Source organism: Typha angustifolia, chromosome 2, assembly GCF_048772165.1.
Source record: "Typha angustifolia cultivar Huaian chromosome 2, ASM4877216v1, whole genome shotgun sequence".
NCBI classification, from domain to species: Eukaryota; Viridiplantae; Streptophyta; class Magnoliopsida; order Poales; family Typhaceae; genus Typha; species Typha angustifolia.
In genome coordinates, this window is record NC_133240.1 from 3,058,066 (window position 1) to 3,130,154 (window position 72,089).

At 36.4% G+C, this 72,089-nt stretch overlaps 3 protein-coding genes across 6 annotated transcripts; 1 reads left to right on the top strand and 2 right to left on the bottom strand.

Annotated features, from left to right (window-relative positions):
• The first annotated feature begins 1,178 nt into the window (after positions 1 to 1,178).
• On the top strand, positions 1,179 to 14,243 carry LOC140777331 (uncharacterized). Its single transcript, XM_073121372.1, has 8 exons — positions 1,179 to 1,502; positions 2,497 to 2,667; positions 3,484 to 3,648; positions 3,740 to 3,904; positions 4,654 to 4,788; positions 5,484 to 5,581; positions 12,958 to 13,149; positions 13,970 to 14,243. Coding segments are annotated over exons 1-8 (1,119 nt in total). The 5' UTR covers positions 1,179 to 1,310; the 3' UTR covers positions 13,971 to 14,243.
• Positions 14,244 to 15,081: 838 nt separating this feature from the next.
• Positions 15,082 to 27,720, bottom strand: LOC140769496 (peroxisomal acyl-coenzyme A oxidase 1-like). Its single transcript, XM_073110199.1, has 14 exons — positions 27,533 to 27,720; positions 27,096 to 27,204; positions 25,374 to 25,435; positions 23,588 to 23,797; positions 23,401 to 23,488; positions 23,154 to 23,316; positions 21,576 to 21,774; positions 20,062 to 20,259; positions 18,824 to 18,955; positions 17,087 to 17,207; positions 16,868 to 16,978; positions 16,443 to 16,512; positions 15,652 to 15,835; positions 15,082 to 15,553 (listed from the first exon to the last, which is right to left on the bottom strand). Exons 1-14 carry the CDS (start codon positions 27,668 to 27,670, stop codon positions 15,344 to 15,346), a joined length of 1,995 nt encoding a protein of 664 aa, XP_072966300.1. The 5' UTR covers positions 27,671 to 27,720; the 3' UTR covers positions 15,082 to 15,343.
• Positions 27,721 to 35,028: 7,308 nt separating this feature from the next.
• Positions 35,029 to 55,210, bottom strand: LOC140771639 (pentatricopeptide repeat-containing protein At4g16835, mitochondrial). 4 transcript variants are annotated; one of them, XM_073113219.1, is made up of 3 exons: positions 52,925 to 55,210; positions 35,330 to 35,390; positions 35,032 to 35,254 (listed from the first exon to the last, which is right to left on the bottom strand). In XM_073113219.1, exon 1 carries the CDS (start codon positions 54,879 to 54,881, stop codon positions 53,016 to 53,018), a length of 1,866 nt encoding a protein of 621 aa, XP_072969320.1. In that variant the 5' UTR covers positions 54,882 to 55,210; the 3' UTR covers positions 35,032 to 35,254; positions 35,330 to 35,390; positions 52,925 to 53,015. The 4 variants fall into 4 exon arrangements, with proteins under 4 accessions (XP_072969313.1, XP_072969320.1, XP_072969329.1 ...); XM_073113212.1 differs by having other exon boundaries at positions 35,029 to 35,390; XM_073113228.1 differs by lacking the exons at positions 35,032 to 35,254; positions 35,330 to 35,390 and adding an exon at positions 38,106 to 38,241.
• Positions 55,211 to 72,089: the final 16,879 nt, after the last annotated feature.

The window sequence follows — 72,089 nt, forward strand, 5'->3', positions numbered from 1 at the left end:
TGGCCTCTTTAGAGGCCATAGTCTCCCTCAACATGTCCATGATCATCTGGTTGGTCATGGCGATTTGCTCGACAAGATTGCCGAGTTGCACCTCGATTGAAAATGGCTCAAGATTAGTGTTCTCCTCTCAGTTCACCCTAGTCCTCGTAGCCTCTGAGGTTTTAGCAGTAGCCGGGTCAGTCTCATCTGCTCCTCGCCTTGCTGGCATGGCTTGGGTCGTTGTTATGGATGTAGAAGTGTGTCAAAGATAGCCTGGCTCTTATACCAAATCTAATACGTTCATGTTCTGAAACTAGCTCGGGTAGGCCACAGTAGTGGTTACGTAGAGTATGGTGGTGGTAGTTGCTCTTAGCTAAGATGCTGGTGGTAATGACATTAGTGGTATGATGATGAAGGTGATAAAGTAACCTGGGAAGGGGAGAGGAGGGAGAAGGAGATCGTTCCTAAGGGGGCCTAGGGGGATTCAGAAGGATGGAGGAGGAAGGAAGCGGCAGTGCTAATCAAGGAAACCAAGAAGTGCTTACCGAAGATCCTCGATGTGAACTTGGAAGTTAGGATTGAAAGTTTTGATAATAAGTACAACTCTTAGTAGAGGGATTTTAAGGAGATTTATGCAATCAATTTAGATGGTGAAGGGGAAAATTTTTGAAAAGGAGAAAGAAAAGGAGAGAGAAGAATAAGAAAGAGGGGAGATCTTCTAAGGAGATAAAAGAACTAGAAGAACACTTTTCCAAGGAACGGTACCAATAGATGTGGTTTTTTTTATTGCAATCAAGATATGCTAAAAAGAGTTATTATTATTGTTGCAATTAGATAAACTAAAGAGATATTGATTTGGAATATAATAAAATAGAGATATATTATATTGAAATCTAAATAGATAAAAATATAAGTCGCACATTAAATTAATAATTTATGTAGAAATTTTAATAAACTTCTCCTTTAGACCAGGCAATTTTTTTAAGATAATTTAAAATTTCTATATAAGTTACTAATCTAATAGGTAAGTTATATTTGGAAGTCTCCCGATAAAATAGATATTCGGGAGGGCTACTTTGGTAAAAATAAATAATAAAAAAAAAAACGTACTTGGTCGGATACTGTTTTGCAGTTACTTACCGTGTAACTTAAAAAGGAAGAATACCTGGCATCGGTAAGAATATCCGTTACTTCTTATAACTTCTCCTTTTCCACAGACAGAGTAACGAGTCCAATTAAGTCCATCCTACAAGTAAGGAGGAGTGATTCAGAGGTTTGAAGCTCGGGCCATTCTTGTGAACATAACCAGAGGGGGCGAGAGAGAGATAGAGATGGATAGTAGTGGTGTTGCGGTGATCAGGTACGGAATCGTTGGGGTAGGGATGATGGGGCGGGAGCACATGATCAACCTCGCCCACCTCGGCGGCGAGGGCGCCTCTGTCACGTGCGTCGCCGACCCTCACCCTCCTTCCCTCCGCCTCGCCGTCGATCTCGCTCGTTCCCTCGATTTCCCTCCTCCTAAAGTATGCTGCATATCCCCACCCACGCTTTTTTCCATTTCCTCGATGTTAATTACACCCAGCTGGTTACTTAGACCAAGATTTAGATATTTTGTCACTGTCTGACTAACAAATGCTCATTTAAATATAAAAGAAATTCAAAACGCACCCATTTTTATGAACAAAAAGGACAAATCAAAATCAAAATGCCTTTGTTTTTTTAAATTTTACGACTAAAAATTTAGAAAAATAATGTTTTTTTTTTTGTGTGTGTGTGAAGAATATCACTTTCTTTTTAATTTGGATTGATTGTAAAAAGAGATAATCTTAAGAGCAAAAGGGTCCAAAAATTTAACAGTTGAACAAAATATTATCTTTCACCGTTAGTTTTTCTATTCAAAACTCCCGGTTGCACATAGGTTAGATTTACGAGAGGATTATGAAGACAAATAAAATTTAGCGAGGTATTTTGAAGTTAGCCTAACCATGAGGAGGTTAAATGTATTTCCTCTCTTTTTTTTTCCCTCTTTGTTCTTTTTGAGTATTTGCCCTTTGAAAAATGCTTTTTTATTGTGTATGCCCGTCAAAAGTGAATTGCATGCATGTGCTATTTCTAATCTCTGAAGAGGATGTCTCTACTCTGTTGGAGTTAGTGATTTAATTTAACAAGAGTTAGTGAATTCTTGGTTACTAGTCTCTGCTAGTTCTTGAGTGGGACATTCCAATTACTTAAGCAGAGCAATGCAGGCAATATGTACAGTTTTTGGGCATTTCTTAGCGCTGTCTTTAACTGTTTTATTCTTTAAATAATGAGTTTAGTTTATTATTCCTTTGTAACACTTTTATTTTATTAAATTTGTCCCTCGCTGAAGTAGTATTCTGCATTAAGTAGATAAATTCGTTCCTTATTCTGACATACATTGAAGTCCTACTATTTTCTAGAGCACTTTTTGCATGTCGAAATATTTTCTGTGTCTTGATTCTTGATGCAGTCTTTAACAGCTAGGACATATTTAAGATCTTTTCAGGACATCGTGAGTTATTAGACAGCGGGCTCTGCGATGTTGTTGTTGTATCTTCTCCAAACATGACTCATTTTGATATCCTCATGGATATCATTCACCATCCTAAGGCCCATCACATACTTGTGGAGAAGCCTTTGTGCACTACAATTCGAGACTGCAAAGAGGTTTGATAGAGACTGCAAAGCCTTTCTATATTGTTTTACATTTATTCTGAGAGTATGCCGGCTAAATGTTGTTTGTAACTACTTCTCGTTCATATTTATCTTTTCCTTTCATCTAGCATTGCCACTTTTATAACCATAATGCACATTATCTTTTGTGAGTTGTGATGTATGTACTAGCTTAGATTTTAAGGTGCTGCACAGCTGACCATTTTGGCAAATATGATGTTATAATTATTGGTGACAGTAAGTAGAATTAGTACTAGATTGTTTCCAAGTTCATCTTGACATATGGATCATGAGGTGATTGGACAATACAGCTTTCTTTAATATGAAACTATGCCTGTCAAACTATACATTTGGTTTTGCTTCTCTTTGTTGGCCTCCTTGCCTTCTCTCTTGTTTGTTTCATTGTATGGCTGTCATTCTTCTGCCCCTTGGCCTGCATAGTGTCAGGCAACAATTTAGTCCTTAGTATTATGTTTCTATGAATCTCTATATCTTCTGTAGTTCTGTATGGCTAGAGAGGTAGAAAGTGGGACACAGACTGGTGTTCTTATTGTTTTAAGGATTTGATAGAAAGAGGAGGGGGTTATTGAATATCGAAAACATGTGAGGGAGTTGGGAAGAGCCCTAAAATAGTTCAGTTTAAGAAAGATGGCATAATTTTGTTGTTTGACTAGAATAATTAATTTTTGTGTCATCTGTAATCTTGAATACTACCATGTACTGTGTTCCTCCAAGATTCTTCCTTCCTATAATCTTATCCTTCTATGCTTGCTTTTTGTTGATGATGGGAGCTTTTGAGAACCTTATTAGGTTATAGAGGCAGCCGGTCAGAGAAAGGAGATATTTGTGCAAGTTGGACTAGAGTACAGATATATGCCTCCTGTGGCGAAACTCATTGAAACAGTGAAAAGTGGCACACTGGGCCGAGTTAAAATGGTTGCAATTCGTGAGCATCGATTTCCTTTTCTTGTCAAGGTATAGTATGTTTTCTGCTCTGATGTGTTTCTCAGTTTGTAGTCTTATATGTTCTTTTTGTAGTGTCAGAATTCATTCTAGGGCTTTGTAGGTCAAAAACTGGAATAGGTTCAATATTAACACTGGTGGCACGCTGGTTGAGAAGTGCTGCCACTTTTTTGACTTGATGAGGCTGTTTGCTGCTGCAAATCCAGTTCGTGTGATGGCATCTGGATCTATTGGCGTTAACCATAAAGATGAAATTTATGATGGAAAGGTCAGATGTAGTTTCTATTTTTATGTTTGTGCTAAATTTTTTTCTTAATTAGTTGTTCAATTTTTGATCTTGGATGTCACCATAATGCAAGCAAGGTAATTCAAATTTTAAAATAAAATTTCACCTAATATTCAGATAAATTTTGCCATCTTTTTTTCCTAAATAAGGGGGTGGAACTTCTTAATTTACTCGATTAGTGGGCCCACATAGGTGTCATGAATAATGAAACACTTTAAACGAAGCATAAATCATGTTAAAATGCTGAAGCCTGGAATTTACATGGAAATACTGTAAATAAAAGATAACAAATTAGAAAAACATATAGAAAGTAAATGACCCACTAGGCCAACTAATAACTCTGACTTGAAAGTTTGTGATGTGTGCTTTTCTGTTGAACTTTTTTGTACATGATAACTCATCCCAAGTCTTCATAATCTGAAAATGTTACTGCAATTAATAGTCAATCCTAATCAAAAAGTGTCATACACTTTCTCAATCGAGTGTTATGATAATGTCAATTAAGCATTTCTTTTATATGATTCCAGAATATCAAAATAAGGCTACAATTATTCAACTACATTAGTTTCAGAATGACTTGAAATGCTATAGGTTTATTTCTGATAAAGATCTTCAGGTTGGCAATTTTTCTTTCTGCTGTGTTGAAATTTTTCTTCCACATGTTTTCAAGAAATTCATATTAACACGTCACTTTTTGTATTTGTGATTTTCTTGAATGACACTTCATGCAGGTACCTGATATAATTGATAATGCATTTGTTATAGTGGAATTTGATAATGGTTCCCGAGGAATGCTTGACCTATGCATGTTTGCTGAAGGCAGTAAAAATGAGCAAGAGATTTCTGTCGTTGGCGACATTGGGAAGGTAGTTGATGTTAAATTATCTCACTATGTCTAGAGCCAAATCTAGATGTATATTATGCTAGTTTCATTTTAATAATATCAGTTGATTTCATTTGGAACTGAATTCTATTGTCTGGAGAAAATGAAGTAGAAGTCATTTAATTTTGTCGCATTTTCCTATTTTTCCATTTGCCATAAATAAGAATGTAACCAAATAACTGAATAAGGTTTAGTTCTGAGATTTAGGAAAGCTAAGTGGGAATTAAATTCTGTCCAAGTCCAATCTCAAATAATTGGATTTCGTCATACTTAGTAAAGTCCATCCAAATCCACTGAATTCAATTCAAAACTCATAAATTAGTATTCCCTAACAGCAGAGTAAGAAAAACTAGAATCCTAGATCAATCGATTTCCAAGGATTTCGGGCTTCCAAATAGTGTGGAAGTCTTTAGTTGATATTCTCATGTTATGTAGATTCTCGCAATTAGTCCGATACTGACTTTTTCCTTTCAAGAACTCTAACTTAGATTTAAGGACTGACTGTAGTTTTTCCTTAGGTTTGTTGAAACTCACCCACTACTATCATGTCATTGTTAATGCTTTCGTGCTGATTTTTCTTTCTGCTATCTTACGTCATTTGTTGAGCATCCATAAAATGGGATGATGTTTGTAATGTTATGTTATTCTTATTGTGCATAAACTTAGAATTCTTAACAGGGTGAGGCCTTTGTTCCGGAGAGTATTGTGAGGGTTGGAGCTAGAACAACAGGCAGAGCTGGAGTCACCACAATAAAAGCTGAGGATGAACGAATCAAGTATGTGTCATCAGTCAGTCAGTCATTACTAAAGTATCATATCCTTTGCCTACAAAATTATAAAGGAAAGATCTTACAAAAAATTTCAAGTTAGAGACTTTTTCTAATCTTTGAAACAAGTAATTTTATTCGACATTTCTCAAAAACTTGTAGGTAAGTGGTCTACATTATGACTAACTGTAGCAAGGCCTTTGCAACTGGGTTTTATTTTAATAGGAAGAAGAACAAGATAGAGAGAAAAGTAAGCACAAAGGAAATTAATTGACTAAGAAAAGTCTACCGAACTAGTTTTTGACTTTCTTCAACTCCAATACTACAAAAGTGGAAACAATACACTACAAAAACCTTTCTACTATAAGATAATCATCTCAACAGACTTTCTAAACCAAAACAAATGTAGAAAAGAAAGAGGACCAATGTAGTTCAAATTGTTGCTAATGGATCAGTGATGTGATCCGGGTTTGATCGAATCAACTCACGGGATATTTGAGCTCGATGAATCAAGTCTATTTATCTTTTAATTAGTACATAATGTAAGTTTTTAAGGCAAGTCTAGTTAAGTCATGAGAGCCTATAAAGCGAGTCTAATTAAGTTAAGTAAATCTTTTATGGTAAGTCCAATTAAGTCATATAAATCTTTAAGGCAAATCCTAATTTGAAAATCTTATCTAATTATCCAAACATTGAAATATTATTTTAGCCTTGAGTTTATATTAGGAGTAAGAGTAAGATAATTTAAGACTAGAAGTAAATTAATCTCTCTTACCACCACCATCATTGCCTATCTTCTCTCTCCATCATACTCCACCACTTTCTACCTTCATCGCTACTATCATCTACCTTTATATGACACTTAGAACCCCTTCTTGTGGATCGACTCTAATTGGTCCATAACAATTTGATATCAGAGCCGTTATTATCTTTGGACTAGATGACAACCACATGACGGATGGCAGCAAGGGTAACCCCGAGGAGACTTCTTTGGCTAATGGTCCACCACCGACGACTAGCCCACCTCTCAAGAACACAAGTCCACCTCCAGAATTAGTGATCCCACCACTATCAACAGCCTAGTCGGAGGTGCTGAAGTCCTTGCAATCAATACAAGCATCCATGGTGTCCATTATCCACAAACTCTATGGCAAACAAAATCCATGGGTACAAATAGAGAGGAGCATTGCGGCTCTTGAACCAATGAGTGCTAAATCGGTCGAAGAGGAGGATGCCCTAGGATTTGGGGTGGACCCATCCCTTGGGCATGTACACCACCCGCGAGGGTTAGGTACACGAGATGGAGTTCAGCGCACTAAAACTCCACCTCATCCAACGGTGAGGACTTTGGGGTGGACCCATCCCTTGGGCATGTACACCAACGGTCTACCCCGCCAGAGTTGGGCACACGAAATGGAGTTCGGCGCATTGAAACTCTACCCCATCCAACAGTGAGGACTTGGTCTGACTCGTTGACACCTAGGGCTTGGCCTAAATTACCTACCCCTAGGGCTTGGATTAAGCCACCAGTAGCTAGGGTTTGGCCGGAAACAAAGCAAGGTAAATCCTTGTATAAACTGTCTGCACCAAGACGAGGGGTTGAGCAACCCACAACTTGAGCCACCTATAGGGCAGGTAATAGGCCATGGATCCCATGCCATACTAGGGCTCCGTTTCCCATGGCAGAAGGCACTTGCTTGGGGAACGAGGACATGTAATCTATGAAAATGGGCCGTTTGGAGGGGCTCAAGTCCTGGCCATACGCCTTGAGTTTCCACAGTTCGTAGGAGGCGATTTGCTAGACTAGCTTTATCAAGCAGATCAGTTCTTCACCTTCAAGGAATCACAGATCACTAGAAGGTCCTAATAGCCATGTTCCACTTAAAATATGTCGTGATCAGATGGTCCCAAACAGCACAACTGGGTATGAAGACTTCCAAATTATCATGACTAAGCTGACTCAATAGACTATAGTCTGAGCTTATCAAGAAGAGTTTGAGAGGGTTTGCAATCATGTACCGAGTTGGTCAGACTCAGCCTTCTACAGCACCTTCATCAGTGGACTCAAGTCTATCATACAAGTGGAGATCAGAGAAGACGAGGAGGGGGAAACGGAACCATGGAGCAACAAAGAGTAGGTTGCAGACATGAAGGCCACAGACCAAGAAGACAAGGCACATGTCGAGTTAAGCCTAGTACACACACACCCCGAACACTATAGGTAGAGGGTTTAATCAAGAAGCACCGAGTCGAGATACTGACCAACTCAGCCAGCATGCACAATTTTATGGATGAGAAGTTGGTGCAATAGATTGGGTTGGAGGTGATTCCAACCATCGGATTCGATGTAGCTATTGAAGATGGCACAGTTTTGTGAATTGATAGCAAGTGCGATAGAGTTGAGGTGCAGATCCAATGCAAGACATTCTAGTTGGACTTGCACCCTCTAGTGCTTAAAGGGGGCTGACTTGGTCCTAAGAGTTCAATGGCTTTAGGTCTTAAGCCCAATATGAAAATATTTAATTATAGAAGATGTTTTCTCGATTAGAATGCTAAATGATAGCTAAAATGGAAAATACAAGATCACACGCAAACACAATATTATTAATGTGTAAAACTCCTTATCAAATAAGGGTAGAAAAACCACAAACCCCTTCTTTGGGATCAAACCAAGCACTATAATAAACAATAGTTATAAAACACTTATAGGTCATCCATTGTTACTTATAACCATCTCTAAAGTGATTTGCTTGACTCTCCTTCAATACACCGCTTCTTATGCTTGGTGTCCAATCTTAGTGATCCTCAAGGTTGAAGACATGCCTCGGTGACCCTTGAAGCAATGGAAAATGCAATCTTGAAACTAGTAGAGCTCTATCAAGAAAACATTTAATCTTGAAACTCTTCTAACTCTTCTTTTTTTTGTTTTCCCAAATATTTTCAATTACCTTTAGAAGCTCTACCATATTTTCTTCAAGACCTTTTTATAGTCCCAAAAGATAGGCTCTTAAAACGCCTTAAATTGATGACAACTCGGATTGAAAAGGGTGAACCTTATGTGCTCCATTCAAATGGGTTAAATCTCATTCAAATGCACGTGAATCTTGTTCGAATACCCTTTCTACATTGGATATAGTGAGATTTCTGAAAAATCTTGTTCAAACGCCTTTCTCACATTGGATTTAGTGAGGTTTAGAAAATTCCATTCAAATGGATTTATCTAATTATAACGGATTTAGATCTCGTTCGAATAGATTTCAAACAAAATTCCTACAACACTATTCTTCAAACTGAAATAGCACAAATTTTAATTTTCAAATGGGAAGAGGTTGTAATGTTGATCTTAACAACGAATCTAAAGCATTTACATCGTGAAAGACTTTACTTTCTCACAAATTTGCCAATCACAAAAAAACTAACACAATCCTAGTTGATTTAGGGATGATGGGTTAAATCTTGTTCGAACGCACGTGAATCTTATTCGAATGCCCTTCCTACGTTAGTTACAGTGAGTTCTCTAAAAAATTTTGTTCAAACGCCTTTCCCACATTGGGTTTAGTGAGGTTCAGAAAATTCCATTCGAATGGATTTATCTCATTCTAATTGATTTAGGTATTGTTCGAACGGATTTTGAACAAAATCTCTACAACACTATTCTTCAAACTAAAATAGCTCCAATTTTGATTTTCAAATGGGACGAGGTTGTGCTATTGATCTTTACGACAAATCTAAAGAATTTACATCATGAAAGACTATACTTACAAATTTACCAATCACAAAAAAACTAACACAATCCTAATTGATTTCGGGATGATGTGGATGGATTTTGAGTATAGGGGAGACCAATTTGACTCGAAGGATTGTGGCCAAACCCTAGGGCTAGCCTTCAAGCCCTAACTAGGTTATCACAAGCCGACTGTTGCAGTTTGTTGATGTTGTTGGTCTCAACTACAAAGGAACCAAACCTAGGTAATACAATAGACACTGATTTGCTCACTTCTCTAGGGGTTTGGTCAAGTCTTCGAAGAGCTGCATGAACTACCATCGATCTGAGACTATGATCATCTGATCGAGATTACACGGGGAGTGGGACCAATGAACTTGAGACCCTACCAATATCTTGCATGCCCAAAAGGATGAAATCACACCGCTAGTTTGAGAGATATTGGACCAAGGCATCATCCAGCCAAGCCCTAGCATCTACTCTTCGTCGATATTGTTGGTGAGGAAGGACAATTTATAGCAATTCTGTGTAGATTACTGAGTACTAAATGTTATTACCATCAAAGACCGGTATCGAATACCGGATATTGAGGAGTTATTGGACGAGTTAGCTGGTGCCACCATCTTCACCAAGCTAGATTTGCAAGCCGGCTATCACTAGATCAGGCTTCGAGTGATCGACGTTCACAAGACAACCTTTTAAACCCATGACGGCCTTTCGAACCTTTCAACACTATTTTTGGTGTTTTTTGATGACATCCTCATTTACAGTCGATCAAGGGACGATCAAGGGAGGAGCACCTACGTACAATGATGAAGATACTACAAGAGCATGGGCTAAAGGTGAAGAAGAGTAAGTGCCTCTGAGGGCAGCCACGAGTTGAGTGCCTAGGGTACTTCATCTCTTCCATAGGTGTGGAGGCCGATCTTGGGAAGCTAGCTAGCATGGTGCGCTGGCCATGATCGAGGATTCTAAAGGAGCTTCGAGGCTTCCTCGGTCTTATCGGTTACTACTGACACTTCATCCAAGGCTACAGGAATAGGGCGTGAGTTTGAGTAAACGACAAGAAAGAACAGGCATTTGAAGAACTCAAGCGAGCCATGACCAAGGTGCCCATGTTAGCCCTACCAGATTTCACGAAGACTTTTGTGGTGCAGTTTGACGCATAGGATTGATGTGATTTTGATGCAAGAAGGGCGACCCATAGCATACATGAGTAAGGCCCTCTTAGAACAGTTGCGCTAATTATCGACGTATGAGTAAGAGATGCTAGTAATGGTCCACGAGGTTACCAAGTGGCACCCATACCTTATTGGAAGGCGATTCATAGTGCGCACCGATCAAATGAGTCTATCCTGCTTACTTGAGCAAAAGATCTACACCCTAGCAGAACAAAGGTGGCTCTTCAAGTTGCTCAAGTATGAATATAAGTTGATTTACTAAAAGGGTTCGGAGAACAATGCTATCAATGCACTCTCGCACCAACCTAATGCAGCCAAGCTAGCCACCCTCAATTCCAACCCTTTCCTTGTTGGACTAGATTAAGGAGGTCACTTGAAGGACCCGAGCCTAGTGGAACTTATGGCTCAACTGACATAAGACCTGTCAGGTAAAATTGAGTATAGCACGAGAGATGAACTCATGCTCAAGGCGGCCACATCCTGATCTCCATTGATGCAAACCTGTTAACTGCTTTGATCAGCCACTTCCACGATTCAACCCTTGCCGGCCAAGAGGTCTTATTTAGGACCCACAAGCGACTAGGGCTCAATTGCCGGTGGCTCGACATGAAGAAAGATGTGTGCAACCAAAATAGATTCAACTCGACCAATCGGCCTTCTCCAACCAATTCTCGTGCCTGAGCTGATCTAGGAAGATATTTTAATGGACTTCATTAATGTCCTACCAACTGTCCAATGGCAATCAGTTATCATAGTGGTGGTCGACTGCCTCTAATTATGCACACTTCTCGCCACTCGGCCACCCCTACACTTGATGGAAGGTCACGGAGGTCTTTGCCCACTAATCAGTTTTGGCAAGAATTCTTTCATTTGTGGGGCACGGCATTCTGAATGAGCTCAGCATACCATCCATAGACGGATGAGCAAACAAAAGTCTTGAACCGGTGTTTGGAGCAGTACTTATGATGCTACGTCGGAGAGTAGCTAAGGCGATGGCTCTAAGTCTTACCATGAGCAAAGTGGGCCTACAACACCTCCCACAACTTGGCCAGAAGCACCACACCATTTGAGGCAATTTACGGGAGGCCACTTCCTACCTTAGTCTCCTACACACTGACTTGGTAGATGAAATGAACGGATGTTAAGGAAACCCTAGTGGATAGGGATGCTCAGACTCGATGTCTCAGGGCCAACTTAGCGGTGCACAAAATCGGATAAAGTAGATCTACAACCAGGGGCACCAAGATCAGACATTTGCGGTAGGAGGTTGCTTCTATGCCAAACTCTAGCCTTACAGCCAGACCTCGGGTTGACCCATCATGAACCAAAAGCAAGTACATAGGTACTTTCGGCCGTACCAAGTGACTGAACAGGTAAGTGAGGTAGCCTACCGACTTGATTTTTCAGATAACTCGCGGGTGCACCCAGTGTTCTATGTTTTAACTTTGCGAGCTCGAGTTACAGCCGGGACAACTATTGCCGCCAACATACCCAATCCAATCACACATGACTAAGTGGTCCAGGTCTATTCGGAAGTGTCATGGGGTGATGTGGTCCGGGTCTGTTCAGATCAACTCACGAGAACATTGGGCTCAATGTATCGAATCTATTTATCTTTTAATTAATTTATAATATAAGTCTTTAAAACAAATCTAGTTAAGTTATGAGAAACCATAAGGTAAGTCTAAATAAGTTATAAAAGCTCTTAAGATAAGTTTAATTAAGTTAAGTAAGTCTTTAAGACAAGTCCAATTAAGTCATGTAAACATTTAAGGTAAATCCTAATTTGAGTCGTGTTAGTCTTTAGGGCTAGTCCTAGTAAGACTAATTGCACCCAATTTTTATATAAAAAGGGATTGAGCTCCTTTATTTAATTATCCGAGCATTGAGAAATTATTTTAGCTTTGAGTGTCTTAGGAGTAAGAGTAAGATAATTTAGGAGTTGAAGTAAATTAATCTCTCTTTATTACCACCATCATTGCCCATCTTCTCTTTCCACTGTGCTCCCCCACTTTTCACATTTATCATCACTATCATCCACCTCTATCCGACACCTAGACCCTCTTGTTGCGGATTGACTCTAATCGGTGCGTAACAAGTGCATCCTTTTCTCTTTATCTTCAACTAATGAAAGCCACTTTTAGTTGAATAGTAAATATAGTAGATATGACCTATTTCCACATGCATGCAACTAGCTTGCATACATTCTGTCTTTGTAAACCTTGCATTGGACTTGAATGAACTCTTTTAAATTATAATATTCAAACACCTTCTTGTAGACTAGATTCTGTGTAAGCACTATTCAGTTCAAAATAAGGCTGATGCCACTAGGTTAAAACTCAGAACTTATATATTTAAAAGATACAGTTTCAGGATCAAATATCATAAGCTAATATGGCTTTGATTTTGGTTATCTCTTAGTGATGCTTTTTTATAATTCTTCTTATCAGTGTTTTGATCAACTAGCTTGTGCTTTTCAGGTATGAGGGACTTCATCATGGATCGAGTTACCTGGAGCACCTAAACTTCTTGTCCGCCATTAAAGCTCAAGGTAGTAGTGGCCCTTTTGACAACTTGACTGATGGACTGTTCTCTGTTGCCATGGGTGTGGCTGCTCAACTCTCAATTGAGAAAGGCCGCTTTGTTACCATTAGAGAAGTCTTATCTGACTAGTAAGTGCATGCACTCTTGTTTGTGGAACGCTTTCTCCAAAATAGTTGATGCTTTTTTTATCTATATATATAGTTAATGCTTTTCTCGTGAAGGGATCCACCTATTAATGCAAGAGTTAAATTTTTGCTAAAAGGTTTTCTTTTTCTCTAACATGGCACTAAAATTTTAAGGAGAATTACATTTTACCCCTCTTTGATTAGGTCTAAATTCACTTTACCCCCTCTAATTTTATTTATGTCACTCTACTCTCTTGTGGTTTAGACTAATTTGCAACTATTATTTTTTTTTTATATATTTGATCAAATTAGAAGTCGAATTTAAAAATTTTCATTAAAGATAAAATTGTAGAGAATTAGTAAATTTTCTAACACATCTAAAGTTACATAGATTGAATTTTATATAACAAAGATATGACAAATATATCGAACAAATGCATATTTTTATCATCTAAAATCTGATCGATATAATTTTAGATGGTTAGAAAACTTATCCAATCTTTTACAACTTTGTTTTTAACGAGGATTTTCAAATTTAGCTAGTAGTTTAATCAAATATAATAGAAAAAGTAACAATTTCAATTTAGATATTATTATAGAGAGGTAAAGTGACAAATAAAATAATAAGAGGGTGAAGTGAATTTAGGTTTAATCACAAGAGAGTAAACTATAAGTTTCAAGAGAAGTGTTAATTTCTTTGCATTAATGTTAAGAGTGTACTTTATCTCATCCAACATATAGTTATTAGTCAACCATTTGTCATCTGTTATGCTATTTGTCATGTGATTTTTTTCCCTTTTCTCAACTTTGAAATATGTTTCAGGATATCTGCGCACCTAGGACAAGATTGACAGGAAGTCTTCGCCTTTATCCAGTAACAGATACATGTCATAGTAAAATCACAAAACCGTTACACAGGATATTTTTATGTATTTACTGACATTAGAACTGATGGATGAACTGACTTTGTGTGAATTGATATGTTAAGTTGGACTCCGAAGGCATGAACTCTGTAATAGTACATTGCTCCTATAAGGAGTTGGTTGAATTGGTAATCAAATCTATCTGTATGGGATTAACTTAGCATTGTCTACTGAACTGTTTGTGTGGTTTCTCTCCACTATTTAGAAGCTCCCTGCAACGAATTTAAGATAAAAGAAATGTCACAACCCACAAGATGTGTATGCGTGCATCTAAGTACTATATATATAGATCAGTGATTTTTCTCTTTTTAATGTAGAATTCCCTCATATCAGAACTTCAAACTAGGAAAAATATGCGACTCTTTTTGCCCTTTTTCATTTTTTTGAGTAGACGCTGTATGATATCTTTTTAATGTCTCAAAATTTTGTACATCGCATCCTATTTTTTAGGTTTATTATCTGATAAACTTTGGGTTGGACGTCATTGTGGTTGTTGCACGTGAAGAAATGAGATAGGATTGCAACGTTTCGAGATGTACACCGTGGAAAGATCCAATTAAAAACCTACAATAGAAGTTTCCGTGGCCTTTTGGAGATGCTAATATATATAATAAAATGAAAGTAAAACAGGTGTATCATCACAAACATAAGGTCCTGGAAAAACCATGGAAATCATAACAATACTGCAGATGCAATTGTAAAGATCTGAACAAATGCTCTCTAAAGGGAGAAAGAAAAGGACACCATCATATATATTATGCTAGACTTTGAAAAGGGTATTCAAAATGGCTGAACCCGAATCTATTTTCAGCTTAATTAATACTGCAATCTGTATCTTTGACCGACGACGGCCAATATGTCCGCTACCCAAAAAAAGCTATATAAACCAATTGTCAATACCCGATAGTACTGATAGATGAATGTCACGTACTTATCATAGATCAAGTAAAGGTACCATTAAACACCCACCCGCAGAACATCTAATAAATGATAAGCATTTGTTGCTCTTCGGTTGACAATGTCAAAAGTACAACTTATCTTCATGATATTAGAGTCTTACAACAGTTTCTCAAAAGAAAATATTGAAGTCTTCAACAGTTGCATATAAATAAATCTTCACCCATTGGAAGTGCAGTACAAAATGGAAGATATAAATTACCCTTTGTGGGTGTCAACTAAATTAATTACCATGAATGTTGGCAGCGCCAACTTATTCTTAAAACCTAAACATATATTCCATTGCTCCATATTCCTTTTATTTCAATACAAGGCCTTCATAGCCTGGATGATTTATACTTTTGCTTGAGCAGCGGTCGAATGTATTCCTGATATCCATCAGGCACAACTGAATCATTGAGAGGGTCCTTCCATGCCTCGTCATAGAGGGCGGGATAGACGTTCCCATCATAGCGACCAAGAGTAGAACCTAGGTAGTGATCAGTGTAGTTAAATGCATCAACTAGCGCAACTGCATTGGGACGGACCTGCAGCATAATGATAATTAAAAAAATGATGTGCTCAAACAGAAACACTACAGGCACTTGGGAGAAAAAATTTATTGCAAATTAATAGTAGTCGAGACCTGGGAATACAACTTTCGGAGCTGTTCATTTGCTAGAGCTCCTTGCTTGGGGGTGATGCTCCCAGTTACAAGGAAATCACCAAGATGCTTGTGAAGCAGTGAGAGTGCATATATATTGCAGAGAATCTGCAGCTGCTCTTTAACTCCTTGGCCTTGTATGTCTTGCTGCAGTTTCTCGATAAATCTGATATTGAGAAAGCCATCAAATTATTATACTCGGCTTAATGGTTGAATGCTGACTGGGAAACCAAAGTATTAAGACCATTACTAACTCTGGCCAAAAACAAGTCACCAACTTGGAATGAGGCCCATGATCTTTAATCATAACTCTTCATGTATATGGAGTTGTTAAGTACTATTTGAGTAATATTTAGCTTACTAATTCACTATATAAATTCTATCTTGATGCACATGCTAGAAATGCTTTTGTTGCTATTTATTATCAAATCCTACATCATTTCAGAAATGATTTGTGTATGTTTGTCATACTTTCATTATATGAAATTCTTAGTGACTGTATATAGGTTATATTTTGTCGCAAGTGATAACTTCTATCTTTGATGGACAAAGAACACTTGTATTTAATTTATGTCCCTAAGTTACTATAGTAACTATTTTAATGAAACAATATAAGTGTGCATGCAATGTATGTAAGGAGAATGTAAGGAGAATGTGTATATGGAGTGCGGTCCTAGTTTAGAAGATACAACTCATGGCATATCTGTATCCTGTCTTTATTCTATATCCTCGCCAATGCTTCATAGGAATAATAAGAGTTAAAGAAGACTTACTTGGATACAATAATCAGCTGGCAATGAGCAATTGCTGCCTCAACTAAATCAGCAGATAGCTCAAGAAAACCTGGTTTCAGGAAACAATGTCAATAGAAAATATGGACAGGTAGCTCTAATTCTTGCAATAAAACAGAATGCCAATGGAATTTCTGCATCCATGCATAGGAGGCCTTTTTCACTTATTTGGTCTCAAGATAGAGTTACAGGAACCAATACACAAAGATAGAGTAGGAAACAAAGTTGCAATTTTCAATATTAATAGATGATTAAAGGCATATCAAGTTCTAGCTGCCATAGTGCACAACCTAACCCGGTTTTCAGATACACCATATCCGGAAGTGAAACAATGTTTTTACAACCATTAAACATCTAGAGGGCAATTTTCTTATTAAGAGCAATGAAAAAGCACAAATGAACATCACCTTCTTCAGGGCTTGGAGCCTTGCTTATATTTTGGGCGCAATTAACTGCCAGTCTAACAGCTCTGGCTTGAAATGCTTCAACTATGATTGAAGGATTCAACCAGTCATCAGCTGTTCAGAACAAAAGCAAATTATCAGTAATTGCGGACTGAAAGGCTTAGTAATGAACTTTTGAGTTCTAAGTATATAATAGAAGTACAATAATCAAGATCCAGATACCTCCACGAACATCACATTTGCACTGTATCAAGTGCTGTATTCTACCAAAATATGCAGTGGTTCCTACAGGTTGTTTTCCGGAACCCAGCTGAGATACAGTCTTCATGAGAAACCTCGCAACCTGTCAGCCACATTATAATTCAGACAAGTGTTACACAGAAAAGAATGTTAAGCAGACTGCAGGACAGATTCCAGAGATAGATAAAATGAAGCAGCATGTAACAAAGCTCCCTACAATGAGATCCCAGTTACCAAGAGAGAAATTTTTTTGAGTTCATAAATGTGTGTATTGTGTGTGTGGGGTAATTTGCTCCAGGATAGACTTAAGGGCTCATTTCTAAAGGAGTATAAAGTGAATTTCATCAGTGAGATACATACTTCATAGTGATGCATGCAGCTGCAAACTAGGCTAGTTGATTGGATTCAGTCATTCACAGATGGATAGCATAACCATGGGCATCATCTTTGTGCTATATTGGTTGTCATTTGCTATTATAGAGTGTAATAATCATGCCAATCTTTTCAACAGAACATGAATACCATTATGCAACTGAAAATAGATTTTGAGTGATTTAAAACGAGTTTCCAATCTTCATTTACTGTCCTCAACATTTAATTGTTTTCTATTCACAATTAGGGCCTAAGGTAGTTATAAAAAGACATTCTTCTGTACAGTTATATAATTACCTGACAGTTTCTCCCTCTTTTTACTATACGTGACTGGTATTGATTTGAAAAGAATTTCCTTGTGTAGGAACAGCTAGCAACGAAGGACATTTTCTCAGATAATTTTCTACTATAAGTTCTCAAGATTTAACAATCATAGCTCAACATTATTCAGTGAAACTATCCTAGGCAGAAGAATTTATCTAACTACATGACTATTGTGATACTAAAGATGACCAATAAATAAACAAAAACAAGAATGTGGAGTTTGCATTAAAGCAGTTATGAGCTTGAACCACAAAACCTTCTAAAGTAATGAGCATCAAGTCATTAATGGCAAGTCAACTACGGGTTACATATTCACCAAAGGTATATGCTTGCAGGCGAGACTCTTCTAATTTTCTCTTCAAAAACATCAAAAAGTGCTAAATCAATCATATCCAGTTTAGACAATAAAAATAATTGCTTATTATCATAGAACAAGCATGAAAACTTCTCTTACATTATCAGAGAGGATCATAGTCTCAGAATGGGCAAAAGATCTAATGAAACAAGAGTTGCAGTACTCTCATATATCTGGCCACTCACCCTAATGCCTCCCACTGCTACATTCCCCTCATCCAACATTTAAAGCTATTGAGAAATGGCAAAGGGGTGCAATACCGAAACCTATATGGAATAGTTGGGACAACTGGCTGAAATATTTTAGTGGTTCATCTCTGAGGGAAGAAATAAGAGGATTTTAAAGAAAGAGCCCTTATCCCAATGGTTTGTTCTTCAAGGTTGGAACCATGGAATTCTTCCTCTCCTCTCTCCTATAATTATTAATAAAAGTACCTTTGTGACAAGAAATAATACTGTATGGTGTGACAGTTCCGTAGTAAAACTCAAGGCAGTTAGAAGGATCTGACCTTTGGACAAGTACCTGGAATTGATATCTAAAGTCAGGTGTATTTACTGCTTAATAGAGTAGCACATCACACCATTTAAGTCACACTTTTCATGTTCTACATACCACAGATCTAGTTTTAAGCTAGCAAATACTCAACTAAAAAAGGGATGAATCTTAACCTGCAGAAGTAACACAACATTATCTCCTTCATATGTGCAAGCAGGAACATATACAGCGAACAACTCAGGGAGTCCGCTGCTACACAGATAACCATGGCCACCACAAAGCTTTCGGCACTCCTCAATGCCATCCTGCAATAAAATAGACTAAAATTACAATCTATGATCAAAAGTAAAGGTTCTGTAACAAAGAGTGCTTAACACATTATAGGAAAAGTGGAAAACTAGAAGAGAATTTCTAAAGAGTATGACATTGTCACATGCACCAAATTGTTGCCTGTGATGTTTTTGTTCCACATGTGCACATCACCTTGTTGATAATCAAAATCTTTCTTCACAGGTTTTTCCATTTAATCTCAAGAAATTAATTTAAATGCATTTAATAAAGGATTCAAGATATTACTTTTTCCGTTTAATCAAGGATTCAAGGATCTAACTATTTTAAGTCTTTCTTCATAGGTTTCCACACATATATGCCACTAGATGGGGTATTTTACGTATGGGACCACATTGTTTAAAAATTCTACTTCAATAAAATCTTAATTGATAAAAAAAAATTTCTGCAATTGTAATATGCTGAAGATAACATCTTAATTAGTTGATAAGATCGGAATTCATAATGTAAAAGATCAACGAAGTAAATAGAGTATGTAAAAAAAGAAACAAAAAGAACAATAGCGAAGATCATGAGAGTGGAATCCACTGAATAGTCTCCTGTTGATGATTAACTAGGATGTTTTCAGAGAATAATGTCTAAAGCAAGGGCTGATATCTGAATATTTGTAAAATCAAGAAATAAAGGGTGTGCAACGTAATCTTCCCAATATTTAATTTAAGATTGTAGAGGACATCAGTCTAGATTAACCTATTTCTCCTTTTAATTTGTTTCCATTTAACTACTCTTTTGCTTTTTGGACGACCAAAGAAGTATCTTCTACTCTCATGTATGGCGTGATGCCCATCTATGAGTAGGTCTAGAGGAACGGAAGTGAGCCCAAGGCTATAAATTTCCTTATCTAAATAACATTAACAGAATAAACCAAGACATATAGAAACTCACTAAGCATATCAATATTTGATAGCTTCCTTTGGCACAAACTCATGTTGGATTTTTATTTTTCTTTTCTATTTATAGAACAACAGGGTTAATTAGTACTACATGTCCAGCATAAGGTTGTCAATATTGGACAGAAAAATATATATATAAAGAGTATGGGTCATGATAACGATTTACATACAGCTGTCGCAGATGTTGTCACAGATTTCAGACCAGCGGTGCAAGCATGAGCCTCAGGCAATGTTGAAAAATCATTGGCTTGTAGTCTTTGTGTCACATCGGTGTATAGCCATTTCAACCACTCTCCCACAAATCTAAAAGCATATGCTGAAGCCAGCAAAGGAAAGAGCCTGTTTTGTTGTGTTTTGTAGTCAATGACCTGCAGGAAAAATTCCATTCTTGTAGTCAACTGCATATATGCTGCACAATAAGATATGCTAAATATTAAGTAGCAATCACTAGGAAAAAATCAGTTGGTTGTATCTGTCTATCCATATCTCTGAAACCATTATCTTGAAGACCAACTGAAGTAATATAGGGTAATACTGCATCAAACAATTAAATAAAACTGGACATGCTGAATCTTAAGGCAAGGATAAACAGCTCAATAACTAGGTCAACATAATTCTGGGCTTCCGTGTTGCCCACCTTTGGCAAATGAATTCTTAAAATGATTAATAATCAAATATTCTACAAACCGAAGTAGAAATTCATTCAGTTGATCATCTCTATTTATTCATATCATGAAAGCCAAACCACATGAACATATTTTCATTCTTGACTATGTAACAAATTCGATAAGACAATGCTATTCAAATAGGAAGGTGGAGATTTATTTATAGACAGACAATACGATAACCATGAATCACTTGGTATTACCAATCTAAGGAAATTTTCTCATTTTATACCTGGTTGAAAATGAAGTTCCTCTGTATTCAAAGGTATGGCAAAATCTAGATAAAATTCAGCCTTTTCTCCTTGATAAAGCCTTCTTTTATCCCATCTGACATTCAAAACCTATTATACATAATTGTCCTAAATCCAATTGATTTTTCAAGCTTCAACTTAATCCTACTTGAACAAGGCATGTAGCACTAGTAATATCAGGTATATCTTACCCTAAAGTAAATTTCACTAATATTTACAATCTCTAGCACTATCAACCTTCAGCATAAATCTACAATAACCCATTCCTATGTCTTCTTGTAACCAAAAGGTATCTAAATTTTTAACTTTGCTATGACTAGGCCATTTTGTCTCTTGCAAGCATGTCATGTTAATTAACCCTCCTATCACAATGAATAAAGTGTACAGATGCATAAGAATAATGCAAGAATTCTCTCTGACAGACTGCAACATCTCAGGCAGAAATATACTTGGGGCAAAATTGAAAATTCCAATCAAGGGAGCATCAAAAATCAAATACAAGATAAAAGAGGGCGTTAACTTGAAAGCATGCAAAAAATGCTAGAGATCAATTTCACATCAACTAATATAATGAATATATATACCATGTAAAACAGAAGTGAAAATTAAATTGGAAACATTTAGCACAGATCACACTATATCAAATACAAGCTTATCTATCATTCATAAGTGCATTTGACTTATCAGACAGCACCTAAATGTGCTTAATAGTTAATACACATACTCATGGTCAATATCAATAATCTGCATAAAGTACACGCATAGTACCTGAGTCTCAGGGCCACCATCCTGAGATCCAAACTGTCTGCGAACTGCACTATACCTTACAGCAATACAAACGGCTCGAGATAAAGCCTTAGAGGCATCTGACACAATAGTTTGACGGACGTAAACCATAGTCCCATAAACTAGCTGCCTTGGAACATCCGATTGCACATATTTTCCTTCCCTTGTAACCTGTGAAACCCTATGGCATATATACGAATTAACCCCAGATGGCAAATGCAAATAGATGGTCCGGATATGAATGGTTTTTACAGTCTGAAAGTGGAACTAACAATGTATTATAAGATAATGAGAAAAAAGAACTTGCCAAAATCTAACGTATTCACTGATCACTCCTATAGTGCAATTTAAAAATTTAAAAGGTAACTATAGATATATTTCTATAATTTCTTTAAATTCGTGACTAAAGATATAAGAAAGTCAAGGTATCATGATGGTTGACAGTCACTCAGGTCATGTTCATGACCATCACATGAAAATTTAAAAGATGATTTATTTAGAAAAGTAGTAAATCAAATTGCTAAGTACAAAATAAATGACACAGATACCAAAAACTGACATAATCTGATTTTTTGATTTGAATTATTTTTTACGCAAAAGAAAATATTGAATATTCCACTTCTAAATTCAAAAAGCTAATTAATAATTTAATATGTCTTTCTACAATCTTTATGCTTAGTCTATAACTCTATATAATGTGACATGTTCTGATCCATCTTTTTATATAATCTTGGCTCAGTTTCACAAAGCCCTCTACATCAATTATACTTGAAATTTTGGAAATGAAAGCAAAATTTTGCTTTTTCCCAATGTATTTTCCCCAACAAAGAGGATATGAGAAAAATTAGGGAAAAGCATGATATAGAATTTAATTGCATGTTACACTCATATTTAGTGTTGGAGGCCTTTAATTTAGCTCATGAAATATATTTTAAGGCCCTAGAGAGGTTTAGAGATTATTTTTCAGCATGTCAAGATTATTTAGAATGCCAATGGCACACTAGCTTGGCACAACATGTGCCAGTGATATGTAATTATGTACCTTGCTGAGCCAAAATTGGCATCCCCGGTTCCATTGGCACAACAATACTTGATTTTTTTTCTAAATAATATTCTGAAATCACCATAGCTAGCTACAAAAGAAAAGGGAAAGAGTGATACAAATGTAAGATCACCAAGAATAGTGGGAAACCAGGCTATATAACACTTGAATAACTAAAATAAAAAAGTATTGTGCACCATTCCAAAGGGATCAAAGAATCAATCCAAGCTAAATTCCACATCTAGTAGGCCTACTTACAACTTCCAACCCCCTATGACTTATCTGCATCAACTAACCATTGACCAAGTTAGCTTTTTAAGCCACTTGGTAAATTAGTTCATGGGAATCACCACTTTAACAAAGCCAAATGATGACACTTGAATGAAACATCTTACTCCACATAATAATAGTCAATTTTTGTAATGATGGTCAATTTTGATGCTTTGTTACGGAGAGAGGGTAAAAATGTTTTAAGAACAAATTATAAGAAACACATGGGAAATGTAGGAAGGACATACCTCATCAACATTTGATCTCTTGGTATGCGCACATGGTTAAATTGCAGAACACCATTATCCATTGTGTTATATGCACCATTGCCAAATTTTGTTCCAATATCACCAACGGTAATACCAGAAAGAGGTGAATGGTCATCTAAACTTCGTAACTGAACAATGAAGCCTGAGAATTTAAACTATATTAGTTACTATCAAGACGAAACATATAATCCTCAAATTGTCCCATGAATAGGCATGTGAGAGATACCATGCACTCCATGGTCCTTTCCATTAGTGATTAGACGTGCATAAACAACAGCATGAGTAGAAACTTTCCCCAGACCACCAGGCCACCACTGTCCATAAATATATCAAAGCTAAATAGGATATTGAGAGAAAAACACAACAGTGAACTCTTGAAATTAGTTCAAGAGAGAAACACTAATACTACTCACTTTGCTTGATGTTAAGGTAGGACTATGGATGATAAACTCATCAGACTTAGGATCAAAGGTTGCAGTTGTTTCAAGGCCTTGCACATTGGAACCATGACCAAGCTCGGTTTGAGCATAGCATCCAATTATTTGCATTTTGTAGGCAAGTGGTAACCACTTCTTCTGCTGCTCCTCAGTTCCCTGCCCTCTTATAGCAGGAACAAACATACCCTGCAAACAAGACATCTAAAATGTAAACCAGCACCATAGCATATATACCAGAAGAGCATCAATATGGTTGTCTCTAGGTATTAAAATTATTGTGCACATGGAAAATAACACCATAGATTTTTTTTTTAAAATCAGATAAACCTTAAAGTAACACTACCGCCAAAAAAATATCTATGAAACTATAAGATGCATATGACATAACTTCATAAGTTGATAAAGATGTCACTTAATCAATATCCTCAATTTTATGTCCCCTCCCCAAATCCCACAAAGACGATAGCTTCATGCAATGCAACTCCCTAATAACACTTGACAACTGAAAGTGATCAGTATCATCCCATCAGTTTTATCTTAGTTGATGACTAAAAAGTAAAAATGGCAAGTGATGCAGCACAGGTGATGGGGAATCTGAAGATCCATTTCTAACAAAACACAATCAGCTTTAAGTTCAGACATCAGAAGGAAATCACTAGATTACAGAATTACATCACAGTTTCAATATTTGAAATATCAAGGGAAAATGGTTTATTTCTTCAACTGAAAAGAATTGACAAAAACATTAAAGAGGGAAAACAACTGGAAGAAAAGAAGAATATGATGTTGAGAGAAGAAATTGATATAGTCAACAAAACTTACATTATATATTTATAAAATGTGATTTCTCCACAGCTGGTGATATAAACAAAGATGTGGATTTTTTTCATCAGTCATAGATCTTTTCTTGACATCCACATCTTATTTATAAAATGCATGTCCTTCTCCCTCAGAATAGACATGCATTTTCATCACCCTCTTGTTAATAATTATTATATATAATTGATAACTGCAGTGCATTCTTCACCATTCAGATCTCAATGTCAAGAGAAACTTTTGCATCTCATAACAGCTACTGTTGGATCTTATTTATCCATATTTACAAAAGTTCCAGACTTCTAAGAAAAGTGAGTCTCATGGCATATATTTGCAAGAACACATGCCTCCTGGAAAATTCTTCAACAGTCTGTTATGTCATTTTCGAACCTGCAACTTTTAGTTGAGACGTGGTCCCAATATGCCTAGGATTCCTATCTAGTAATTGTCCCTGTTGAGTTTCTTTCGACTGCAAAAGTGTCATATATAGTCTTGTATGGAATGGATATTTGAAGTGTTGACTTGGATGTTCAAAGGTTTGTCATTTGTCAACATCTAAACCAGCTAACCATTGTATCAGCTATCTGTGTAATTTGGAAATAACAAGTTATGCAGGCTAGCTATGTACCTTGCAATTGATAAGTCTCATAAAATTATTCCATAGACAACCATGCAAACTGACACTGCACGGATAATTTTGCGACAAGAACTATTGACACAATAGGGATTGTAAGGAAGAGTGCATCGCCTTGTTCATGGATCAAATTCAAACCATGTACAAGTCTACTACGAGTGCTTACTAATCAAGCATCACATAATGTTGTTCATGCAATCCTGAACCTATTCAGAATAATTACAAGGAATAAACAAAAATGTACATGGCAACAGAATTAATTTTCGCACTTCTTTGCAAATATCCATAATACAACAGTACAAAGGTTCATACCCAGTGCAGATCCACATAAGCAGGTTCGTCCACAAATAATCTTAGCATTGATGCTTCTTCTTCTGTTGCACCAAAAATTTGTATAAAAATGTAGAGTTAAGGGACATTCACATAAAATTTAGCCAACAAAGCAATGCAAATTCATTCTACCATAAAAAAAGCCACAAAGCAAAATCTCCAGCACAGCACTGTTGATCTGAAGAGTACATTAATACTTTATCTAGCTTCAATTTCTGGATTTCAACTATCCATTCTCTGAAAACTTTATAGAGTTGGGACTCTTTCTTATTTAAAGTAAATTTACTCGTGTACTCTGAATTGCCAAATTTGTTTATAGCTAACTACTTCACAGAAGGAAGTATTTCAAAGGAAATAATCTCTAATCTCCTCTTGACTCAGTCTAACAAAAACAACTGAAAGAGGATATAAACCATAGGTACGACACAAGTGATTACAGCTTATTAAAGGAAAAGACTATAATCTTCTTATACGGGGTCATATACCACTAAAATTTCCCAGCGCAAGAACCTTTAGAATTCCGAACTTCATTTCATTTTAAAAACAAAGTAGGGTTCAAGTTTAATTGTAAGAATAAATGAACTGTTTTCCTATTTATCCTTTGATTCATACCTTTCCTTTAGATTGCATAAGGATATTTGCCATTTTAAATGATTAAATCTACGTTTTGAGTTTTCAGAGAATATGATGTAGAAGATTAGAAGGATTCAAAATGAAGCAAGTATTTAGTACACTCAAGTTAATTTGGCATTTTAAAATTATCCAGGATTAAGTAAATATAAGATCCACTCATCTAAGATGAATAATCAAAACAATCAAAGGAGACACAATTTCGGCAAGGGAGCTGATTTTTAATCATCATAGGTACTTGTAGAAAGAGTGTTCTTCCTTTGAGATAGTAATCTCATTGGAAATTAGCATAATATACAACTGTCAATTATCCAAGGAAAACCAGTTTCCTAATTTTTGCATTAAAATTGAGATGCTATTGATTTGGAAATTTATTGGCATTTTCTTATCAAAGATTCTTTGCATCCAAAGGGGGCAAATAGTGACATTACATGGAACTTCTTTTATTGTTCTATTATAGACTATCTGTCACTAAGACTTTTCAAATCTAGGGGGAGTGGGGTATAAACCCTCTCCTTATAAGCATGCATGGAATAAATATGTAGGAAAATGATGAAGCAACGAAAACATCAACATTTCCTATAACCTATTAGGCTACCAGCACAATTTTGGGTTTTCGCCTTTTGGCAATGTATTTTTCATGTCAAGTTCATTTCAAGTATCTTCAATCAAAATCCAAAAATATCATTGAAAGAAAGAAAAATGGAAAATCATTAAAAGGAGAAGAATATAATAGTTACAAGTAGAAGAATCTAAATAAACATATCCATTGACTAGAAAAGACAAGTACAATTTTCATGTCCATAATGGAAATTCATCGACAATCTTCCAATATTTAAAGTATCAAAACATAAATAGACATAAGCTATATGGCCACAGACTGACAAACATATTCTTATAGCCAAATCTGGTTCTTCTCAATGACAAACTTGTTCTTAACTTTTATTTTGCTCCAAAATGTTAATTAAATCAAATATTTTTCTCGACACTGATATCATCATACCAATATGTGATAGTGAAGTAGTGATGCTGCAAGGAAATGGAATGCCACTACTAATGCCAGGAGGGAAGTACCTGTAAGACGGAGCTCATTTATGCGCTTCCACGCATGAACAGATTTTCTCAAAGTGTTCTTAAACAAGTCCTTTCGCGCAAGCATCGTTCTGTTGTCCTTGGAAAACACCTTAATGGGCAAAGATCACATCAACAAAACCACAGTAAATTCACTTAAAACAAGAAATCTTGAAACTCATCAAAACATGAAATTGAGCATCCAAAAAGGAAAAAATATGACTGTTACACTAAAATCGTCTTAGAAGAACAATAAATCTACAGATCGACTATTTCTTCTAAACATCAATCTTACGAACCAGAACAAATCAGAGACCAAAAACATAAATACAATTCCTATTTTCAACTAAAGATACATCAAAATCATAACTATGTACTAAACAACCCTAATGGTACAAGAATCAACCACAAGAAAATTAGAAGAAAAAAAAAAAACTCACCGGATCGCTCGCGACGAGGCGGGCCATCCGATCGGCGACATCCAAGTTATGCTTGGATCCAGCCCACACGACCTTCATTGCTTCCACATCGAATTGAGCTTTGATCCTCTCCTGCGCATGGTGATCGACTTCCTCCATATCCGCCCCCTCCAAAAATTCTCTCTCCGGCACCAAATTAAAAGAAAATAAAATTGCACACAATAGTTTCCCAATTTATAGATCAGTACAGATTACGAAGACGTATCCTAATCACGAGGTGTGCTGAGGGAAACTCAAATTGCCAAAATACCCTTTCATTTTGTTTGCTGACTGGATTACAGTGAAGTAATTAATGGGATGAGGACGTCCTGTTGTGGAAAGTATATTTAAGGCGGACTTATCCGAAAACGTGGATTGACAGGATTCAGTTCTATGAAGCAAATAAAGAACGATGACATCATGCAATAGCTGCCGACGAGGCGAGAGTAGTTGGCCTGCGGATTAGACTTGGTCAAATTTGACGTCAATTCAATAAAATTTTAAAATTATGGGCAATGGAAGGGTTAGGTTTTCAAATAAGGTTTATAGGGATTATTCACGGAATTTGAGATGCATCTTATATTATGATTGGGTACTTGAGATAAGAATCTCACAGCATGAGATCTAGATGAGCCGTCTCGATCCAGAATGTTACTGGATATTATAAAGATATTCGAATACTCGAATTTCATAATGGAGGCATCTGTTTAGCGTGCTATTAGCTATTTCAACTTTTTACAGAAATTTGCACAAAGAAAGAACTCCTTACCTTATTGATTTATTATGGTTAAAAAGTGTCGACTTTTTACAAAATCTACGTTTTAACATGTTAGGTTAATTTTAACTTACCTCACGCTAACTCATGCATATTCATAATTAATAGTTACTTTTGCCATCACTATTATATAATTTTTATTTTAATTCTTCCTACTAATATTTTTTTTCAATTTGAATTTACTTTTATATCAGTCGGTATTCAAACTGTTATCCCAGCAAGAGTTTTTTTACTAAACTAAGTAGTAACTTAATTTGTGATATGGTAACATTAGGGCATTATTACATCACTAATGGGTGTTAATTAGTTTTTCCTAAAGTGGCAAAGATTTTTTTCTAAAATAAAAAAACAAAAAGGTAAAGTTAGAACTACAAAGTGTCCATAAAATAGGGTTTTTTTTTATCTTTCCTAGCTCTTATCAACTTTATTTGGCAAAATTTTCTCCCCAACAAACCAATTATTCATATATTTAGGATTGTTCTCGAACCTTTCTGGTATCATTCAGCATAACCTTCGCATTCCAGCATTTCAAAAACAAATTACCAATTAATTCATCTTTAGAACAAAAAAACACAAGTAGCACTACGAGTCCATCCTCTCTTTAGCAAATTATCCATAGTTAGAATTTTGGACATATCGACCAAAGAAAAGCCCACACTGTCGATGAGATCTTTGATTTCCATATCATTAGTAGTCTTTTGTATGACTCCCCTATTATTTAGAAATTTGTAGTGATCTAATACTGTAAATCATCAAGTTGGAGTATCAAATTCATAGGCATAGTAATACCACTTATTTTAATCGGTGTCCTCAATTCTTTCTCCTCTTTTCTTAATTGATTGAATAATTGTCTTTTGTATTATAAATTCCATGTATTGTTATCTCAAACTTTTCTTAATAGGACATTGGCGTCCCAAATAATCTCATACAAATATGGAGATTTTGTGGTAAGACTGCACCTCTTTAACCAAATATCAGTCTAGAACTTTACATTGTTCCCACTCTCACATTCCAATTCATCCCAATTTTAAAAATCTTACTCATTTGCAAGATTTCCAAAATGGGGACACACATGCAGTGTTTGCAATATGAAAGGCCTCAACATTCGCACGTCTATAATATTTTTGTCTAACCACCTCTACCCAAAGATGGTTGTTGGAATTTAGAAGTCTCCACCACCAGTTAGCTAGTAAACCTTATTCATATTAGTAAGATCAGTAATACCTAAACTACCAAACTCTTATATCATATAAACTAATTTCTAGTTAGCTTTTCTTATCATTAGTTGACTCTCTCTAAAAAAAACTCTTTCTCAACGTATTAATTTTAATTTTCACCCATTGTGGTAGATTAAAAAAGAGAGGTAGGAAAAGAGAGATGAAACTCATTACTAAATTAATTAATGTGATCCTTTCAATGAGAGAAGTTCCCCACATTATATATGATTACATTTAATATCATAGCATGGTCATGGTCAGCATGCATCATGTGTCATATTTGAGAGAGAGTTATGATGATAGTATGATATGAAAATTTGTTTATATATCATTAATAATTATATACTTTGATCAGTTATAACATAATATCTACTATACATTTATATATTATTGAGGATATATACATATACTCATTCATGATATGATATTCCTATGTGATTCATATTATCCAATATATGATTTACTCTCTATTTGGCATTACTGATTCGGGATAAGGCCTATTCATCTACCCTTTTGCTCATGACTTTCTTTATTTTTTTCTAATTTTTTCAAATATGTGGTACGTGATAGCGACTTGAGATATCTTGAGAAGATATTTTAGAGCGATGATGAGGTAAGCTATAGATATGAGATGGTATAGATAATAGTTTATATAGAAATTGAGTTGTATCAGTATTTGATATTTGTACACATTTGTATTAGATAATGATTTGTATAATATAGGTCGAATCATAATGTCCTCTTGTATTAGTTGTTTTAGTTGTATCTTGATAGTTTATCATGGCTTATGTAGGTCCTGCCAAATTATGTAGTAGTCCAATATATATTATTGTGCACTTGAATATCCATATGTTAACAGATTTAATTGGTTAATAATGATTTATTTGGTGATGAATTATATGAGCATAAATATGTTAGCAGATTTTATTTGATGATGTCATGATTATATATGCACAGGAGTGTATCTATGCGTGAAGGGCCTTGCCCGATCTGTCACATGCATTGTGCGTGCTATGTGGGCGCGTGGGTGTCCACGTGCTTATGTTGGGCTGGGGCGTTATAGAAAGAGTTATTACATAAGTTAAATTGTGCTATGTTGGTTTTGATTCTAGTCAGTGTCGACTGGTTTTCTTGCCATGCTAATAAATGGGAACTTTAGCAAGTATTTCAAATATAATGGGCTATTAAGTGGACTGGGTGACGATATAACAAATCATGGGATAATAAATTTGCAATATGTAGATAACACTATTATTTTTCCTTAAGGCTGATGAGAAAGAAATAGAGGTTCTGAAGTTTATACTATATTGTTTTGAAGCTATTTCAGTGTTGAAGATCAATTTTGAGAAATGCTCTCTTGTTTATATGGGCCCAAATCCTAAGAAAAAAAATATGTTGGCTCATATTTTGAATTGTAGAGTGGAGAGGCTCCCTATTAAATATTTGGGCTTATAATTAAATCATTGTAAGCTCAGAAAATATAATTAGATGCCTATTATAGATAAATTGAGAAAAAACTAATCAGGTAGAATTGACCATTCGATAATGGGTAATTAGATGATAATGAAATCATATGCATTTTTTAACATCTCAATTATCAATGTCATCTCTATATGCCATCATCATACTATACCACTGTACACAGTCAATACCTGATACATGATCTCAATATCATGCCCGAAGACTCAAAGCATACTCTGTCACCCATAAGAAGTATCTCAAATATAACCATACCCTACCACCAGCTAGGATATCAACATCCATCCAGATCGGGCACCCTTCTAGGTGAAAGAAATCTCGTGAGGATAACTCACCACATATGCCCTAGCGAGCGGTATATATTCGAATGTCTACTGTGCACACAGACTAACGACCTCGGACATAAGGCCAATAGGATCGCAATTATGTCGAGCGATTAATCATCTCCAAGCACGCTCTAACCTTCGCGCCCACTCGGGTATTCTCACGCTTTTTGATCAACTATCCTATTAATCACATTTCATTATTTCCTTTTAAATGACAGATCATATGCATATATCCAATACGATAACAAGTCAATGCAATAATAGGTCAATGCATAACAGAAATTTAGGTGAAATAGAAACCAAAAGAAAATTGATGCAATGTAGTCTCCAAACATGTAGTCAATACATGCATACCCATGCTACAGATCAATTGTACATAAATTTATAATAGCATAATCATCTTTAATCATTTATATTTATCATCATCATACTTATATCCAAGATTAGCCTAATTACATGCATGATAAAAATATACTTGACTGTAATCATCTTTAGATAAAGTCACATAATCATGCTGAAGGCCAAAACATACACGTACATAATATATAATATAACATAAATTGAGAAAGACGTCTAGGGGATAAGACTATTCATGTCTAATCGGAAGATCCAAACCATGTATCTCTCACATCCATCAATCAAACGTCAACTCATTGATAGGGTCCATGGGGTCTCACATGAGGGGGTTCGAGATCTGAAAATATTTAAATAATATGAAATTAGTCGTTTATCTGATTAGAATTAATTCAAGTAAAATATAAAGGTTTATTAGGTTTAGAATCACTTTTTTTTTTAAATTTTTGATAAATAACTAGATCTATATTATAGATACGATTCAACCACTATAATTATACTATTATCATAAAATGCTAGTTATAACATAAAGAGAAAGGTTTGTTTCTTTTTATTTAAAATATTCTAAATATATAATTATAAAGTAAAAGCTAATAATTATAAATAAGATATAAGAATAGATAAGATCTATTTTATAATAAATTTTATAATTCTTACTCTATCTTGATTAATCAGAAATTATATAATACTTAATTATGCAAAATAATGAATAAATAAGACTAGTATCTTATTCTACACACAATTGTGTATACAATAAATTGTTAAAATGATTTAAAATGTATATACTATGAATATTAGTACATAAATCTAATATAAATAAATAAATAAATATAAGTATTACCTATATTTATACGTAACAGTTATAACCTAATTAATCATTAATTATACAAATTATAATTAATAATCATCATGTTAAAGAATATATATTATTATGAACATAATTAATGTCTAAATAATTTATTTGCATTAATTAAGAAAGCAATACCTAACTAAATAAATAAACAAACATAAAATAAAATAAATAATAAAAGCAATGTCAGTAGTGTTGGGCCGAGCCCAGTATTGTTGCAGAAGTAGAAGAAGAGAAAAGAAGAAGAAGAGAAAGAGAGGAGGGGACCTGGCTGGTGGGGAGGGGATTCAACCATTGCTGACCAGCCTCTTGCTGGCGGCTTAGTTCCGGTGAACCCGAGAGAGAGAGAGAGAGATAGAGAGAGAGAGAGAGAGAGAGAGAGAGAGAGAGAGAGGAAAAGAAGCTCACCATGGCTACCATGGCGATGGCGACAGTAGTGGCGATAATAGTGGGAGAGAGAGAAAGAGAGTTTGAGAGAGAGAAATTTAATAAGGGAGAGAGGGAGACGGTGGGGACATTAGCATTGCAGCTGCGGTGCAGAAAGGCCCACCACCAGGTCGGGCCAGCAGTTGGGAGTGCGTGGTGTGGCCGGCCACGTCGTGCCATGCAATTTTTTTTTTTAAGGATAAGTTGTTACACTTTCCCTTTATACAACTCCTGAAAAATGTTGATCAAATCATTTTTAATTAAATATCATAACTTATGATAGAATATCATACTAAAGCCATAAGGACCAAGTGTTTTTTTTTGTCATTCCCTTAGCCTGCGTTCACTTCAGTAATAACATAAATCTTTTATGTCAAAATACAACCTCTTAAAAACAGTTAAACAATATAATAGTCATATTCTAAAATATAAACACTATTTATCAAAATTATATCTTATACTACACACTAATCTAATTACCAATTTACCCTTAATCTAACTACAACATCTCTTAAATATCTTATTATAATTTATTACTCATCTTTTATCTCTTTTAAACATCTTATTATAATTTATTACTCTTTTTTACTCTGTATCTTTTCTTATCATATTTTTTTTATTTTACACTAAATAAAAAAATTGAACTTAAGCAGCATGAACGTCAATAATTTAATATTTCATAAAAATAAACATATTTTAAAAAGTATTATTATTATTATTATTAAATATTATTAATTACAAATACTTAAATATAAAGATTCTAAAATTCTTAATAATATACTATTTAATTGATATAATATTTTTTATAAATTATTATTATTAAAATAATTTTTATATGTACTAATAATATCAAAAATATAATATTAATAAACTAATATTTTATTGAAATAAATATTTACTCATAGATAAAATAATATATTTACTATTTAAACTATCCAGGAACTTAACTAAATATTTTTTCTTTAAAAAATAAAATAAGAAATTTGCGAAAAAATTAATATAATATTATCAATAATCTCATGTTTTAAGCTAAAATAGAAAAATATTTTCCATCTAGGATAAAATTTATTATTTTTTACTATAAAATACTATAATATTTACCATAATATTTGTACAGTATGAAAAATATTTGTATACCTAACACACTTTTATTGCATATTTAGTTGACATTTAGCATTGCAACACTTTTGGCATTGCACACTTTAACACTACATAGTTTTTAATAATTGCACACCTACCTTAGCATGATAGCATTGCATCTATGTTGGCATTGCACACTTACCTTAACTCTGCATACTTAGTTGTTAATAATTGCACACCTATCTTAGCATGATAGCATGCAACTCTATTAGTATTGCACACTTATTTTAGCATTGCATACTTAGCACCATTACATTGCATACCTGTATACTTAATTATACTTCCTCTATCCCATCAATCTATTTTATATCAAATCGAAAGATATTTTAGTAATCTTTTATTTTTTTACTTTCATTTAATATCATATCATAAGTAATTATTACACCCTTATTATAAAATACAAGTGAACAAAGCCTTAGTTAACAAACTACTTATATGAACATATAAATGTGCACATAGGCATACATATACATATATATGCACGTACAATATTAGCTCATATGCACACTTACTATTTCTGATCCAAAAGTTGCCAAGCCAAGAGTTCCAATTGTTTGAAATCTTAGCCGATGGGAACAGTTTTCATCCAAACTTATTTAAGAACCAAGGCCGAAACTCATGGCCGAACCCAACAAGATTGCTGGCATTGACCTTGGCTTTGAACTGCTCTCAACTGAAACTGATTCATTTCAGCCACAATGTCAATGTTTCTTCTAGGAGTCAAAATTGAAACCAACCGGAACTGAGAAACTTCGATCCATCACCTTTCTGCAATTCTTGGCTCTTTGAATCAAAGAGAGAAAGTTGGTCAGACTTAACAAATGTAGGAGATCTACGTATTCTTAATGTCCACGTCTTCTTTCTAGATGCTTAGCGGTCAACAAATTAAGTTAACAAAATTTGCATGCAGTTCCCATAATTCTTGAACTTGTTTTCTGCATTGAACACTATTTCCCACACTTACGAATATAGCATTTCACATTATACAAAGTACCAAACATTTTTCTTGCTACAATAAAGAATTAGACTCAAGCTCAAACATGTCCATAACTTGTTCAATGTATTGGCTGCCTTATTAAGAGATGGGAACCTCTATGGATGTGTTCAAACCTTTCACAAATAGATCTTCTACAGAAGCTGTAAAACATTAGTTTGGTTCTTCAAGTGATATAAATAGAGGTATGTAAAACAGAAAATGATTCACACAAGTACCTAAAAATAAATGTTGTGCCTGTATTCCTTCCTATTCGACCAACCTTGAGGTCTCTATCCCCTGAATGGAAAACAAATATTTATCAGTCACAAATTATGGAGTATGGTATATGTTTATCCACACTCAAGGCTTCCAACATAGAAACTTAATAACACAATTTACTGTGCATCTTACTTGCCTAGTTGAACAAATTTTGAATAGTAGATTCTGTGACAAAATCTCTACTTTGTTGTACAGCCATGACAGTTCATGCACCTTCAAAAGTAACACAAAGATACAGAGTTCGTTACACGCTGCAGACATAATTACATAAAAGAAATTCTGGTTTATGTAACAGAAAGAACCACTGTTTTGAAAGGCAGCCATGGCAGCGCCATTTATCATTTGGCCTGCCTTGTTGTTTGGCGGCCTGCCTTGTGCTCTTCTTCTTCACTTCTATTTCTCTTCTTTTCCTCTTTCTTTTCTCTTTTTCTACCTTAGGACTCAATTTCTTCTTCCCTTGATCACTACTTTGGGAACTCATCGCTTCTCTTTCCAAAGCATTGTAGATTCTCAATGTAGAGAAATCTCTTTCGGCTTGGGAACTTCTTTCTCCTTTTCTTTTTCTCTGCTTTGGGAACCCACGGTTTCTCTTTTCAAAGCATTAAGGGTTCCTAATGCAGAGATAAGAAATGATGGGATACATTGTCATGCTCAATATATATATATATATATGGATAAAAAATTAGGGATAATTTTTTCACCTCCCGAACTATCACCATTTTCCACTTGACCTCCTAAGCTATTTTTTCATACACATTGACCCCCTAAGCTAGTAGAAATACCTTACCCTCTGATGTCGTGTAATGGTTAGATAGTAGTTGCTTATGAAAGAAATAAAGATTCCAGCAGTCAACGTTCAAACAGCCCTTCAGGCGTTCGAACGTCAATTCCCAAAAGAATAATAAGTATTTAGGCATTCGAATAGCCACTACAGGCGTTCGAATGCGAACTCCCGAGAGTAGAAGATTAATTAGGCATTCGAACGACCCTTCAAAACCATTAGAACACCCGACGGCGAGGAACCCCAGTTTAGGTGTTTTATAAGTGTTTTGGCTTATGTTAGACAATAAGATTCAAACCTAATTGATCCTGTTGACAAGTCTAGTTGAGTCAGGGAACCATCTATATATAGATATAGTGTGCACCTAGTTAGTTATCTTGGATTATTAAATTATTTTCACAAGATTGTTTTCTTCCTCCTTATTTGACTACCTTCAAGCCATGGAAGCCCTAGCCACCACCTAGATCGACCACTATAGCCCACTGATAGGACTCGATGGCGTGTGTACTAACGCAGGAGGCGCCAACAGTTAATGATCCCTCTTATAGGGATCTGGTTCTGATTTTGATTTATTTAGGGTGTCTTTTGTTTATTTTCTATGTAAGGTATTTTTTGCTTAATTCCATTGTAAGTCTAAATATAGACCTGTTATATTTTTTTTGGAAATTAATGAAAGTTTATGTAATTTTGCTCTCTAGAGAATTTTGGTATGAAACCATTTCTTAGAGTGGAGGTCCTATTCCTTCCCTTGTTTTCCTCTTTCATCTTTTTCTACCACGTTTTGCATCATTTTTAGTATCAGAGCGAAGAATCCTAGTTTATGGACGTCTTTCCTCTCGGGTTCTACGCCGCTCCACATTTGTTCTTCGCATGACCAATCGCTCCACTAACACCGGAATGTCAAAAAATCCGATGCACAACGAGCAAAGAAATTACCGTCGATGAGAAATAAAAAGAGTTTGCTGTCGTAGTAGAATCACCACCACGTAAGATTCCAAGTCCTTCAAAAATTAATTGTTGTTGCATTATTTAGTGATCTACTGGTCCATCTTTATTTATTTTTTATAGATTGAAAAAAAAAACAGCACGTCTCTTTTACTGTAAAAAAATAAATAAATAAATAATAATAAAAAACTTGAATTTTCAGTGTTTCAAAATTTTGAAAATTTCCATTTTTGGCTCCAAATTTCTGATAAATCCCAACCAATTCCTTATTTCCCTAAACTTCCTACTAAATTTCCTTTTTCTTCTCAACATTCCAACAAATCCCATCTTTCCTAAACCTCTACCAAACTATCTTTTTTGTTCTTCTCCCTCCAATATTTCCAATTTTTGAAATTTTTCCTCCTTAACTTGAAACCAACCCCTTCAAATCAGCTCCAAATCCAAACCCATTAGCCACACAACCCAAACTCACTCACACCTACCATTAACCCAAACACTTCCAACCCAACCCAACCCCATTAAACTCATCAAATCTGAACCCAAAACCCATTAATCCAAAACCCAAAACCTGTTAGACTAAATCCTCAACTCGTTAGTCACCATCATCCCAACCCGTTACCCATCTTCATCCCCAACCTCCTCCTCACCTCACACCGAGCCCTAGCCAATTTTTCGTCGCTACTGCCCCGACGCCGCCCCGGTTCTACCCCGCCCCGACACCGTTGCTCCACCCAATGACGCCGCCTCGACACCATTGCTCCACAATGACACTACCTCGGCCCATTTGCTCCACCCGATGACGGTGACGCTGTATCGACGCCTTCCACCGACGTCGTCGCTACCCGGGCTTCTCAACAGCAATGCCCATCTTCTCTACCTCCAACGACTACATTCTTCACCGACGATGCCATCCCTTTTGACGCCTGCAGCCATTACTGACGACGCTGACGCCCGTGCCTTGATCTCCCGTTACCTTAACTGAGATTGATCGCTACTGCCGGAGGGAGTGATCGCCGTGCTTCGTTCCCCGCCATAGCTGACTGCGACCATCACCGCCGGACTGTCCGATCTCTCCACTGTCTCAGGCTTTGCTGCCGACGTCGCCGACATTGCTGCTGACCATTTGGTGCTAACGGAAGGGACCTATACCACAAGATTTTGTGGATGAAGAGAGGAGAAAGAAAAAGGGTGAAAAGAAAATAATTAAATTTCAATTCTTTTTTTTTCAGATGGTTAAGTACATGCTCATTTCATCGTATTAAATATTTTTGGACTATTCTTTTCTAGTATCATCTCTAAACTTTTATCAGTTCCTGCTGTCCACATATAGTGAGGGAGAGATTACATAGAAACCTTATATACTTTAGTCCTGATATTAAGAGCTGAACTATGCCAAATAGAATATTAGTATTATGTTAATTTTTTGAAAGAAATTTAAAGGGCTTGGCATTTATTAAATGTGACTTTTGTTTAAAAAACATTAAATCTTGACATTAATCTTTGAATCTCTTAAATAGAAAATATAAATTTAATTAAGTATTCATTTTTAAGATTTTCTTGACTGCATAGCATATCATCTCATATCATTTAGATCAAGACATTTGTATTTGGATTAAATTTAGGAGACGTCTGCATTCCATTAGATTAGAACACTATTTAATTTTGTTTAAATTAGCAAGCATAAAATAAAAATAAAGCTATACCTAATCCATTCATTGCATATTAGTGTATGCAACACGTAGAGATAAGGCTTATCTCCTTAGTGATTTTAGTGAGTCCAGCAGTAGTAGTATGGATCCCGAACTTATTAAGAAGCTCGACGATATTATGGGTCAACTAGGTACCTCAGCTCAATAAGTTAGAGATACTCAGGATATTTTGCTTGGGTATCAATGGGTGATCGATGAACGACTACATAGGGTAGAAAGACCTCGTGAGCACACCGCTCCTCAAGATAATTACCGCCTTGACCTTGAACGTGGTGAATCTCCCACTCCTTTACCTCGTCAACACTTTCAAGGGAATGAGCGAGATACTAATGAACGATATCTTTGAAGCATTAAAGTTGATGCTCCGATATTTGATGGTCGTTTAGATCCGTAGTACTTGGACTGGATCAAAGACATGGGCGGTTATTTTAAATGGTATGATATGTCGAAAATTCGAAAGGTCAGATTTATTGCCATGAAATTGACTGGGCAAGTAAATCAAAACTGGATCAACGTTGAGACTCTTCGTGAGATTAGGGTGAGCTTCCAATTGAAATTTGGGTTAACATGAAAAATGAGCTAAAACGTAAATATCTCACCTTCTTATTACCCTAAACTTCTAGATAGATGAAATCGACTTACCCAAGGGAGTAAGTCAGTTAAGGATTACATTGCGGTTTTTGATGAATTGCTTGTTCAGTGTAGCGTGATTGAATCAGAAATCTCTATGCAAATCTTGTCTAGATTTAGGGTTGGCTTGCGCGAAGAGTTGAGAAGTGAACTTTTTGCCCGGAACATTGATACTTTGGAAAAAGCCTACAGCTTAGTTAAAGACTTAGAGGAGTCTAGACCTAACCACATTTCAAGAAATTATGAAACAAGACCTCAAATTCATAAATCCTCCACAGGTCCTCATCAAGCCAAATCTACTAATCAATCTTTTAATCGATCTAACCCTAACCCTTCACAATCCAAGGTAGAATACAAGGGTAAGAGCGGCGAGAAAGACTTTTCTAAGATTAATCCTCAGGTCAAATGCTATAAGTGTCAAGGCTACGAACATGTTGCTGCAAATTGTGCGAGCCCGTATAAAATAAGTTTAATTGAGGAACCCTTTGAAAAAAACTCTAAACAAGACTTTGATAGATATATTCACCATGTAGACGATGGAGAAGGAGATTTTGAAGACGAAGAGGAAGAAACTACCCTAGGATGCTTAAAGCACATAGGCTCCACAAGGTTACATGTTGTTAGATGTGCCCTCTCTCAACCTAAAGTCAATGATGATTGGAGGCGTAGCTCCATTTTCCACACGTTCACAAAAATTGGAGACAAAAATTGTAAAGTAATTGTGGATAGTGGGAGCTGTATAAATGTCGTGTCCTCCACCATTATTTCAAAACTAAACCTGAGAGTAGTTTTCCATCCTAATCCTTACAAGGTTTCGTGGATCAGTTCAACCACGCTTGAGATAAAAGAGTGTTGTTTGGTTCCAATTGAATTCACGACTTATAAGGATAGAATCTGGTGCGATGTATTGACCATAGATGTGGGTCACATTATCCTTAAAAGGCCTTGGCTATTTGATAATGATGTGCATATTTATGATCATTGAAATATCTGCATGTTTGAACACGAGCATAAAAAGATCAAAATTCTTTCAATTGCAGTCTAGAAGTGGTAAGATGGAAAAGAAGTCTGATCCCATCCACTCGAACAGTAAAGTCAGCTTGATTAGTGAGAGGAGCATTGAACGCGAGATGAGTAAAAGAACTCCTATTCTGATTCTTGCTGCTCAAGAAATTCTGAACGGGCCTAATGAATCAATTCCTTTTGAAGCCACTGCTGTGATTGAGGAATTCTCGGATATCTTTCTAGAGGATCTCCCGAATGAATTGCCACCAATGAGAGATATTCAACATGCTATCGATTTCATCTCGGATGCATCTCTTCCAAACTTGCCTCATTACAGACTTAACCTAACTGAATATACTGAACTCAAACGGCAGGTTGACGAGTTATTGAGAAAAGGCTTTTTGAAGGAAAACCTAAGTCCTTGCGCAGTTTCCACATTATTAACGCCAAAGAAAGATGGAACCTGACGCATGTGCGTCGACAGCTGCGCCATTAATCGAATAACGGTAAAATACCGTTTTCTCATTCCTCGTTTGGATGGCATACTGGACATAATAGTAGGGGCCACGATCTTTTCAAAGATATATTTAAACAGTGGCTATCACCAAATTCGTATACGCCCTGACGATGAATGGAAGAGTGCGTTTAAAACAAAAGATGGGTTATATGAATAGACGGTTATACCTTTTGGCTTGACTAATGCTCCGAGTACTTTCATGAGAGTGATGACTCAAATATTACGACCTTTTATGGGATAATTTTTAGTCGTATACTTTGATGACATCCTTATCTATAGTCAATCTCGGGAGCAATATATAGATTTCGTCAAGTTTGCGTTGTCTTAAGGAGAGAGCAACTGAATGCAAACCCTAAGAAATGTACCTTTCTAACAAAGTTGTTTTCTTGGGTTTCATTGTTTCATCTGAAGGTGTCTGCTGACCCTGATAAGGTCAAAGCTATTAATAAATGGTCTGAATCCCGTACCATAAGAGATGTGAGAAGTTTTCAAGGGCTCGCTACCTTCTATCGTCAGTTCATCAAGAGGTTTAGTACCATTATGGCTCCGATAACAGAATGCCTCAAGAAAGGTGAATTTGAGTGGTCAGCAAGTGCCACTAAAGCTTTCACTGAAATCAAAAAGAAAATGGTGAAAGCCCCTGTCACGTGACCCCCCAATTTTACTAAAGTTTTTGAGGTCACTTGTGACACTTCTAGAGTTGGTATAAGAGAAATCCTGAGCCAAGAAGGTCATCCAATTGCCTACTTTAGTGAAAAGCTGAATAAAAATAGACAACGGTATACCACTTATGATATGGAATTTTATGCTGTGGTTCAATCTCTTCGCCACTGGAGACATTATTTGCTTCCTCAAGAATTCGTAATCTTCTCTGACCATGAAGCTCTTCCTTACCTTAACTCCCAGAAGAAGCTTAACGCTAGACATGGCAGATGGGTTGAATTTTTCCAGGACTATATGTACACCTTGCTACACAAGTCTGGAGCAGACAAGAAAGCGGCCGATGCACTGAGTCGTCGCATGATTCTTATTTTAAGGATGGATGCAGAAGTAATAGGGTTTGATAAAATCAAAACTGATTATCATGTCCGGATTTTCATGAAGTTAACAATTTATTAAGCGATGGAGCGACTCAAGAAATAGATGGTTTCGCCTTGCAGGATAGCTATCTATTTAAGTCTCGAAAGTTATGCATTCCTAGCACCTCGTTAAGGGAATTTTTAATTTAGGAATTGCATGCTGGGGTTTATCTGGACATATTAGGCATGCGAAAACTATTAAAGCTACGGAACATCGATTTTTCTGGCCAAGCTTAAAGAGAGATGTTATGAGACTTGTTAGTCGATGTTATGCATATCAACTCGCTAAGCAACGAAAGCAAAATACAGGATTGTACACACCTTTACCTGTTCCTAATTGTCCTTGGCAAGATGTTAGTATGGACGTCATACTTGGACTTCCAAAGACAATCCGAAAGCATGATTCTGTTCGTGTGGTGGTGAATTGATTTTCAAAGATGGCCCACTTTATATCCTGTTCTCGAACTTTTGGCGCCTCCCGAGTTGCTAAAATCTATTTTGATGAAATCGTTAAGCTGCACGAGCTACCAAAAACTATTGTATCAGATAGGGATGTGAAATTCACCAACTATTTTTGGAAAACCTTATGGCATAAGATGAGAACCAAGCTTTAGTATTCAATCGCTTTCCACCCACAAACTGATGGGCAAACTTAAGTAGTCAATAGGAGCTTAGGTAACCTACTGAGAACTCTTGTCGGTGAGAATCTAAGAGACTGGGAACAAAAACTGCCAACTACTGAATTTGCATATAATAATTCTGTTAATAGATCAATAGATCTAAGTCCAACTGAGGTAGTATATGATTACAAACCTAGACAACCTATAGATCTCATTCCTATGTCCCATTATCATAGGTTGTCTGAGCTTGCCTCTGCATTCGCATCGCATATTCATGACTTGCATAAAGAAATCAGTAACAGAATTACTCAAAATAATACTAATTATAAAATTCAAGCTGATCTAAGAAGATTCAAAGAATTTTAATGTTGGAGACTTTGTGATGGTCCAGATACGTCCGGAACGGTTCCCACCTGGAACTGTTAGAAAATTGCATGCACGAAATGCCGGACCTTTTAAAATTCTCAAGAAAATTAATGATAATGCTTATGTTCTAAATCTCCCCAGTGATTTCGTCATCAATTCTACTTTTAATATTGAGGATCTAGTATCTTATAAAAGTCCAGATTTTACCCCAAATAACCCACTAATTACTGAGCCTACCAATGAGCCTGTTTATGAGAGACCCTCTTTACCTTCACTTTCCAATATTCTACCTAACACAGCAGACGAAATTGATAAAATTTTAGATTATGAGATTATTTCAACTAGAGAAGGTAGAGCCCAACGGTATCTAGTACGTTAGAAAGGACGACCTACATCTGAAGACACGTGGCTTGATCGCCATGATTTGGAGGTGCATCACCCTAATACCTTAGAGCAGTATGAGAGCAGCAGAGCAACACACTCGATGGAGTCGAATTCTCTCCCACCCGGAGAAAATGATGTGGACATCACTGATAGGACTCGATGGCGTGTGTACCAGCATAGGAGGCGCCGACAGTTGATGATCCCTCCTATGTAGGGTGTTTTTTGCTTAATTCCATTGTAGGTCTATATATAGACCCGTTATATTTTCATTGGAGGTTAATGAGAGTTTATGTGATTTTGCTCTAGAGAATTTTGGTGTGAAACCATTTCTTAGGGTGGAGGTGTGAAGCCCCATTCCTTCCCTTCTTATTTTCTCTTTCATCTTTCTCCACCACATTTTGCATCACTACCTCCTCGTCTGGCCGCACTCCCTTAACTCTAGGAAATAGCTCTACTTCTTTTCTATCACTTCTCGACTGATTATATTGATTTCCACTATTGCCATCTCCACCACCTTGCCATAACCCTAAGCCGTTCACCACCACGCCTCTTTAGCCTCCCATTTCCACAATCCATCCCGGTAAATTCGTTCTCCATTCCAAATCTATCTCAATCCCAAAAGTACTCGACCATCTAACCGTTTGATCTCCAGTTACCTCTAAACTTTGGAGATCTGCGATAACCCTTAACTTTCTGCTCGTGAGTCAGAATCCAATTCCGTCTTCAGATTTGGACTTGCAGTAATCATGGGGTTAGGAAGGTGTGAATGTGATGACGTCACCAAGGGCTTTGTGATTGAATGTGATGCATTGGGAGTTGAAATAGATATTGTTCTTATGTAGGGGGGCCGACCTATATTGTTCATGAGCAAAGCATTATTCAGAAGATCACAATAATTCTCAACATACGAAAGGAAAATATTGGCTATTATCCATGTCATTACCAAATGGAGGTCATACTTGATCGGGCGTCGCTTCACCGTCCACACGGATCAGAGGAGCCTCTCCTACTTTATGAGTCAACGGATACATACCCCGACATAACAGCGATGGGTGACCAAACTCTTAGGGTACGATTATGATCTACAATACAAGAAAGGCGTGAAGAATCAAGTGGCGGACATGCTATGGTGCCAAACTGATAGGGCTGAACTTGTTGCTTATTCAACCTCTATTTTTCCCTTCCTCAAGGAGTTGAAAAAGCAAGTGTGGCTGACCCAAGCATTAAGGGTCTCTTGCAAGAGATAGCAAGAGATCCAAAGAACTATCTAGAGCTAGAGGACCAAGACAGCATCCTATTGGATTATGGGCCCATCCGAGTGCTCGCGGTTGCTTCGTTGCAATCTCGGGTGCTTAACCATGTCCTTAATACTCCAAAGCTATACCTGGCCTAGAATGTAGAAGGATGTACAGGCTCATGTGAAGGGGTGCGAGACGTGCCAACAAGCAAAATTAGAGACGTTGAAACCACCTGGACTTCTCCAACCCTTACTAGTGCCGGAGCGAGTTTGGAAAGATATTTCTATAGACTTCATCTAGGTCAAATCATCTGCATGTCTCAACTCCTTAAGGAATGGAAATAAAGGACAAGAGTATGCCGCAAGCTCAACAGTATCAAGTTGGCACAATAGGGCGTTCATCACTCTATTTTTCACCCCCTTCTTGTACTCAATTTCGTAATCATACCCCAGCAACTTCATGACCTCTCTTTACTATGCCGGGATTCGCTATCCCATGAAGTATGAAAGACTTCTTTAATCGTATCTAATAATGAATTGTCAACCAATCAAATACGGCCTCCATTTCGTCACCGCGTGTAGAATGGCAAGCATCTCCTTTTCGTACATTTATAATTGGTGATATTTACTCAACTAGGCCTTACTTAGAAAGGCTATAGGTCTGCCCCCTGCATGAGCAGGGCTCTTATACCGATCCCCAATGCATCACTCGACTATGAATTCTTTGGTGAAGTTCAAAAGGTGTTAAAATCAATGCCAATGTTATGGTTGTTTTTAACTCGAACGTCATTATTGCTTTCTTCGTCCACCTAAATGAATCCTTGAGTAGTGAGGTGAGTGGAGCAGCTATCCTCACATAGCCAGTGATGAAATGTCAATAATACCTAGTCAGCCCTAAAAACCTGCATAGCTTAGTGGTAGTGGTAGGTTGCAGCTAGCTTGTCATGTATGCTACCTTATTTGGATCTGCAGCAACTCCTTTCACTGAAATGACATGTTCCAAGTACTCCACTTGAGGCACTCCCATAGGCACTTCAACATCTTAACCTTCAATTGGTTTAGCTCCAACAATTTTAGCACGTCCTCCAAATACTGTCGGTGCTCAATTTCATTTCTACTGCACACCAAAATGTCATCAAAGAAAATCAACACATACCGCTATAGTAGAGGTCTAAATATATCATTCATAAGGCTTTAGAAGGTTGTTGGACCATTAGTGAGGCTGAACAGCATCACCCGAAACTCGTAGTGCCCATTCGGAGTCCAGAATGCTGTTTTGTGCACGTTTACTAGGTGAACTCGAATCTGGTGGTACCCAGGCCTCAAATCAAGTTTGTTGAATATGGTTGCCCGTGAAGCTCATCTGGTAGCTCCTTGATGACCAAAATAGGGTACCGGTCCTTGACAAGAATAGTGCTAAGAGTCTGATAGTCAACACAAAAATGTCATATACCGTCTTTCTTTCTCACCAACAACACGACGAATATGAGCTGCGTCTTGGTTGTATGATCTCTTGCTCTAACATCTCCACCATCATCTTCGAGATGATCTTTTGCACATGTGGATACTGGTATGATCTCACATTCGCCGAAGCAGCACCTAGAATCATCTCAATGCGGTAGTCGACACTTCTCTTTAACGATAACTCCTTTTGTTCCTCAGACAGTCTAGCAAATCTATCTAATAAATTAGACAAATTAATTGCAATACATACTTTGTGAGGTTCATCTCTTGCTGGTCTCAACCGAAGAAGATAGGCAAGGTCCCTTACACATGGCACCCCACCATAGGCTGCAACATTAGGCTCGGTAGGGATCGAACATCGTCAACCCGTACCTCCTTATCTCGATGTTTGAACTTCATCCACATGCTCCAAAAATCAAACATTACAGATCCCAACCTATGCAACCACTGAGTGCCAAGTTAAATACCCGCTCGCAGCGCCAAAGGATACAAGTCCACGGTAATGTCGTGTCCTCGCACCCGTATGCCGACCCGGTGGCACAAGCTCTCCACTCTCAGTTTCGTGCCATATCCAATGGCTACATCAAATCCCATAGTCAATTCAGAGTTTAATCACATCCTCCTCATTAACCTCTCATCTAAAAAGTTGTATACTTTTAAAATCGATGAGGATATGCACACAATGCTTTCTAATGAGTCTGTCCACCCACAAAGTCTTCGACGTGGTGGTGCCTAAATATACATATGAATATATCGACTTAGATGTCTTCCTTTGTGCTCTCCTCCATGATATCATCCTGGACCTCTTCTGCGTATTTGTCTTCTCCAATAATATCCACATCCTTATTGAGGCCGTTGATGAGCATTACACTCTCGATTAGTTTTGAGCACCAATGACCAGGGTTGAAACTTTCATTGCATACAAAACAAAGTTTTTTCGCTCTTTGCTCCTCTACTTAGGCAAGTGTGAGAGTTCGAACAGAAGGTCATGTGCCCTCTCTAACATTAGGAGATGATCTCAAAGGGGGTCTCTATCCAGAGGTAGCACCTGTTGCCCTCAGACCCACAGCAAAGTCCAGCCGGTGTCCTAGGTGCATATCAGTAATCTCAGCTGGTCCAACTTGTTCTCAACGCTTTCTTAAGGGCTTTATGCTTCTACTCCATCCTCATCGCCTTCTCAAATGCATCTTCAAGTGTGGGAGGACAGAGGGCTCACACATCTGCTCTGATCTCCTCACATAAGCTTGACATGAAGGTGCTCTTCAGCGTAAATTCTGACCAAAGCGGTTCATATTAGCTACTAACTCTTTCAAACTCCGCTTGGTACTCTGCTACTATGGTTTGCTACACCGTTTTGCTTAGAACAGCAACAAAATCTTCATAATCTACTATGTCGAGCCTCTTTGTAATGCTTCTTGAACATTCGGCCCAGCCATTGAATCTTCGATCGCAAATGGTGGATCAATACTAATGCAATGTCGTTCCTTGGAGGTGGAAACTTGCCATCGTCACCTTTACATCTTCCGTTTTCTCGTGGCAATCAAAGTACTCCTCTACTTGAAATAAGCAATTTGCAAGATTTTTCTCTCTTTGCTCCTCTACCGAGGCAAGTGTGAGAATTCGAACGGAAGCTCGTGTGTCTTCTCTAACATCAAGAGATGGTCTCAAAGGGGGTCTCTGTCTAGAGGTAGCAGCTGCTTCCCTCGGACCCGCAGCAAAGTCTAGCTGGTGTCCTAGGTGCATATCAACGATCTCAGCTGGTCCAACTTGTTCTCGACGCTTTGTTAAGGGCTTTATGCTTCTGTTCCATCCTCATTACCTTCTCAAATGCATCTTTAAGTGTGGGAGAACAGAGGGCTTGCACAGCTGCTCTGATCTCCTCACACAAGCCTGAAATGAAGGTGCTTTTCAGCGTCAATTCTAGCCAAGGTGGTTCACATCAGCTATTAACTCTTTCAAACTCCACTTGGTACTCTGCTACTATGATTTGCTACACCATTTTGCTTAGAACAGCAACAAAATCTTCATAATCTACTATGTCGAACCTCTTTGTAATGCTTCTTGAAAATTTGGCCCAACCGTTGAATCTTCAACCACAAATAGTGGATCAGTACTAATGCAACGCCGTTCTTTGGAGGTGGAAACTTGCCATCGTCACCTTTACATCTTCAGCTATCTCGTGGCAATCAAAGTACTCCTCCACTTGAAACAACCAATTTGCAAGATTTTCGTGTTGGAACTTTGGAAAATCCAAGTGTGTAGTTCTACCTCAAATGGCGTTATTGGGGTCACGAGCAGCTCTAGGTTCAGGTCTGAACCCTTGTTGCTGTTTTACCCTCTGGTACCCTCGAACACACTCTAGGTCATCTCTAAACGGATCAAGGTCGTCGATGCTTTGCTAATCATCATCACCGACATAACAGACCATTCCCGAGTGCCACTTGGACTCTACTACCGTCGGCCTTGCGGTCACCACTAGGGGAGGTTGAAATTAAGGTGGAATGGGTAAAATAGGTTCATTAGCATGAGGGTTCTATACTTGGGCTAATTGCACGTCAATTGGTGATGAAATCCCCGTCGATCTCCCTTGTGATACTGGCCTTCGCCGATGAGTAGATGTGGTTGATCGATTCATGACATACTCCTTCAACATGACGTGATCGCTTTATACATTATCTAACTACTGCATCAATACTTGAAACATGTCTCGAATCTCCTCTGTCAAGCCCATGATGTCTGCTCCAATCGGTGTTGGTCATCTAGGATTCGCCACAAGCAACCCGATGCACTCAGTCTCAATGTTTGGGGTGTCGTAGGCCGAGACTTCTACTAGTGGTAGTGTACCCTTAGGTTGTCTCTTTGCCATCATTGATCTCGTATGCACTATTAATGGAGGTCCGAAATCTGCCTAGCTCTGATACTAATGACACAAACCGCCTCCAAATAGCGATCCATAGATGTTCTCCAATTCCCTCGAGCGATGTGAGTCCGAAGATCTCTAATTCACAACCCGACTTCTAGTTTGGAAGCTAGGTATACCGTGAACCTTCAATGTTAAGAGAGTCCTTGAAATTCAACGATTGGATCGAAAAAATATTTTGGGGTTTGATAAATCTAGGCTGGAGGATTTGAATCTATTAGAATGGATCAGTGAAAAGGGTGGCCAAGTAATGGTGGTAATGGAACTTGGCTAGGGTTAAAGGTGGATTAATAGAGATGTAAGATAGGTTGGGGTGCTACGCAAGGTAGAGAAGAGGAGGAAGAAGTGGGTCATAGAGGGGTGACCAGACGGAAAAGAGAGGAGCTCAACCAACAATGGTGATTGGCTTATTAGAGGAAAGATTAGGGGAGAAAGAGAGAAGAGACAAAGGAGAAGAGTGGATTAATTCCCAAACTGGTTGCAATTCCACATATTTGAAAGCTAGCCAAATGTCCAAAAAGAGTAATAAAACCCTATTATGAAATAATAGTTAGATCTCCAAACCGTCTTGCATGCATGAGGAGCCCCCCTTTCTCCTCGGTCCATAGAAAAAAAATGTAGGACTTTCGAGATGCCACTCTGTTTATAGATAAACCTCGTATTTGAACTCAGGGCGGCTCCCACATAAATAAGGACCTGTGCAACAGCTACAAAAATAGGCGTTGCCTGTCGAATATTTACTCGCGTTAAGAAAGGAAAGATTTCCCTCCCTACCCTATGTATCTTGTTTGCATTTTAGTCTATCTTTGTTTTGGGTTATTACATAGGACTAGCTTATGTGGTTTGTCGAGCTAGGGTAGCCGACTGGGATAGTCGAGATGACTTATAGCCGCTACACATCAGGTTGGATTATTATTGAATTGCATTGGTTTGATTTCATCTCTGTTCTCTCTCTTATCACCTACATCCTCTACGGCAAACCTAGATGCTAGTCCTCACCTCCCTCGTCCAAGCACTCCCCCTCCTCCTTTAGGGCAGCTCACCTCACCACCCCTACACCACCTTCCATATTCTGCTAAACCCTAACCCTAATACCATCCACACCAACCCTAAACATCCACCTCCACCTTAACATATCACTCTACAATAGCTACGAGCACGCATGAGCACAGCTTAGAACCATCAAAAATAAATGTATGATCAGGGGCACTATGAGCAAGAGTATGATGTAGGCAACATGGTTTATGTTTTGATTCAACCTTATCACCAAATGACCTTAAGGCTAGTGTGAAACCAAAAATTGCCACATCTTTTCTTTGTCCTTTCAAGGTGTTGGAGAGAATTGGACCAATTGCACACCATTTGGATTTGCTGGAAGGAATATGTGTGCATCCAGTGTTCCATGTCTCGCTACTGAAGGCGAGTATCACCACGGACCAAATTGTTGGAGATACATTGCCTGAGCCAAAAGATGAGATTGAGAGGGTCCAGTTGGTTCGTGTGCTAGCTAGCCGTTGTCGAAGACATGAGGGGAAATTAGAGACGAAAGTACTCATTGAGTGGCTTGGCAAACCCTCTGACTAGGCTACTTGGGAGTCCAAAACTGACATAATGAACCGCTTTCCCGATTGCATACTTTAAGGACAAGATGGGGAAGCGTGGTGGACTGTAATGATTCAATAATAGTTGCTAATAAAGAAAATAAAAGTTCCAGTAGTCTAAAAAACCAATCTCGAGATTGAGTGTCCAAACGTCCCTTCAAGTGTTCAAATGCCAATTCTGAAGAGCAGAAGAAGTATTAGGGCATTTGAACGGCCCTACACAAACTCCCAAGAGTAGAAAATTAATTAGGCATTCAAATGCCCTCAAGACCATTCGAATGCATTTACCCAAGAACCAGAAAATTAATTTACATGTTCGAACGCCCTCAAAACCGTTTGAATGCCCAACGACAAGGAACCTCAGTTTAGGTGTTTCAATTAAGTGATTTTGCTTATGTTAAGCAATAATACTCGAGCATGTTCGAACATGTGGCCAAGTCTAGTCGAGTCAAAGAGCCACCTATAAATAGATGTGATATGCACCTAGTTAGTCATCTTAGATTATTGAATTATTTTCACAAGATCATTTTCTTTCTCCTTGTTTGACTATCTCCAAGCCGTGGAAGCCCTAGCCACCACCTAGGCTGCCACTATTGCCTACCGCCTTGTTTGGCCGCACCCCTTGACTCTGAGGAAGAACTCTACTTCTTTTCTATCATTTCTCAATTGATTACATTGATTTCCACCATTGCCATCTCCACCACCTTGAAATAACCCTAGGCCATTCATCGCTATGCCTCTTCAGCCTCCCCTTTCCATAATCCATCCCGATAGATTCGTTTTTTGTTTCGAATCTATCTCAATCCCAAAAGCACTCGACCATCTAATCATTTGATCTCAAATTATTTTTTAACTTTAGAGATCCACGATAACCCTAACTTTCTCCTCGTGAATCGAAATCTAATTCTATCTTCAAATTTGGATTCACAGTAATCGTGGGGTTAGGAAGGTATTCATTATACGTCGTTAACAAAATCAGTGAATTAACCAAATTACCTATTCACTTGTAATGACAGAATAGTTACATGGCCAAGCTAAAATTAAAATTTTTAATTTTTTTAAAATTCCCTTATTGCCCCCAACTATCTTTTTCCTCCTCCAATAGTAATGAATTTGCTCAAACTATTTCTTTCTCCTCTAACAGCAATGGGTCTGCCCAACTTCATTGAATTCGAGCCCAAGCTCGGCCATGGGAGGGAGGAGGCAGTCGAAGTTGCTTTCGCCCAACATCTCTTCCTATCTAATATATGAATCATATTCTTCTTCCTTCCTCCCAAAAGATTATTTTTTATGCCCATATCTTTAGATTGGATCTTTAGTAGTTTTTACAATAGTTTAGGTGGTGGGAAAGAGGAAAGTGATAGAGAACTTAATAGAAATCTTCAAATCTTTGACGAGGGAGTGTGATAGTGAGCGCATTAGGAGGAATTAGAAATGACATGAAGGTGAGAGGTTAATGATACCAATAGAGAGAGAAGCTTCAAGGTGCTAGAGCTTGAAGAACGAAAAATTAGCTATTTATTGGAGATGAGAGGTGGAAAGTTGGAAAGATTGGAGAAGGGGGTGGATGGGGTGGGATACGGCAAGACTTTGGGAGAAAATGGTAAGAATTGGGATCAACTATCATTGAAGAAGGAGAGAGGGTTTTAATTAGCTATCTAAGGATATCTTGGTCATTATAAAAAGCTATGTTAAGTCGTCACATGCATAGAAGGGTATCTAGACCATTTCATTATCACATGACTATCACATGGCATCTTATGGACGAAAATAGATAATGGAATCTTAACTAAAGGGGTCAAGTGAGGTATGAATTATCTATTGTTATATATATACACATACACGTATATGTATGTATAGGCATATATATAACAAAAGAGTAAAAGATACTAACAAATAAGGACTTCAGCGACATGCTTCTTTCCAATTTGATATGAATTATCCATTGATACAGTTTAGATTATATATATGTATAGAAAACTAAAAAGTAATGTTTATTGATTAAATGCCATAAACATTAACATCTAAATTTACACTTACATGTGTTCTTTATGTATACCTTAATGTACTAATATAGATGAAAAAAAAAGTACTGCTCAATGATGCCCAAAGAGATGATATTTGGCAGACTTATCCTGATGAGTAAGTCTTTTATATAGTTCTAAACCAACCGTGTTCCAATGTAGTTTTGCAGTTTTTGCCTGAACTGAGTTGTTTCAGCTTCAACACCAGTTCTCTATCAGCATGCTGGAAAAAGTTTCAAATTCAAAAAGATTCATGGACTACTATGTTACCTAATAAGGAGATCCACTGGATATGGTGTGTCGTGGTGCTATATGCACACTCCCAAGTTTAAAAACCCTTAAGCATCGCTGCTAACATTCATCACCAGTAATCTCCACAAGAACAACCACCATCTCTGAAATGATGGAAACGAATAGTGTCCCGTAGGAAGATATCCCGCTCCTCAATCTTGGAAATTAATTTGGCTGCATTGTGGCAATCCCCACAAACCCTGAGGTTCTTGAACACCCGTATTGTAGTCCCTGGGGATGTATTGATCAGCCCAAATGCAATGGCTAACTTCTCACTATGCCTCATCAGCATCAACTTTTTCAGATCCTCCCCCACATCATGCAAAGCAAAATCAAGATCAGGGATATAACCCATTTCCTTCATCCTCTTCTCTAACTTCGACAATTTCTCATGAATTAAATTAAGTTGAGAGTGAACTCTATCATTAGATCTGAACTCATGCACAACACCCCTGACTTCAATCCAGCTATATCCAGGCATTTTCACTACTTCATTCTCCTTCATCCACCTCCTTACTCTAGAGACATCAGCCCACTGATTCATAGTCGCATAAAGATTGGCCAATTGAACATAAGCCCCTGCACTTTGTGGCTCCAACTCAATCAGTTTTCGAGCTGCAAACTCAGCAAACTCCAAATTCTTATAAATCCTGCAAGCACCCAGTAAGGTACCATAAGCAGCAGCATGTGGTCTAAAGGGCATCGATTTGATCAAGTGCACCGCTTTCTCAAGTGAACCAGCTCGACATAGAAGATCAACCATGCAGGAATAGTGGTCTGGACGGTGTTGAACTCCGTAAATCTTCTCCATTGACTCAAAACACTGAATTCCAAACTCAAGAAGCCCAGCATGGTTGCAAGCTGACAAAACTGCAACAAAAGTAATCCAATTGGGCTTCATCCCCTCATTTTTCAACTTCTCAAACAATTGAACAGCTTTCACACCATATCCATGTTGAGCATAACCAGAAATCATCGCATTCCAGGCAATGACATCCTTCATGCGCATCTCACTGAATAGCTTGCATGCATCCTCCAAATCACCGCACTTACAGTACATGCTCACCAATGAAGTGCCAACAGTCACGCTGAGAATCAACGGCGATTTCAGTGCCAATTGATGGATCTGCTTTCCCAATCCCAGGGCAGACAAATTGCTGCAACCGAGCAGAGCACTACTCAAAGTAGACGGATTGGGCCACACTTTGGAATCTCCCACCATCTTCTTAAAAAGCTTCAGCCCATCCTCTGGCTGCCCATTCCTTATGTACCCAGCAACCATAGCATTCCATGAAACCAAATTCCTAATCGGCATTCTCCCAAACATTTCCTGCGCTTTCTCCACCATCCAAGAATCCATGTATCCGGAAACCATCGTTGTCCACAAAATGACATCACTCTTATCAGCAGCTCGATTAAAATACTCCTCAGCCGAATCCATATCGCCAATTTGCACGAATCCAGAAACCATGGCATTCCAAGACACTGAATTCTTCACCGGCATCACAGCGAACAGCTCGTGAGCATCGTGCACGGCACCATTCCGGGATAAGCCAGAGAGCATGGTGTTCCAGGAGGCAACGTCCTTGACGGGCATCAACGAGAAGAGGCGACGAGCTCCATTGAGGTCCCCGTTGAGGAAGTGGCAGGAGAGAAGGGTGTTGTATGAGACAACATCCGGTTGGGGAATTTGGTAGAACAGGTTGAGTGCATCAAGCAGTTTCCCAGGCTTCTTGGAGTAGAAGGCGAGAAGGCAGTTCCAGGAGACGGTGGTGCGGATGGGCATTGTGTCGAACACCTTGAGCGCGGACACGAGATCGCCATTGCGGACGTAGGCGGCGATCTCTTTGTTGGAGGAGTTGAGAGTGGGTATTGCTGTGGAGAGAGAAGGGAGATGGATTCGTTTTACTTTCCGCAGGATTAGAGCTACAAACATGTATGGGTCAAAGATCAAAGACTGCTATCATCAAACCAATCTTCAACTACTATATTATTAGTAGGGGGAAGCATACATTTGTCTTTATAAGATTGGGATTAAGAGGAGGCGGCGGTGGCGGCTTGCCGAAGGAGGAGGAAGAGGAAGATGGAGGAGGAGTAGGGTTGAAGGAGGAGAAGGTCGATGGAGAGGAGTAGGCTGAAGGTTGAGGAGGAGGCCGAAGGAGGACTAGGATGAGGAGGCCGACGGAGGAGGCCGAAAGAGGAGGAGTGGGAGGAGGCCGAAAATGTTTCTTCCTCGTTTAGACGACAGCAGTTGCTTTTAATAAATATTCCTTCCGTTGGTTGCTGAGGTGTGCAATCGAAAAAGACAATCCACAGTGCTTTGGTGCTAATATCAAGGGCAAGCACGTCTTTGGCAAACTTCCGTCCATAGCTCTCACAAGTTAGCTCTCACAAATTTCTTAGAATTATTGCTTAGGATCAAAATACATACTTTTTTTTATTTCGTGTCAGAGTACACTATCTTACATGATAGAGATTTGAATTTTCATAAAGATGAACAATTTACATTTAAACCTTCCATTCTTGATAAATCAAACTATGGATATTAAAAAGCTAAGATAAGAGTATTTATAAAGTCTATAGATGAGCAAGTTTGACTTACTATTGTGAATGGTTAGAGTGTATCGATGCATTTGATGAATGATAAGTTAGTTGAAAAATCTGTAAGTCTTGGGGTAAGTCAGATTTTGAAAATATTGGCTAGAATAGCAAAGTCATTAATGTTATTTTCAATTGTATTTCTTTCGATAAATTTCGAAGAATTTCTAAATATGAGATAGCTAAAGATACTTGGACGATCTTAGAAACTACACATGAAAGAACAGTAGTTGTTAATCTTTTGAAGCTTTAGAGATTAATAACTAATTTTAAAACTCTGAATAGAAGAGAATGAGACATTTGATGAGTTCTATGCAAAACTAAGTAACAAAGTCAATTTCAGTTTCAACTTATGAGAAAAAATTTCTGAGCACAGAACTGTTCGATAGATTCTTAGGTCCCTACCCAAAAAGTTTCTGACAAAAGTTTCTGATGAAAGTAAGGATATCGATACTATATAGATTAAACAATTGATAAATAATCTACAAACGTTTGAGTCCACTTTTGTTGAGAAAATTTGTAAAGTAGAGTGGAATCAAAATAGAATTGAATGTATTGCCATAGGTGAATAACCCTTGAACCTATGGTTTAAACACAATTCAAATACTTTGAATTGATAAGAGGATTAAACCTTGATATCAAAATTTTAAATTCAAATGAATTAATGCTCAAATTGCATATGGTTATTGGTCCTCTTAAGATAATTCGTTATAAGCCTTGCGCTTATCCTGGCTTAGCGAACACACTTAGATTTTACCAATAATCCATAGAAGGCAACCCTAACCTTCATACCTACAAAGGCAGTTTCATCAAGATTGACCACAACCACTGTTGTATCACTCTACCAATGCTATGAGTACCATTAATAACTAAATGTCCATCCTTACGTTTTAGATTAAAGTGTATTAATTTAGATATGAGACTTTGAATTAAATAGTGGCATCCCTACTATTTTAAAGTAATACGCACGCAAAATATGACCTACATGTCAATATTTCTTTTGATAGTTAATGATTAAGTCTTTTGAACTCTATAGTGTAGGATTTTAATCATAATATTCTTGAATTGGTAATAGTCCCATATCTCTCCTAATTTTGTTTAATCTCTCATCACTAGTGGTTTGGTGAGTGGATCTACAAGCATTTGACCTGTAGGTAAATACTCCAAAGTGATTTTACCTTTCTTTACAAGTTTTCTCATATAATTATATCTCATTGCTATATGCTTACTCCTACTAGTAAGTTTCTTAGTTTTAGAAATATATATTGCAGCTTAATTATCATAATATAAAGTAATTAAAGAGTTAGGTATTTCATTAAAAGGAATACCACATAAAAAACGTTTCAACCAAATTAATTCTTTACTAGCTTGTGATATATCAGTATATTTAGCTTCTATAGAAGATAAAGCAAAGCATGATTGTTTCTTAAAAGGCCATGTAATTAAGCCTCTACCCAAAGTAAATATAAAACTATTAACTGATTTAAAACTAGTCTTCTTAGAAGCCCAATTAATATCACTATAACATTCAAGAGCAAACTTATTACATCTATAATGTAAACCGTAATGCATTGCTTATAACTCTAGTAAATTCTTTTCAATGTTGATTATTATGATTACGAGTAAATCTATATAACTTATTGATAGTGTAAGCAATATCCGGTCTACTATAATCCATAACATTCATCAAACTATCAATAATTTTTTGCATCCAGGTTCTATATGAATGCTATCATTCTTATCACTAGCATTATCATTTTAATTATTTTCTTCCAATTGTCTCAAATCATTAGCCAAGTCCTCTAATTCGAAAGAACTAGCATATTTAATAGTTAAATGCTTAAATCATTTAAGCATATTTTATTTTATATTATTTATGAAAATACCCTACAACTCTTTCTAAACTTAGGAAGTCCAAGGTATGACCTTAACTACTATTAAGGAAAATTTAAAGGAGTCGAATGATGACAACGAAATAGATACTAAGATGTTGGCTATGCTTGCCAAAAAATTTACTAAATTTTTTAAGAAGCCAAATATATTCAATGCTTTGAAACTTAATAAAAATAAAATTTTTGAGAAAAAGAAGAATCGTGCGAGTTCAAATCTTAGGGTGGGTAACAACAATTTAAAAAAAACTAGAAATCATGATACTAAAATTCGTTGTTATGAATGTTTTAGTTTTGGATACATTACACATGAATGTCTTAATCGGCAGAAGAGAAAGTGTAAAGCTATGAAAGTCTCTTGGGATGACTCGAATGAGTCGGATGATGATTCTGAGAAAGATTAAAAGAGCTATGTAGTTTTCACCACCTCTCTCTTTCATATTGACTCTATTATTGATTTTGATAGTACAGATGAACAGAAAGTGTTACCACCTGAAGAAAAAGAAGAAGAAGAATCTAAGATACAAAATGTATATAACGATTTATACATAGAGTTGTTTAATCTCAAAAAAAGCAACCTAAGACTACTTTAGATACAAGGTAATTGAACTTGAAAAAAATCAATTTGAGGAGATATATAAGGTGGAACTTGAACGTGTCAAATCCCTCACTCAACAACTAGAAGAAACTAAAGATAAAATGAAGACCATAGAGGCTAAATTAGAGTGATTGTTAAAGGAGGTGATGTTTCTAAAAAGGAAGAACAAACTGGACGAGATTTCAAAGGCTCAAATTTCTAGAAAAGATAGGTACTTGTAATTCAAGTAATAACAAGACTATTTTTTTATTTCTATAGGTATTCAAAAGGGAGAAAACTTGAAATCAACATTTGTAGCTTTAAAGCAAACCTGAACGAACATTTTAAAAGTCGAAGTTGAATCAATACGGTAAATCTTCAAAGGCGACAAAGATAAACATAAGACACACTTATCAACAAAAGATAAGTAAAAAAAGGTTTATACCCACATATTTTCATTATGGCATTCTAAGGCATATTAGACATAATTGTAAATTATTAGAAAACCTAGGAGTGCTTTCATTTATGCGGTGAAAATAAAGTCTATATAGATTAAGAAAAGTGATTTGAAATATTATGTTGTCCATACTGTTTTGAAAGCTCTAAACTCTAATCTGTGGTATATAGATAGCGAGTGTTCAAGACATATGTCAGGTGACAAATCAATATTTTCTAAATTCGAAGACTATAAAAAGGGAGTTGTGACCTTTGGAGATAGTAATTAGAAAGGGAAAGGTAAGTACTCAAAGTGTGCCTATACGTTGATAATGTCATATGTGTTAAAGGCTTGAAAGAGAATATATAAGCATTAGTTAATTCTCTGATAAAGATTATGAGGTAAAATTCTCCAAAAATGATTATACTATTCTATATTATGAAAGTAATATTATATGTTATGGTTCTAGAATATTAGATAATTGATATGTTATTGAAACATTAAATAATCTAAAATATAATAGTGCTACTTTGGATATTGCAGATCAACATTTTGAATATGTGAATCACAAGAAATTATTCAATTTGTCTAAGTAAAAAGTTATAAAAGAATACCTAACATAAAGAAAAAGTCAAAAGGTGTGTGCGGTCTATGTCAAATTGGAAAACAACTAAGGATCTCACACAAGAGAGTAAATATAGATACCACTGATTGCGTTTTACAATTAATTCATATGGACTTTATAGGATCCACAAAAACTAAAAATTTTAGAGGTAAACAATATATATTTTTAATGGTTGATGATTATTTTAAATATACTTTGTCTTTTTAAGCAAAAAGTCTAAATCCTTTGAAGTTTTTAAATTGCAGAATGAAAAATCTACTACCTTAGGTAGGATTCATTCTGACTATAGTACAAAATTTGAAAAATAAGAGTTATTCTATATTTTGTGATTATCTTGGTATTAAGTATAAATTTTTAGCATCGATAACTCCACAATAGAATGAGATTTTGGAGAGAAACAACTGTATTGCGTAGGAAATGGTGAAGAATATATTGCATGCTAAAAAGGTTCCTCACCGGTTTTGGGCCAAAGCGATAAATAGAGTGGTACATGTGATTAATTATGTCTATTTAAGACTAGGTACAAAAATAACAGCATATAAATTGTAGAAAGGTAAGAAGCCTAATGTTAAATATTTTCGAGTATATATAACAAATGTTATATCTTGTGTGATTGAGAGCATTTGATTAAATTTGACACTAGAAGTAGTGAAGGCATTTTCTTGGGATATTCTAATAATAGCAGAGCTTATGGAGTATTCAATCTTGAAACTTCTACTATTATGGAATTTGTTATTGTAGATGATACCATTGTTGAAAAATCTAAAGTTACTCTATTTATTATTTCCATAGATAAAGAAGACGAAGGAGACAAGGTAAAATACTCAATTCATCAATAATAATTCCATGGTTACTATCCACATCCTTTAGAGGCTAACCAAACAATTCAAAAATAACCCTAAACAGTACATTTTCGCTGACCATGTTCGAACGCGCCCAATCGCATTCAAACGCACCTATTTCCTCTTCTCTGGATTTGCGAACGCGATGCAGGCGTTCGAATTCACCTATTTCCCACTTCTCTAGATTTGCGAACGCGATGCAGGCATTCGCAGCGCGTTCGAACGCACAATTCACACTCTCTGGATGCGTGATGCAAGCGTTCATAATCGCATTTGAACTCACTCCACCTGCGTTCAAACGCGACATATAGAAAACTTATTTTTTTAAGAATTAAACATTAAAACAAGAAACAAAGACATCCCTAAAGTGAATCCATGCTCGAGACGATATCGGTGAAGTCCGAATCGTATCATGCATCTCCAAAAATATTTAGGATTTTCTAGATTAAAAAAAATGGTTACGTTCAAACGCGGGAACACAAGCTCATGATTCTCCATCCCCATTTAAATCGAGTTCCTCTTCAGCCGCTGAACCAAGTGAATTCCACAAGAAGTTTCTTTTAAGGCAAGTTCCGATAATGACTCCTATGAGAGTTTTAGTTTATGCACAAGCGTTTTAAAAGTAGCTAGGATTTCTATAATAACCCAAGTAGTAAAAAAATTTAATTAGCTGGGCAGGATGCAACCGACCACGCTATAGCCAACCTCGTGCTCGCCGCCACAGCCATGTTACCACCCCAACCCCTCTGTCTATCTCTTCCTCTCTCTCTAATTTTCTCTTTCTATCCCTCTCATTCTCTCAACCATTGTCTCTCTTTCTCTAGCTCTCTCTCTCACTCTACTCCCCCAGCAGCCACCGACTGTTGGGAAAAGCCACCGTCGACCCTTCTACCTGCTAGTGAGTCTCTTTTTTCTTCCTTCTTTCTCTCTCTCTTTAGATCTCCACCTCTCTCTCACGATTTTCCCTTGAGGCCGCCAGAGGACTAAGCTACCGGCAAAAGGCTGGCCACTGAGTGGCTGTCAGCGGCCGTTCCCCTCCCCTGCGACCCAGCCCTCTTTCCTTCTTCTTCTTCTTCTTCTTCTTCTTCTTCTTCTTCTTCTTCTTCTTCTTCTTCTTCTTCTTCTTCTTCTTCTTCTTCTTCACCTCCTCCTCCTCCTCCTCCTCCTCCCCCTCCCTTTCTTCTCCTCGGGTAGACTGCCCTTGGCTAGATGGTGCCCAGCACCTTGCTACGCATGGTGCTAGGCTCGGCCTAGCACCTGCAATGTTGAGGTGCTAGGCTAAGTCGAGCACTATGTATAATATTTTTTAAATCATTTATTACTCTTTAAATTATGTTATTAGTTATTTAATTATTATAGTTAATCAAAAGTATTTAATTTCTATGAATTAAATTTAATTATATCATGGTTAGTAAATAAATCTAATTATTCTAGGATTAGCAAAATACATGAAATATAATTTACAATATTAATCCTAGCTAGGTATAGTAATTATTAGAGCTATGTACATATATTCATATGTAATTACTTGCATTAATTTAATTCTTATTTTCTTAATTATCAAAGAGAATAATAGGAAGATAATTATGTCTTAAAATAAATTATTGGATAATACAATTATGGTTAATAAATAAAAAACAAATATAGGAATTAATAGTATATGATTACAACTAGGAATTATCTTTTAGTCAAGTTAATTTTAATTAGTAGAAAGACTGACATTATATATTATAAATAATTTTATATTTTGACCTCTCTATTCAAGACCCCATGGACCTTGCTATTAAGGACTGATCGTTATTGTAGTCGGGTGAAGGAGTGGTTGTTTGGTAATTATAGTTGCGGTGAGTAGTCTTATCTCGTAGACGCCTTTCTCAAATTAGGATCTATTATATAATTATATATATGCATGTTTTGGCCTCTAACATGATTATATGACCTTATCTAGAGATGATTCCAATCGATCATATTTTATCATACATTTGATTAGACAGATTTGGGATATGAGTATGCTGATGACATACAAAAATGATTAAGGACAATTATACTATTATGACTTTATGTCGAGATGATCTCTAGTATGAGTATGCATGTGATAGACTAGCAGGGGTATGCATGTGTTAGATATATGGTTAGAGATTGCATTGCATTATTTTCCTCTTAGCTTATTTATTACCTAAATTCCCGAGTTACATGATTTGTTATATACTGGATATATGTATATGATCTATCATGTATAGAAAATCATGAAAATACATGTATATGTGACGTGATGACTAAAACAATATCCGGACTGGTACTAGATATACTCTTAGCGTATGACAAAGTATAGTGATGGCTAATGGTTGTACTCTTAACATATGATAGGGTATAACTATCATTGATATACCCTTAACGTATAACAAGGTATAATTATATTGAGATATTCTTAGCGTTTGGTAAGGTATGATTATCTTCAAAGATACCATTAGCGTATGATAGAGTATGCTGTAGATATAACATTATGTGTATCAAGTTTAGAGCCAGGTACCATAGTCCAACATGGTGGATGATATTCCGAGTTGAGATGGATGCCTGTAATAGTGAGAAATACGTAGATTGTATCTGACTCTAACATATATGATATCGAGTAGTTGGCATATATCATGCATCAATACTGTTATGACAATTATCACTAGATCATGATTGTTATACTTCATATGTTATTATATTGGATAATGTTATATTATAATTTCATTGTGAGATATATTTTGGTTGAAGACATAATATGCTCATTTATGAGATAATATTGAGTTCATTTACATAGATATATGCTCATACATGATATCATACTTCTTTCTGATTCATATTATTTAGTACATAATTTACTCTCTGTTTGGCAGCACTGATTTTGGGTAAGATTATTCACTAAGCCTTTAGCTTTTGACTCTTTTTTTTTTCCTTTCTAAAAACTCAGGTGAACAAGTGGAGCAGAGGTTTTGCCAGTTGGTGAAGAGTAGAGTGTAGTTAGTATTGTACACTATATGCATTATGTTATATGATGTATCAGTTGACATTTCAGAGTTTGTCTTTATCCTTGTCTTATATTTTAGCATGTGACTTTATACTTATATAATTATGTATATACCACTATTGTGTATATATAATAATAAATTCTTTTGATGATGTGTTGTGACCTGTATGGGGCCCTATTAGGGTTATCTATGTGTTGTTGATAGTCAAACTTAAGTTATTCTTAGTTTAGATGTTGTGGATAAAATTATGGTGTTGATACATGTTTATTTGATTGCTAGCAACTAACCAAGTTATCAGTGCCTTGCACGTGCCGTGTGGGCTCGTGCCATGCACGTGTTTAGGGTTTGTATATTGTCACCTTAAGTCTAAGGAAGTATTGCAATTTTAGGATTACGCAAGAGATAAATTTTAGAGTTTTGACTGATCATTAATCAATTTATGATTTGATTATTTCCACAAAAAGATGATGCCCTGTCATAGAGGCTTACAGCCTAAGGTGACTTCCACAGCTGAGGCCCCTATTGAGACCCCAAAATTTCCTCCACCTATAGAGAAGTGTGATCCTATTTCACGCGTCCTCGATAGTCAAGAAATACTTATTAAGAAAATCCTACAGGGCGGAGGAGCTGGCGTATTAGCAAAGAGTTCTGAGCCACCTCCTACAGCGGAGGTATTGATCCACTAGAGGCCAGTGGATGGTTATTAGACATGGAGAAAATGTTGGATACTCTATGGTGTAATAATTAGCATAAGGTAGCTTTTGCTACCTTTATGCTTAGGGGTGAGGCAGAACAATGGTGGAAAGCCATAGAAAGACTGATAAAGTCAAGTATAAGAGATGCCGTCATCACTTAGGAGTTATTTCTGGATGCTTTTAATCAAAAACATTTTCTAGCTTAGAGGAAAGAAAAGATAGAAGAAGAATTTTTACATTTACATCAGGGTCCTATGACAATGGCAGAATATGAGGTCAAATTTAATGCATTAGCCTATTTTGTGCCCCCACTAGGTTCTAAATGAAGTAACCAGAGCTCAACGTTTCAAACATGGGCTGAATTATGCCATACTTCAGAGCTTGGAGGCAGCAAGCCTAATTCTTTATGCTGATATAGTAGAGAGAGTTATGGCACTTGAGGGGGTGATTCAGAAGAAGAGGGCTTTGGATGCTCGGTGATCTAGGATGCAGTCTGGACGAGGTGGGAGTGCTAGAGCTCTTTCTATTAGTCAGAGCTTACCATCTTTGTTGTCACAGCGTCGCCTTTCCTACGATCCTTATCGGGAAAGTTATAATGCTAATTCATTTACTAACAAATCTGATTCACGGGGATCTAAAGGACTTAGCTAGGTAGTGTCTCAGATCAGTGTGAGTGGGCCATCCTCAGATGGTAGAGGAAGTGGATTTCCTAAGCCGCCGCCACCTCCTCCTCCAGCAGCAAGCCACCACCACTACCTCTCACTCCTCCAATCAGGCTCAAACTCAAGCTTGGGCTTGACTTAGGCTCAATCTGGCTCAACTCAAGCCGAGCTTAAGTTGAGCTGAGTCGAACCTAATTAAATATCTAACTAAGCTCGAAATTAATTTTGAGCTCAAGCTCTAGCTTAGGCTCAGGCCCAGGCTTGTTTATAGCCCTATTTGTATGTAAATAAAAAGATGAGATGGAGTATTAGTTTGTAGGGTTATACAAGTGCATGCATTACTTTTTAGTGATGGATGCAATGCTTTACATGTTATGTAGTTATGTAGTATTCGTACCCTTTTATTCTTTAAGCCCCCTTTGAATTCGTCTTTGTTTTTTGCTTTTGGTTTTATTTTTGTTTTCGTTCATATTTTAGGATTATCGTTTTTACTAATCTTGATTAGAAAAAACTACTCTAGATTATAAATCAAATTATAAATTATCTCTACTCTAGATTAAAAATACTCTTTAAGTTATTATGCTGATAAACTCAATTATAATTTTATTCTTAATTTGACTAAAATTATTTCAAAAGAATTCCCTCGCCTGAGCGTCTTTGCCCTTTCAGTTTTGAAACTTCAAAAGAATAAGACTTGCATTTTTATATTTAAAAATAATAAGAAATCGCGCACCTTCGCAATCCAAAATGCATTCTTGAAGCCTACGTTTGCTGCTCTGCTTCAAAGGCCAAGGATTTGATTTATTTCGCCTATAATCATATCAATGAAATCCAAACTTTCATCGCGGCCTTGAACCTCTCTTCTACTATTCACTTATCTTATTTCACAAATTAACAAACTTCATTTAACGTTCTCATGTATCTTCTCTATCTTAACTTCATCTATTTCATTTTTTACTTAAATATGCATTACATATCTATGAAAAAAAATTTAAATTTATATGTCAAATCAAATGTATGTGAGTCAATTTTCACTCCTTAGTATGATTTTATTTAATATTATGTCACATAAAAAATAATGATTACGTTATTGTGTTGTGATATAAAAAGTCATAAGATCAACTTCAACTCTAAACAAATTTATTATGAGCAAATTATTACATATTGGTAGCTTGGTGGTTCGGCTTAACTCAGTTCAAAGGCTTAGTAACATTTAGCTTAAAGTAGTGGCTAGATAGCATAATGACTTAGAGCTTAAATTGCACGACTTAAAGCCTAAGTGTATTCATATAAAGGAAGAGTTGGCATTTTGTTCAACCCATGCTTATTAAATTTCTTTTTCACATAATTGGTCACTGAAATTTTTTTAAATATCATAATTGTCACTATATTATTCAAGATATCATAATTGTCACATAAATTATTATGCTTTTTTTAAAAAATATATATATCATTTCTTTAGTTAAATCTACGTAATTATGATTAAAACACAACATAGGTCTAAAAAACCTTGCATAAATTACTAAAATAATTTAAAATATTATACCCAGTATCATAATACAATAAAATATATAACTTATTTTATGTGAGATAAAAATTGTTTGTAATATTTTACCCTAAACTTAGAAAAATGGAGGTATTTTAGTCATTTTACATGTGTTTATTAACTTAAATAATAATTTGTTAATAATATTTTATTAAAAATTAACTATAATTGTAATTTTGAAAGAATCAACAGATTTTTATTATGATATTTAAAAAAATATAATGATAGTTATGATATTTTGAAAGTTTTGTGTGACAATTATATAACTTATAAGTGGTAGCACCTCTTGAGTTACCTTGGAACTTGAGTCTTGTATCTTGCATGGAATTGCATACTATATTTTTTATCATACGGTTAAAATTGTTATTTCATTATGAAGCATAAACTGCAAAAGTGGCAACAAGACATAACTGCTTAAGTTTAAAGTCCGGTATAACTTATAATCAGGCCTAACTAACTATAGGTGTTAAAGTGTTTTTTTTCTTTGGTTTTACAAATAAGGGATTTTTACGAATCACGCCCTATATTAGATGGGGATTTTATAATGCGACTCTTTCTTTTTCTTATAATGTTTATTTAACATCCTAAGTTAACTTAATCTAACCATAATTAAACAGAACAATATCAGAAAAAGAATATTCTATTATAATCCACTATGTAATTTATAACATTCCTAAATTACCCTTATACTCATCTCTAATTTTATTCATAACATAAACATCCATAACTTATTGCCTTTTCTCAAATCATGGAAAATATTACCTAAATACCAAGTCGACCTCAGAGCTTCTAAACTCTAAACTGTGGAGATCTCGGAGCTCCCCAAACACCAAGCCATTGAAGTTGAAAGAGCTTGCGATATGGAATCAAAGTTTCCCAAAGCCTATAACTCCCAAACACCAAGCAGTCAAAGGTTGAAGGACCGCCTTCCGAAGTTACCCAAATGACAAGAGCTTCTCCAAGCCTACATCTCTCCTAAGTTGCAAGACTTAGAGGCACCAACTCTACACAAGTTAGTTTCTTTAATAATTTTTTGTTGAATGCCAGATTGGGGTTTTAGGGTTTAAAGACAACTCAATTCCATTTGGGGGTTTGAGGGTTTAAAGATAATTAAAACAATGAGAAGTTAATGTTTCATCTTCTGAAGTTAAAATTTGGTTTATTAAAATTCTTATAGATTTATTTGACTATAATGAGCTCAAGCATGGGTTCATCAACTGGGCCTAATTGGAATGATATAGATTATATATTCAATTGCCCTTGTGGTAGGGAAAATTGCAAAGTAAGAACATCTATGAGGCAGAAGAATAAAAATATAAGGTTCTGTTATTACCTGGGAAGAAAGGTATCATCATTTTGCAAAACCCTTTTGGTTATATTTTATTGACATAAATATGGTAGAATAATAATGTCAATGCTACTTGAATTTGTAGGATGACAAGTATGACTTTTTTGCATCGTGTGATGATATTAATTTTCGTCCTATAGGTCTCAAATTCCAACCATACACAGTTGAACTTAAATTGGAGTTAATGGAAAAGAAGATTGGGAAGATCTACAAGACTCTTTGGTTGGGAATTATTGTGATGTTAGTTCTATTTGAAGTGATTCAAAAATGACATATTTATAAATTGTAAGAAGTTCCTAAATTTTATCATTTTGTTGTAGTTCAGTTGATAACTCGTGAGTTATGTTATCTAAAGTTCAATTGGGAACTTGTGAACTATATTATGTGACCTTGTGAACTATATTATGTAAAGTTCAATTAAGAAATTTGGAATCAAATGCTTGGCATTGTTTATAGTATAATTCAAAATTTATGGAATCAAACTTATGTGCTATGTTGTCTAAAGTTTAATTGTAAATTTCTAAAGTGATCGTATGATTTATTCATCATACGACACACCAGAATAGTTGAGCATAATATTCTTGAAACTTACATCCCAAACACCATAATAGCTGAGCATAATATCCTTTATTTACTCATCCCATACACCATATAGCTGAGCACAAACATCATAACCTGAGAACACATCTAAAACAGAATAACATACTTGAAACCTAAAAAATAATCTGAGAGCACATCATAACTTCACACAAATACATCATAACCATGAAAAATATCATAATACATCACATAGGTGATAATAGAAAATACTGTGATGGTGATAATAGAAAATATATCACAGTAGGCCATGACAAAATAGACCAAAAATAGCTCTATAAGTGATATTAGATTCCAATGTACAAAAAATGGCTCTTTAAGCCATGACAAAATAGATAAAAGATGGTTCTATTAGAAGCATTCATACTTCAAACCTGCAAATGAGAACTATCAAAGAATTTATACTTGAAACCTGCAAATGATAAAAGCGTATGCAGTACTTGAAAGGAAAGAGCAAATTCATTAAGAGAGATTTCAATGTACATATAAAATACAATATATGCTAAAATTACCTATTATGTACTAATTGCAAATTGGTGTATAGATCTAGTAATATATCTCTTCCATTCTCTCCATCTACCACTTACTTCACCCCTCCCTTGACTTCTTCCTCTTACATTTGAAGTAGAAGGTGCTCCAACAGATGCACTCTCTCCTATTGGCTCTTTGCAACTTCTTCTATTGTGCCCTTGCCCTCCACGTTGTCCACAAACTTTGATAGGTCTCATTAGTCCATATGGCAATAACTCTTTATTTGGGCCCCTAATCCTCCTTTTTAAGATCTCCCTCTAGGTCGATTTTTTTGTGAAACAAAAACATCTAGACTAACCTTAGAGTCTTTCCATCACTTTTTATCTAGAAGTAGTGCTATACTTGCTACATATGTAGCTTGATACTTCTCAATAGTGAAGTAATCATCTACATAATCAAATACATTTCGACAAATTGATAAGATGAAAGCTGCAGCTTGAACACAAGGAAATCCACATATTTGCCATCTTCCGCATGAACAATAACGTGTATCCAATCTAACAATGCACCTATTATCTTTGCCTTGCACTTCTGCCTCCTCATTAGCCGATCTATGCACCACACCAGCATTTGCAGTCTCCTTGCAAACCCACTGAATATATTTTCTAATTGTAGGTGTGTATTTGTCTTGCCAACTTTGTGCATGCCTTCTACGTTGCTCCATCCGAGTCATTATCTTTTGCTTAATACAATCTATCAAGTAAACATATAGTCGACCTCTATCTTCCAAGATATACCTATTAAAGGATTCAGCCCCATAGTTAGTGTAATAATGCACCTTAACTGTAATGCCATATACACTTTTTGTTCGAGCCTGCGTTTATAAACAAACTAGTCAAAACTGAAATAGTAATCAAAAGCATTCTCTAGTTGTAAATAGTTACATTCTCTAATAGTAAAAAGTGAAACACTAAATAATTAAATTTTGTAGCAATTCAAAAGTAAAAAATAACATTGTATAGAAATGAAAATGTGAAAATAGTAATAAAAAATAAAACACTAATCAAAAGCATTCTCTAGTAGTAAATACTTACCAAAGTAAAAGAAATGACATTATCTAGCAATAAAAATATGAAAAAGTAATAAAAAAAATGAAACAGTAAAATTTAGATAATAATTACCTTTTCATTCTGTGCTCTAACCCATTCTCTAACAGGTTTGGACAACTCCTCTAGTAATTTCATCTCATCTTCCTATTTTGGGTGAATGTATGCTTTGGCAGCTCCACATATAAGTTTCTTGTATTATTTTTCCAAGAAATTTTCTTTTAAAATTCTCATAAATATATTTAAAGAACACCCTATGTTCAGCTCTTGAAAACATCTTAGCAAGATCATCCAGACCTTTTTGCCTATCTGACATTAGGGTTAGATTTTCTACTTCTCCGGTGGCCCTCTCTAATATTGTCTAAAAACTACTTCCATGTATATCCTATCTCAATATCGACGACAGTAAATGCTAGTGGAAAAATCCCATAATTTTGCATCCCAAATTATTGCTGTAAGAAGATCACCAAGATATTTCCCTTTCAAGTGGCAGCCATCTAGTCCTAAATATGGCCTACAACTAGCCATAAAACCATCACTACATGCTTTAAAACAAATAAAAGATCTATTGAATATATTGTCTTTTAGGTTTATATCCAACTTAATTGTATTGCTAGGATTTTTATCTTCAAGCTCTCTATAAAGAGAAGGAAAAAATTCAAAAGGATTTGTTCACATTTCCATAAAGCTTCTCAAATGCCAATTCTCTTCCTCTCCATAGAGCATAATACAACTGTACATGTGCGTTCTTGATTCTTGTACAAATAGCTCTGATTGTAAGGTTTAGGTTCCAATCTTATCCAGTCAATTATTTTATTACATATGCAACTAGATGTAAGCATTTTATTCGCATAGACATTAACAGCCTCATATGTGTGTTCACCTTTTTTTACTTGTATAACTGGGCACCTTGTAATTTTGATGCATGCAACCTCTAACTACAATCAGGTTTAGGACATCTAACTATTACCCTGTGTTTCTCATTATGGATATAATGTGTTTTAAAATGGTTGCATATTGCATAATCTTAGAGAGCATCTCTGTAACGCCCCCGCCCGGCACGGACACGTGCACGCCCACGCGCCCACACGGCACGCGCGGCGCACGCGATAGGTCAGGCGGGGCCCGTCACGCACAGATACACTCCTGTGCACATACAATCATGACATCATCAAATAACACCTGCTAACATATCCATGATCACATAATCCATCACCAAATAAATCATACTCTTAACCAAATAAACCTGTTAACATATGAATATCAAAATACACAATAATACACACTAGACCGCTACATAATCTGGCAGGACCCACACAGGCCACAACAAACCATCAAGATACAACTAAACAACTGATACAAGAGTACACTATGATTCGACCTGTATTATACAAATCATCGTCTAATACAAAAGAGTACAAATATCAAATACTGGTACAACTCAATTTCTATATAAACTATCATCTATGCCATCTCGCATCTATAGCTCACCTCATCATCACTCTAAAATATCTTCTCAAGTCGCTATCACGTACCACATATCTGAGGGGTTAGAAAAGAAATAAAGAGAGTCATGAGCAAAAGGCTCAGTGAATAGACTTTACCCCGAATCAGTGAAGCCAAACAGAGAGTAAATCATGTACTGGATAATATGAATCAGAAAACAGTATGATGTTATGTATGAACATATATATATATGTATCCTCAATGACATATATATGAATGAAATCAGTTCTCATGAATGACCATATTATATCCTCAACCAAAATTATATAACATCACCGAATATAACACCATATCATGTATAACAATTATGATCCAATGATACTAGTCACAACAATGATGATGCATGATGCATGCCAACTACTAGATAATCATATATGTCAGAGCCAGATATAATTCACATATCTCTCACTATCACAATCATCCGTCTCAACTCTGAATATCATCCACCATGCTGGATTACGGTACCCGGCCCCAAACTCGATACACATCATGTCACAAGCTCAGAGCATACCCTGTCATACGCTAAGAGTATCTCTGTAGATAAATCATACCCTGCCATACGCTAAGGGTATCTTTGAAGAAAGTAATCATACCCTGCCATACGCTAAGGGTATATCAATGATAGTTGTACCCTGTCATACGCTAAGAGTACAACTATCAGCCATCACCATACTCTGCCATACGCTAAGAGTATGTCCAGTACCAGTCCGGACCAGATACTGTTCCAGCCATCACATCACATCACATCACATACACATGTACTTTTATGATTTCCTATACATGATAAATCATATGCATATATCCAGTACGACAACAGATCATACAACTCAGGAATTTAGGTGGTAAAGAAGCCGAGAGAAAAATGATGTAATGCAAACTCCAACCATGTATCTAACACATGCATACTCATGCTAATCTATCACATACATACTCATGATAGAGATCATCCCGACATAAAACCATAATAGCATAATCATCTCCAATCATCTCTATGTATCACCAATGTACTCATATCCCAGATCAGTCTAATCAAATGCATGATAAAATATATGCTCGACTGAAATCATCTCTATATAAAGTCATATAATCATGCTGGAGGCCAAAACATGCATGTACATAATATATAATAAATCCTAATTTGAGAAAGGGATCTAGGGGATAAGACTACTCACCGACTGATCAGAAGATACAAACCACGCATCTCTCACGTCTGTCAGGTAACCGAGTGACAC

Bases quoted from the DNA above. Each gene is read 5' to 3' on its own strand.
- LOC140777331 (XM_073121372.1), top strand. From the start codon at position 1,311: ATGGATAGTAGTGGTGTTGCGGTGATCAGGTACGGAATCGTTGGGGTA. The intron at 2,668-3,483 runs GTTTGATAGAGA...GAACCTTATTAG, and splicing joins CAATTCGAGACTGCAAAGAG to GTTATAGAGGCAGCCGGTCA. The intron at 3,905-4,653 runs GTCAGATGTAGT...CACTTCATGCAG, and splicing joins ATGAAATTTATGATGGAAAG to GTACCTGATATAATTGATAA.
- LOC140769496 (XM_073110199.1), bottom strand. From the start codon at position 27,670: ATGGAGGAAGTCGATCACCATGCGCAGGAGAGGATCAAAGCTCAATTC. The intron at 23,798-25,373 runs GTATGAACCTTT...TCTTGTTTGCAG, and splicing joins CTTATGTGGATCTGCACTGG to GGTATGTTTGTTCCTGCTAT. The intron at 21,775-23,153 runs GTATGTCCTTCC...TATATGCCATAG, and splicing joins AGAGATCAAATGTTGATGAG to GGTTTCACAGGTTACAAGGG.
- LOC140771639 (XM_073113212.1), bottom strand. From the start codon at position 54,881: ATGTTTGTAGCTCTAATCCTGCGGAAAGTAAAACGAATCCATCTCCCT.